At 28.2% G+C, this 72,089-nt stretch overlaps 3 protein-coding genes across 8 annotated transcripts in view; 2 read left to right on the top strand and 1 right to left on the bottom strand.

Moving 5' to 3' along the window:
• The window catches only part of LOC136090798 (rhodopsin, G0-coupled-like), a 1,363-nt gene extending 912 nt beyond the window's left edge, over positions 1 to 451 (top strand). The window contains exon 1 of the mRNA XM_065817767.1: positions 1 to 451. This exon is cut by the window's left edge and continues 912 nt beyond it. Within this exon, the coding sequence (XP_065673839.1) occupies positions 1 to 22 (22 nt within the window). The 3' untranslated portion in view covers positions 23 to 451.
• A 1,845-nt stretch (positions 452 to 2,296) lies between these two features.
• LOC100198702 (potassium voltage-gated channel protein Shal) lies at positions 2,297 to 10,590 on the top strand. The gene is made up of 4 exons (XM_065817509.1): positions 2,297 to 3,491; positions 3,635 to 3,797; positions 4,425 to 4,532; positions 10,213 to 10,590. Exons 1-4 carry the CDS (start codon positions 2,398 to 2,400, stop codon positions 10,459 to 10,461), a joined length of 1,614 nt encoding a protein of 537 aa, XP_065673581.1. The 5' UTR covers positions 2,297 to 2,397; the 3' UTR covers positions 10,462 to 10,590.
• A 33,143-nt stretch (positions 10,591 to 43,733) lies between these two features.
• Positions 43,734 to 60,573, bottom strand: LOC136090616 (adenosine receptor A3-like). Of its 6 annotated transcripts, none has more exons than XM_065817415.1 (4): positions 58,499 to 59,059; positions 50,951 to 51,041; positions 50,646 to 50,846; positions 43,734 to 45,075 (listed from the first exon to the last, which is right to left on the bottom strand). In XM_065817415.1, exon 4 carries the CDS (start codon positions 44,871 to 44,873, stop codon positions 43,857 to 43,859), a length of 1,017 nt encoding a protein of 338 aa, XP_065673487.1. In that variant the 5' UTR covers positions 44,874 to 45,075; positions 50,646 to 50,846; positions 50,951 to 51,041; positions 58,499 to 59,059; the 3' UTR covers positions 43,734 to 43,856. The 6 variants fall into 6 exon arrangements, with proteins under 6 accessions (XP_065673487.1, XP_065673486.1, XP_065673488.1 ...); XM_065817414.1 differs by lacking the exon at positions 58,499 to 59,059 and adding an exon at positions 55,535 to 55,672; XM_065817416.1 differs by lacking the exons at positions 50,646 to 50,846; positions 58,499 to 59,059 and adding an exon at positions 55,535 to 55,672.
• Positions 60,574 to 72,089: the final 11,516 nt, after the last annotated feature.

Here is a 72,089-nt window from a genome sequence, read left to right as displayed (position 1 = left end):
AAAAGACACAGCTAGTAGTTAAAGTTTTATTTCAAGAACCTCGCTTGTCTTGCTTGTCTCGCTTGTTTAACCATTTTAAAATAATTATTATGAAAATGTTACTACTGGGACAGATCTATAACTGCACTATCATTACAAATAAAATGGTAGCCACACTCTATTTACAGGATGGCGTAAATGTGGGCCTTTTGTGACTATGGTATTTATACCACTTAAGCGGTAACCACATATGGATCACATGAGGCTATAACACTTATGCCACTTAAGTTTTATAAATACCATATTTATTTATGGTGTACAATTACGCCGTTCGATAAATTGAGTGTGGTTACCACATATGGCGCGCATCAAATTGTTTTGTTGGATAATATGTAGTTAATAATAGTATTAACAATTGGTTCATATTAATAATCACAATGTAATAAACTGACCAGTAACGTCAAAAAAATGTATGCACAAATTTATTATAAGTTGTCGAAATCTAAATTCTTATTTTTTAATTTTTTACTTGATATCAATTTAAAAATTTTAGAAACCTCAATCAATAAAAAAATATTGTGTTTTATATTCTTAAAAAACAAAGATTTTTACTCGATGTACTAAATAACAACTTATATTACAGTTATTTTGCTAAATATGTAAATAATTAAACTTCCAGATGATGCAAAAATTAATTTTTTTTTTGAGATTGAAGTTATTATTAGTACAAAAAAAAACACATTTTACTTTCTCTCTTGATATTTAAGTTGTCTAATAAACAAAAATAGGCTGCCTTAATTAAAATATTTTTAGGATCCTTAAGAAAATCACCTGGATGGAGTAAAGTATATATAAACTAGAGTGAAGATATTCAAAGATATTTTATTAGTAGATACACCAAATTTAGCAAATCCAAATTTAAAAAACGTGGTTTAGTAGTTAGAGTACTGATTTCAAATTGTAGTCCGTGGTTCGAAGCCCGCTCTGGTCATACATGAATTATTGGTAAGGAAGGAGGCCTGTACTTCCAAGTTAAATGCTGTTTTGTGGCGCTCTGCGATAAGACCATAAAGACTTCTTGGAGCGCTTTAATAATTGAAAAAAATTTACCTCACATTAATATTATGTTTGTGAAGGCTGTAAACTTTATTGCTGTGTGCAAAAGTTGTAAGCTGTTTGTTGTTGTAAACGGAATTCCAGTTATAGTATTACTATGTATTAGATATAATACTACTATTGCATAAGATTTGTTATTTTTCTGTGATTTTAGAAGTGCAAAACAACTTTCAAATAGGGTAATATAACATCGACTGCGCCCATCACTTCTCAAAATCTTTATGATAAAATCTCTGACAATTTTATTAATAAAGCCACACTGAGTATTTTCTAACAATTTAGCATTAGGTTTATCTTTGTCATTAGATTTTTGCTTTGTGGAATATTTATTTGGAATATTAGCATCCACAAAAAATGCTGCTGTTATATAAAACAACTATATTAATTGCTATTAATATAGTCATTGAAAATAATGTTTCAAGCTTTACAAGACAACAAAAACTTTTATTAGGCTCATCTAGGTTTTTAAAGTATTTATTGTCAATTAAAAGTTATCAACAATACGATAAAAAAGAAATGTAAAAATCCTTACCTTACCGAGTTACCTTATGTAAGCTTTAAAAATCAAAACAAATAAACTTTAATAATAAAAAACTTCAATATAAGAAAACTTGGTAATAATGTCCTTCCATTTGCCACCTATTCTTCTCTATTAATGAACAGGTATCTTTCATTGAATGCACGCACTTTTTAATCATTAAAAAAAAATGTTGCAAATATTGAAACTTACAAATGCATAATTTTATTTTTATTTTCAAGTTAACTAATTCTGTTTTAATGCGGTAAAATCAGTAAAAGTGAATCTCTAGATTTCTATAGTTTTATAACTTAATAGATTTTAATTTGCCTTTTTTTTTCACCTTTCAATTTAAATGTTTTGTTTTTCATTTGCTTTTGTAAAACAGATTGTTAATACGTTCTACAAAAACAAATCCTCAACATTTTTGCTATTCATTCACTAGGTGGTTACCTAAAATTTATTTGGTGGTTGAATACCAAGAAATTTAGATGTTTACAAACATTTTTTTTCTGATGAGAATATTTAATTAAACGTTTATAAGTGAAATACAGGAACAACCATTTTATCTTTTTTTTGCCATTAATAATTAACACGCTTTCGAAGAAATTTTATTGCTAAAAGTAAGACACAAAAAATTTAAATTTAAATTATTAATAGAACATAAAAAAGCAAAATAAACGTTCTTCACATTCACTTTTCTCTCTAAAACATTTTGTTATAATTCTCGTCGTTCAAAGTTTTTTGGCATTTAAAGTTTTTTTTAGCAAAACTATCATTTAGAAATGTCAGCGGAAGATATTGGCGCGTGGGTAATGTGCGCGCGCACAGCAGCTATTAGTTGGGCCCCGTTATCAAATAATAAGTTAGATGTTTCAACAACCGTTGTTCCTCCTATGAAAAAAGTTACCATTAACGTGTCTGGTCGCCGCTATGAAACTTATGATTACACGCTCTTTAACCATCAGAAGACATTACTTGGAGGCAGCGATAAAAAGTATTTTTACGACGAAAAGAATCAGGAATATTATTTTGATTGTGACCCAGATTTATTTAGGTTTATTTTAAATTACTACCGCACAGGTAAGTTGCACTGTCCAAAAAAAGAATGCGCAGAATACTTTGAAAAAGAGCTAGAGTTTTTTGGAATCAAAACTTGCGACATGGCAGAATGTTGTTGCAACGCGTATTGGAGCAAGAAAAATGACATGAAATTAATGCAAAAGAATGTCCTTGATAAAAGCGTCGGTATAAAAATTAAACATTCTAACAAAAAACTAACTTTCAGAGAAAAAATATGGAAATATTTAGAAAATCCTCAACTGACGTGGATTGGAAAACTGTTTTATTACATAACTGGAGTATTCATTACGTTGAGCGTCTTTTCTACAGTATTTGAAACAGTTGAGTGTGAAAAAGGTTTTAACTGCGGAAAGAAATACAAAGACCTGTTTTTCGCGATAGAGACATGTTGTGTAGTAGTATTCACGGCAGAGTATTTTGCTCGGTTATACGGAGCTCCTAACAGGTTATTACATGCAAGAAGTGTTGCTAGTATCATTGACATTGCAGCTGTTTTACCTTATTTTATTGGTTTGTTTATAACAAAAACTGTTTTTGGTGGAGCATTTATCAGCCTCAGAGTTTTTAGAGTATTTAGGATTTTTAAATTTTCAAGACATTCAAAAGGTTTACGAATTTTAGGTTGCACATTGTTGAGCTGTGCGTCAGAGTTAGGCTTCTTATTATTTTCTTTATCTTTGGCAGTGGTAATATTTTCTACAATTATTTACTACATTGAAAAAGATGAACAACACACTCACTTTACAAGCATACCAGCAGGCTTTTGGTATACTGTTGTAACAATGACGACGCTAGGGTATAATTATTTTTTTGAACAAAATATTATTTTGGTAAATATGTTAAGGGCAAATATTTTAATCTTAAAAAATATTACCTTAAGTAAAATTGTAAATTTATATATTAATATATTTTATTAGTTTATAAATATCTTTAACATAGCTATGGTGATATGGTACCAAAAACAGTTTTGGGCAAACTTGTTGGAAGCGTGTGTTCTCTTTGCGGTGTTCTTGTAATTGCATTGCCGGTCCCAGTCATTGTTAACAGCTTCAGTAAAATATATATGGGTAATCAAAGATCAGACAATAGGATTGCGGATCTTGTAAAAATATTTTTTGTGGTTATTTATGCATTCGATTATATTTTGCACACACATATTTTAAAATATGAATTAATTTTATTTTTCACAATTTTTTCTACTTCTTTTCCCTCTTTTTTCCTTTTGTCATTTTTTTTTTCTATTTTCTTCCGTCAACGTTTTCTTTATCGCCCTGATTTTTTTTTACTTTGTAAATGTCATCCTCCGAAGTTCTTTATTCGTTCTTTATTTTTATATCTTTGTCCACCGATGATTGATTTTTTTACATTTCATTTTTGTTTTTCTTTTTTACTTCTTCTTTTGATGTTTTCTGCTTCTTTTTCTTCTTCTTTTAAAGTTTTTTACTTCTTTTTTTCTTTTTTTCTTTTAATGTTATATACTTCTTTAAATGTTTCCTTTATATTCCTATCTTTTTAAATTGCAAGCTTTGTCTTCCAATGTTTTCTACTTTTTTTCTTCTTCCTTTAATGTTTTCTATTCCTTTCCGTCAAACATTTTTTTTACTTCTTTTTCTTTTTTCAAATATTTCTTTATATTCATTTTTTTCTTTTATTATGTTTAATTTTTTTATTTAAGTTTATTACAATTGCTTTGAAATAAACGTTAACAATATTTTTTAAATTATAATAGAAATTAAAAAACGGCTTCGAAAAAAAAAATAATGAGATTGATTCATCTATCGCTAACATGGCAAGAGAAAGAATAAACCACCTTTCAAAAGCCTACACATCGTTAATGGTAACGCATATTTTATATTGCTAGAAGTATTAAACAAAGATCAAAATTTTATTATTGTTCAACAGTTTTCAATTTAGATGTTTTGATTAGGCACTTGCGTTTCATGTGACATGTGAAATAAAATCAAGATTTTTATAAGCTAAAGTGATACATTGAAGTATAATGTTCTTTTTATTTAAAACTATGTGAAACTTTGAACCAAATTTTAAACCAACTAATAACTTAATTTGTAAAGAACCGTCATCAGTAACGAGTCGTTAAGAGGTTAGATTATAATCTAACCTTTACAACTAGTTTTATTTAAACACATCTATAATTATTGGTGTGTTTAGTTTTTAAATATGTTTTAAATAACAAAATATTCTCAAAACTAGTTAAAAAATGTTGTGACATAATGAAATTGTAACAGGGTAAAATGGCAAAGTTGTTATTGAGTCTTATTAAACTATTATGTTTCATCATATATTGTTGTCACAATATATGGTGTCACATAACAATTAAATAAGACTCCATTATACATGCCAAATGAAAATGCCACAAGTAATAAAAATATAAAGCAATATACTGACTGTAAAGATAAAATACCACACCGCGCACATTATGTTATACTATAAAGTAATACAACACTACGCACATTATTTTTTGATAGTCACACACGTTTTGTAATAATTCAACAAATTGTCAATGTCAAACTTTTACAAATTATGTAACAAAATATAAAATGAATGAATTAAATAAACTGAATAAACACACAAAAAAAATTGTCATTAAATATGATTATTTGTTTTATAAATACTTTGATCATTATATATATATAGAGCCGTGGCTAGGCTCCCCCACACCCCCCAACTGGGAGGGGGGGCAGCATTTTTAGGGGCCCTTTTTGTAATTTGAAATTTTTTTTTTGTATTTTTTATAATAAGAATATTTGAATATATATATAGTTACTGTTACTATTAGTAAAAAGACATGGCCTTTTAAACACTATATTACCAAAATTAAGCAAGCGTGAAAAAAGCAATAATATTTTTCATGTATAAAAAAAAGAAAAAAAATGTTTAACTTCCGAGGTCCGAATTTTATGAAAAACGCGAGCTTTATTAAAATATGTCAAACCATTATAAAGAGAAACCATTAAGCAGCAGCCACTCGCGCGAAGAAATATTTCGCATATTTTATTAGGTGCGAATATATTATTATTTGTATTTAGATTACATATTTCAATGTTTATTTATTTATAAATTATAAATCGTTTTTTATTTTTGGCGATTCACAATTTATCTTGGTAATAATTTATTTTATTACTAAGCTATATGTTATTACTTTTGCTTTAATACTATGAAATAAAAAGTCTATTATTTGTTTCAATTAAATCATACTCATTGTTTTTAAAGAAACAAATGTATAGCATTGGAAAACTGTTACGCTTAGCATTTGTTTATTTTAAAGTTCAAATGATTATAAGGCCATTATCATTGAACTGATTTTTTTGTTATTATTATTATTTTTATTATTATTATTATTATTATTATTATGCGTTGTTAGTTTTTTATATATAAAAAAAAAACAATGAAGGTTTCCAAAAATTTATAACTATATTTCGATATAATTATTAGTATGAAAAAAGTGAAAAGTGGTGCCACTAAGAGAAGAGAAAAAGCTGCAGCCAGGGAGGAAATCGCAAATCACCCCAAGCTAACACATTTTTTGAAACCATTAGTTCAGACTAGAAGTGTTTCGATACCAACAGAAACTACAAATAACTCTGATTGTCATTATTTGAATACTAGAGTAGAGTCAGATAGGTTGATATGCGAGTCTACGTCAAATGGTTACGTCAGATAGGTTGATATGCGAGTCTACGTCCGCCTATTTTTCTCAGTGATGATTCTTCTGACTGGCCAGATAATGTTTCTGACGCACTGAGGTGTAACATTGTTAAACGTGGTTTCAAAAAGATCAAAATTGATTTTCCATACAATTTAGAAAGAAGACGATTTTCACTGAATTATTATAACCGCAAGATGAAGAATGGAGAAATCTTTGAACGCACATGCCTCATATATTCTTTGAACAGCAATAAAGTGTTTTGTTTTTGTTGCAAACTTTTTAGGATAACTTCTTCAACATTACGGCAAGGAATGAACACTTGGGAAGGCTTGTCAAAAAAACTTAAAGAACACGAAACATGCAGTGCACATTTCAAGTGCTTTGAACAATGGACGACTTTACGAAAAGGTTAACTGATATTTTCTTTAATTTAATGCTTTGTCACTTTTTTTTTCTTAATTAATTTATTTTTCCTCAATTTTGGTAATGCAGGCATTGCAAATCAAGCTACCATAGACGAAAAACAACAAAAGCTGCTTCATAAAGAGCGGATATTTTGGAGGGCTGTGTTAGAAAGGATACTAGACTTTACCTTATTTCTTTCTGCAAGAAATCTTGCATTCCGTGGTTCAGACACAGCCATTGGTTCAAAGAGCAATGGAAACTTTCTTGGGGTGTTTGAATTACTGGCTAAGTATGATACCGTTCTCAATGAGCTAATGCAAAGAATTCAGGACAAAAAAACCAAGGAGCACTACTTGAGCAATGACACACAGAACGAGTTGATTAGACTTTTAGCCAGAGAGATTGAATCCAAAAACCTTTCTAAGGTAAAAAAGGCAAAATACTATTCTATTGTTTTAGATTGTACGCCAGACGTTTCGCACAAAAAACAAATGAGCATTATTCTGCGATCAGTAACATGTACTCCTGGAGTAGGTATCTCACAGTAAATGATACCACTGGAAAAGGGCTTTTCAATGCATTTTTAAATCAGGAAAAAAATTGGGATCTAAATATTTTAGACTGTCGAGGTCAATTTTACGATAATGGTGCTAATATGAAAGGAAAAGTAAAAGATGTTCAAGCAAGGTTTCTGGAAATGAATCCTAAGGCCTTATATGTTCCATGTGCTAACCATTCACTCAATCTTGTTCTTGTTGATGGTGCACTGTCATCCATCAGTGCAATTTCTTTTTTTGGTGTTCTTTCAAGGTTATACACGCTCTTTTCATCGTCTCCTCCTCAATGGGAAATTTTAAAATCATGCGTGGCAATTTCAGTCAAACCACAATCAGATACCAGATGGGAAAGTAGAATAAACTGTGTTAAACCACTTCGCTTCTATTTAAAAGAAATCATAGAGGCATTTGAAAAATTGGAAGAACATGCCTTAGAAAAAAGAGATGGGGCAACAGCCACAGAAGTACGATCGCTGACAGAATATATTAGAACGTGGCCTTTCTTATTATCAATCATTATTTGGTATGACGTTTTATTTCAAATTAAAAAATCAAGTAAGCTGCTTCAATCTTCTGCAACCTCTCTCGACATATTAGTTAGTGAAATAAATGCAACAAAAGCGTTTCTTTATGAGTATCGTGAAAATGGATTTTCTGACGCACGTGTTAAGGCATCAGAAATCGCAGAAGTATTGGGTATTGAAAAGGTTTTTTCGATGGTGCGTTCACGAAAAAAAAAATCGATTTATTTATACGAGTGTGCTGATCACACTTGGCAACCTGAACATCAGTATAAAGCAGATTTCTTTTTGCCACTAATTGATATGTCAATTGCATCAGTAAAAGAGCGTTTTGAACAGATCAGCATTGTCACAAAGCTTTATGACTTTCTTTACCGATCTGAGAGTCTTATCAAAGCTTGTAATGAAAATTTTCTGTCTGCTTATTGCAAAAATTTACAAATAAAGCTTGCTGATATAGATTCTGAGGATTTAGAATCGGAGTTAAAACGTTTTGTCATAGTTATAAAGGAGGAAAAAAATGATCTCCTAAAATCTGCATATGACTTCCTAAACTACATCTAAAAAGAAGAGCTGCAAGAAACTTATCCCAATCTAGTTATTGCATTACGAATCATTCTTACTTTACCAGTTACTGTTGCAAGTGCAGAACGTAGCTTCAGCAAGTTAAAACTAATTAAAACATTTCATAGGTTAGTATAAATAATCTTGCTTCATTATACATAAATACGTGTAGCTTTATTTCTTTGTATTTTTAAATAGGTCAACAATGGTCGATGAACGTTTGTCTTCCTTAGCATTGCTGTCTATTGAGAACGAGGTTGCAAGAACATTAAGTTATGAAGGCATAATAAATGAGTTTGCAAGCATGAAAACACGTCGCAAATCCTTTTTTTGATGGTTTGCGACGTACTTCTATTATCTGCGTAATGCATTTACAGTAGTTAAAGAAACTCTTCACTAGTAACTCTATATCAATTTAACAATTATAAAATATATCTAATTGAATTTAAGCGTTAATTTGATTGCATTTAGTCTTATGAACGGCGACGTTAAAATATGTCAGGTACCCAGCTGTTTTGAAGTAGGGAAAAGGCGCCTATGATGGCATACATATCTTTGAAGCGTCATTATTCAGTATCCTGAAGACCAATAATAAAAGTTTTGATATGGATACATTCCTTGTTACATCTAGAGCAATAGTTACCCTGGGAGTTTTCATCAGTTTTATTTTTTTTATAAGTTATTCCTATTGTAAAAAAAAGCACAAGTATGCCATCATAGGCAACCACTGCTCCTATGATGGCATAGGGGAGGATGGGGCTAGTTAGGATCAAGGGTAACTTAATGATTTCATTTAACCTTAGAGTCTTTCCTCAGAAAAGCCAGAAATTATTCGAAACCATCTTAATTTACCATTTCATGCTACATACCAGCATTGTAAAATTTTGCTCATGCGCATAGGATATATTGCGTTTTACGTATTTTTTGAACCAAAAAAAAATTTTGGAGCATCGCTTTCTATTAACTTTACCTAAAAATAAGTTTTTCTTATAAAAAAAAAGGTTTTCCCAACTCGTCAATATTTCAACACCCCCAACTCGTCAGTATGCCATCATGGGTAAAAGTCATCATTTTCATTAAAACAAGCTGTGTCTGCTATGTTCAAAAGATAAAATTAAAGTAACTATTCCACTAAATGCACAAAACTTGAATATAAAATGCATGAAAATTTCATTTCTGCACAGTTAATAGTAAAATCACAATCTTAAATATATGAAGGAAACAAAACTACAACAGCACATCCCAAAATCGATTTTTGTTGATTATAAAAACAATACTTGTGCACAAGGGACGTTTTTGGACTAAAACTAATGTAAAGTCAGTATAGTCATGTAGGTCTAATCATTTTTTTACCAAAACCAATTTTAATGGAAATATGACCGGTATGCCATCATAGGCGCTATGCCATCATAGGCGCCTTTCCCCTAATCTGTAAAATTTATCCACTTTTTTAGAAAAAAAAAAAAAATTGGGGCCGCAATGGCTAGTTTTGGGGAGAGGGGGCCCAAATCCACAAGCCACGGCACTGAATATATATTTAATATATAATGGTAATATAAGTGTTATTTCACTTCAAATTATGGTGATACAGTTAACGTTTTTTATAACTAGATTACTTAAATCTCAATAAACATGTTTATAAAACATTGCGATTATATTGAAATTGATAAAGTATTGAAAATTTTCATTTGCTTTTTAAATAGCATACTTAATATTTTATGTATTTCTTTTTAAAAATAAATAACGATACCAACTGTAATTCATTCTATTTTCTGATTTTATTACGCTTTTTTTTATTTCAAGGATTTGCATATTTTCGGAAAAGACATAAAACCAACAAAAAACATTGACAAAGTGTACCAAAAATGTACGACGTGTGTCGAGACAAGCCATTCACCTAATGTCACAAGCAAGCCACTTTTCAAACACGATGATAATTTTGATGCTCGTTGTTTAAATGAAGAAGATTATCGAATAAATGAACAAACAGACCAAGTAAACCTTAAGCCATTAATTGTTGTTGATTTAATTGACGATAAGATAAGTATATAATGTTAGGTTTAATGTTAAGATGGGGAAATGGCAGCCATATAAGCGAAAGTTAAAATAGTATTTGCCTTAAGAACACAGCTTATCTTTTTTTATCACTAGGCGATATAAATTTATATATAATTACATTAATTATATATTCATTATATCATATTCAAATTATACTTCTGTAGAAAAAGCATTTTATACCTTTTAAACCGTATAGCAGAGTTGTTAGTCCTGGCCTTGGCCTTGCCTTTAGGCCAAAAATTGAGCCCTTGGCCTTGAAACTGTTGGCCTTGGCCTTGGTCTTGACCTTGAAAAATTTGACCTTGGCCTTGATTGTTTTGGCCTTGGTCTTAAAAAGAAATACATATTTTCTTATTGATTTTGTTGAATTCTGTGCATAACCTTAGTCTATTTTTAAAAAATGTGGTTTTATTGTCACAGCTCTTGCTACTTACAGTTCTGTTAATAATTGGCCTTAACGTAAAGCCAAAATTTAACTCTTTGGTCTTAAAAATTTTGTGTAGGCTTTGGCTTTTAAACTCTTAATCTTAGCCTTGACCTTAAAACTCTAGGCCTTAGCCTTGTTCTTGGTCTTGTAACTTTTGGCCTTGGAACTAGCCTTGGTCTTTTAACGCGAGGCCTTAGCCTTGGCCTTGCAAATTTTGGCCTTGATAACAACTCTGCCGTATAGCATACTTAAAAACTTTTGTTAGCTGTTTGTGAAAAATACAAATTTTCTTTACATTTTTTACAGAAAAAATGCTGAGTACAATGTCTGTTATACTAAAAAATTGAAGAAATTTTTTTAAATCTATATTCGTAGCTGGAACATGGAGTATGGAATATAATTACATATGGAGCATAAACTAAAATAAAAATAATATAACTTAAACTTCAAAAATTAACAAATTATATTTAATATATATATATACTTTCATTAACTTAACAAACATAAAAGTTGTTGCTGGTAATCAACAGTTGTTGTAAGAAGAGTTTATTTTAGTTTAGATGTCGTGTAATATAAACTTAGAATCTGGGAAAAAGGTCATACTGATCTTTTTGCCAGAACCTTTAAAAAATCTTAATATAAGTATAATATAAGCAAATAAAGATTGAATCAAAATAACAATTTAAAGTAGTTGAAATCTGATAAAAAATAATATCTTAAAAAGTTTGATCATTTTAATGACTTATATATAAGCTAAAAATTTATTAATACGTTTCAGTGGTTGTCAACAATTGTTTAACAAACGAGTTCTGTAGCATGCAATGAGAGCAACAGCAACAGCATGATAATTCAATGACCGCCGTTTCCCTATTTTGTATTATTGTAACTGTGAGGAATAGAAACATAAATAAAAATTAAAAAAAACTATAAAACAGTCCTGAACTCTTTTTACGAATATTAAAATGAAATTATTGGACAAATATTTTCTGCTTTGTTTGGTTGTTTGCTTTTTTAATTTTTCACCACCACCAACTCACTTTTTCTCAGGTAACCATATCAATTAAAACCAATTTTTAATAATATAGTTATTAAAATAATTATCTAAATAATCTATTTATCTTTTTATTTTTTGTATATTAATTATTTACATTATTTTTAAATAATATTTGTATAAATATATAAATAGTTTGCGAAATAGTTTTTGCTGTATTGCCTTAAATTTTTATTTTTTTAAATTATTGTTTAATTAACAGTAAATAATATTAATAACAACGTCAAAATTATGATAGAAAAGCATTTGCTAATCCATTTATTACCACCCCAATTCTCTCCCCCCCCCCCTTCCTTATCCTCCAAAAAAAACTAAGGTTTTCGGTAAGTGAATTTCGTTCTTTTCCACAAAAAATATATGATTCATTTGAAAGATTTAAAAGATCTCCAAAAGGTATCATAAAAACGGACATAATAACGGACTACTTCCCTATCTATTATCTACTATCCTTACTCCATATGGGACGCATCAACTTTAATGACGATGCAAGTAGTATAAAGTTTTTAAAGACGAAATCTTCTGCAAAGAAAAAATATATAAAAATTATAAACATTTATTTGAAAAAATTCGTAAAAATCTAAAAGTAAATTTTTATTTAATCTGATCAATAAGTTTAAAAACAACAAAACGGGCACCTGGAAAATAATAAAAGATATAGTCGGAAAATCAAAAAGTTACTTGAGTTTTCTACCACAAACCATAAAACTTGATCTTTAAAAGGATTCCTATATTCGAGAGTTTGTTTGAAGATTACTTTATCCTATTGATAACTCTCATTATAGCAATGAGTATTCATCTGAATTATCACACGACAAGACATTTAAATCTCTAAATAACAATAAAGCAACTGATGCAGATGAAATAAGTAGTAACATAGTTGTAGATTGTTATTAAAGTCTGAAAGATATTCTTTATGAAGTATTTAATGCATCTATAAAACGAGGAGTTTTCCCGGATTAATTGAAAATTGCAAAAGTCATACCAATTTAAAAATAAGGCGATAAAACAAACATTAACAACTATCGCCCAATTTCGGTTCTTTCAACTTTTTCACGATTATTAGAAAAAATAACATAAAATAGAATATTTAAATATCTTGACCAAAATAATATATTGTATACCGAACAGTTTGGCTTGAAATAAAAAAATTCAACTGAGAACACAATTATTTAATTAGTTTCGGAAATCTAACTATCTTTCAAGAAAAAGCAATATACGAGTCTTTATTGATCTTTCTAAGGCTTTCAACATCATTGACTATAATATATTGCTTAGAAAGCTCAAATACTATGGAGTCAATAACAATATGCTAAAATGGTTTAATATATACGTATCAAATAGATAGCAATTTGTTACCTCTAAAGATGGTCCATAAAGTGACTACATTGAAATAACCTGGGGTGTTCCACAAAGTTCTATTCTAGGTCCTCTTATGTTCTTAACTTATATTAATAATTTAAATAAAGCAGCTAATCTGCGGAGTATTATGTTTGCTGGTGATACAAATTTGTTCTTATCAAACAGTAATATTGATAAGAAGATGATATAAATAAAAATCTTAAACGCGTATCTGAATGGTTTAAATATAACAAACTTCCCTTAAACGTTGGTAAAGCAAAATACATTCTGTTTCACCCTATATCGAAAAAAGGTTTTTTACCAACAACCTTGCCAAAAATTCTTAATGATGAATTTTAAATAAAAAAAGAATATTTTTACTAGATTTCTTAGCGTTTATCTTCGTGAGAATGTTACATGGAAACCGCATATTGATTTACATTACATTTGCGCTTAGGGTAGATTAGGGTAATATGAGCACCATGGTAATATGAGCATACTTAAAGATTTCTTAGATGTAAGCAGTAAAGTTAAAGTTGCTATGCATTTTTTGAATCGACTTTGTGTGGTGATTACAGGAATCAGTACAATTAGCATAAATCTATATGCAGTAATTAGCGGGTATCATCTAATTAAAACGCTGTTAAATTTTTTGTGTTTTTAAAATAATATCATCACGCATGAATGCATCTGTGGCGCGAAATTTTGGTGCTAAAATAATGAAATTAATTTTTTCATAAAGAAAAATATGTTAGCTAAAAATCCAATCCTTTTTGGCTTGAAAAACAATGCTTAGAAATATTTTGTTTTGACTTTGTTTAAAGATGCCATTTTTGTTTAATATGAGCATGCTCAAATTACCCAGTGATTTTCATTGAAATTACCTAGTTTAAAGTCCTAAAAAAGCAGTGGTTTTAATTGGTTTTTTGAATAAAAATAAAATATAGTAAAACTTTTTAATATTTTAACAATAATAAATATTTTTCTGTAATTTAAATCCAAAAAAATTGAATTTTTATCGTTCAAAGGTTTGAGTTGATAAAATTGAAAAAAAACGAACTAATATTTTTTTTTTTCATGCGGAAAACATAGTAGTATTGTTTCAACAAAAGTGGCCTAAAATTTGATTTTTTAATGATAAGTTTTGTTATTAACGAATCATTATATTCCAAAAATTAGTTCTAATTGTCAGGTTGGTAATTTTTTTACAAAATTAATGTTTTTTTGTGAGCTAACTTAAAGTGCTCATATTACCAAGTGGTCTGGGTAATATGAGCATTTTTGTGACTTTTTTAAAACCTCTGTGTTTTTAAGAAAAAATTTCGGGTGCCCAAATATCTAAGTGGATCATGAGAAGGGATCCCTAAATATTGTTTATTCGCAAAAATTTTGAATCCAGCTTAATTATTTTTGAAATTATTCCCATTTATGCTTAAGGTGCTCATAATACCCTAATCTACCCTAAGTCTCAAAAAATATAGGAGTCCAATAAGTCAAATAATTATTTGAACAAATGCATTTTAATCCAACTCTATTACTCATATATACATAATTATGTTAACTATGCAAATATTGCTTGACGGAGTACAAGCAAAAGTTACGTACTCTTTAACGTCGTCAAACATGCAGTTCGCTTAGTTTCTTTTGAAAATTGACTTTCGCATACAAAGTTTTCATTTAAAGATATTAAAGCACTTAATATTTATGAAGTGAATGCATATAAAGTTTTATGTTTTGTATTTCTATGTAAAATCAGTCCTTCATTACACATTTTTATGATTTTTTTTACTTTAAAAACAAAAAGTAAGAATAGACTACGAAACAATAACTTACTCTATAAACCCTTTTGTCAAACAAAGTTTAACCAGTTCTGTATAGTTTAAAGTGCACTTAATCATTGAAACAAAATCATTTTACACGGTTTTGATTTATCAATTATATTCCCAGTCTTTAAAAGGAAAATAAAAGACTTCATTCTCTTTAATGACAATATTTTGAAATACTTGAAAATTAAAAAAACTTGTGTAAACACGCTCTTTTGTTTTTGTATTTTGTAATTTTTATTTATATGCATATTTATTATTGGCTTAAGTTATTTTTTATTATAAAGTATACAACTTTAAATATTTGGAAATGTAAAACTTCAAATTAAAATTTTTTTGCAGATATGTGTATACGTATAAATAAAAAATAAATAAATAAAATATCAGACCGGTGTAGTATGAGATTTTTACTTCCGCGTTTTTTTTACTCCTCTTTAAAAATTGCATATGAAATTTTTTCTTCCCAGTAAAAATATCTCGTGAATTTTTTACTCCTATTATGAGACATTTACCTCTATATAATGTTTTGCGGCAAAATGTATTTGTGCAACCAAACCACGTTGTATTTTGTGAATAGTTTTAAACATTTTAATTACTGCGGTTTCTTGAAATAAAAAGCGATATTTAAATAAAAATATTGATCTATCAATGCAGTGGCAAATATATTGTTAAAACTATCAAATGATGATAATGTTAAAACTGAACCAATTATCAAAGACGTCGAATCAAGCACGTATACGATAATACTCAACAAAAAAGCAGTGTAAATGTTTCAAATGATAGAATAGCAAAATGTGCAACTTTTGATATTATGAAATCAATTGTAGAAAAACTTGGAATTGTTAGGAAACACAATGTCGCCGTAGGAAGTATCAACCTAACTCTTTGTCCTAGGGGAATTCATAGAATTAAAGGATTTGGAAACTCATTTGAGAGCAGTTTTTATTATTATAACTGGGAATAAAGATGAACCAATTACAAACGGGACAATTAACGAGATATTTAAATATGCCAATTCAAACTTATACTTGTAAAACTAAAATGCTTGAAGATGCAACATGGGCAACTAATGCGATGATAATTGGATGTGCTTCATTTATGGGGGTAGATATCCAAATATACAGCAAACATGGAGCGAAAATAAAATGGATGACCTACATATGAAGTTTACGGCTTAATAAGTTGAATGATTATTCTATATTTCTAGACAACTTAACTCCACTTTGATGGGTTATTAACAGTTGAAAATCTAGTGCATTTACTTATGTATTTATTTCATGAACTTTAAAAATTGTTGTTTAATTTCAATTATTGAATTATATATATATATATATATATATATATATATATATATATATATATATATATATATATATATATATATATATATATATATATATATATATATATATATATATATATATATATATTATGATAAAAAATTAAGTTAAAGCAGACAGGGAAGCCGCTGAGATGACAGTATCAAAAGAGTTTGAATTACATAATTTAATACACGTAGCACACAAAGAATCTGAAGTGCATAAAATTGATAAATTTTCTGGTCTATATACTATAGCGATCCGGTTATTTGGATCGTATTTGATGGTGAAATGCGACAACTTTTATAGAAAAGATGGAACATGGACCAAACAAATCAATCAGTTTGACTTTCCTAAGGACAGTATGATAAAAAATTTTTTCGAAAAACCATTACAAACGTCGGCTTATCGATGGAGAAATTGTTCGCAGACATTGGCGGCATTCTTCTGTAAGTAATGACTCTGTGTATTGCTTCTGCTGCAAACTGTTTACCAGTAGCACAAAACCTGCGTCATCTCTTCCAATGGTTCACATGATTGGAAAAACTTGTCCGCAATTCTGTCAGGGTATGAGAAAAGCAGTGAACATCTAGCGAATTTTCAGTCATCGAAAGAGTTTTAGCCGCAACTGCGAAACAATAAAACAATTGATGCCGAACATTTGGGTCTTGTTAAAAAAGAAGAACAGGATTGGCAGCAAATATTGAAACGGCTGATACCTTTAGCTAGAGTTCTTTGTATGCGAAATCTTGCTTTTTGTGGAACACATGAGAAACTGAACATTGCTGATAACGGAAAATTTCTGAAATTTGTGGAATTTTTAACTTTGTTTGACCCACTTATGGATGAGCATCTTCGAAAGATTAAAGACAATGAAACACATGTACATTACCTAGGCAAAGACATACAAAAAGAGTTGATTCTTTTTTTATCCAATTGAATCAAACAAAAAATTCTAACATCTGCTTATGATACTAAGTACTTTTCAATAATTATAGATTGCACACCTGATGCGGATCATGTTGAACAAATGACTATGATCATTCGCTTTTTGGATGTGATTTCAAATCCAGAAAATAGCAATGCAGCAACAGTATCTATAAAGGAACATTTCTTAGATTTTGTGCCTCTAAAGAAAACAACTGGTGCTGGAATGGTTGAAACTATCATATAGCAGTTAGGCAAGATGTTTTTATCTATTGAAAACTTACGCGGTCAAGGATATGACAATGGCAGAAATATGAAGGGAAAAAATAAGGGTGTCCAACGAAGAATTTTAGATGTCAATCCCCGAGCATTTTTTATTCTTTGCTGTGCACATACATTGAATTTGGATGTTAATGATGCTGTTAAATGTTGCTTAGAAGCAACAGCCTTCTTTGATCTGGTGCAACGTGTATCTGTATTCTTTTCTGCATCAGCTCGTCGCTGGGAAGTTTTAACACAACATGTTTCTAATTTCACTGTTAAACCACTGAGTAAAACAAGGTGGGAAAGCCAAATTGGTGCTTTAAAACCTCTCCGTTATCAACTTGGTGATATCTACGATTCACTGGCAGAGATTGCGAACGACACAAATTTGACAGGAGCATCTGGTAATTCAACACGGGAAGATGCACGGTTTGTTGCAAACGTTATTTCTAGTTGTAAGTTTGTTGTTTCTCTGGCTGTGTGGTACGACGTGTTGTTTGAGATCAATATAACTAGTAAGCAACTTCAGGCAAAGAATTAGATATGCATGGCGCCATAAACTTGAAAAAATAAAGAAGTTTCTTGTAAATCGCAGAAATGAAATGGAGTTTAAGAAAATACTAGTAGACGCAGATGAAATTGCAGTCAGTTTAGAAATACCTGCACTTTTTGAACCCGATTCAACCCGTATCAGAAAAAAGAATAAAAAATTTACGTATGAAGGAGATGACAAATCTATTCAAGATCCAAAAGAAAAATTCAAAAAAGGCTTCTACTTTGCTATTCTTGACACAGCAATACAATCGGTTGAAGAAAGATTTACACTTTTACAAACAATAAGTTGTTTGGTTTTCTCTATGATGTTCACAGTTTACAGAGTGTAACTAGCAAAGAAGTTATGGAACATTGCTTGAATCTTTGAAAGCTTCGCAACATTAAGACTTTAAAGATATCGATGGAGTTGATCTATGTAGTGAACTGAAATCAATTTCAAGACGAGTTGCAAGGTGTACATTGCCACTAGATTTACTAAAATTTATATTAAAAGATAATCTAACAGATTGTGTCCCCACTGTTATAGTTTAAAGAATCCTCTTGGCACATCCAGTTTCCGTGGCTAGTGGTGAGCTAAGCTTCTCAAAACTCAAACTGATAAAAACATTTTTAAGAACGTCTTTGCAGCAAGAAAGACTTGCTGGATTAGCTACTCTGTCAAATGAACATGATATTGCTAGGAACATTAACCTATATAATATATATATATATATATATATATATATATATATATATATATATATATATATATATATATATATATATATATATATATATATATATATATATACATATATATACACACTCCCCTCCTCCTTCATAATCAAGCACATCCTAATATATCCTCATCGGTTTCCTATGTCGCATCTTCGAGCAATTTATTATCATAAACTGTTATGGATCTTAATAAATAAATCTTTCTGCAATACTTAAATACCTAGTAATATCCTCGTGCAACTCGTTGCGCATACAGTTAGAAAATTTTAGCAAAACTGATGTTTGTTTATTTTCATTGCCAGTTTGATAAAATAGACTTGTCTGAAGAAGCAGTTTAAACAGTTTTTTAATATATGTTTATATATATTCGTTTTATGGAGTTTCAAACAAAGAGTTAGGTTAAAGCATCCAACGCACTATGAGTCCAAATCACAAAAAAGTGGCCAAATGTCTATTTAAAAAATTATTTCAATATTAAAAATTTTTTTATAATTTAGAAAATATATATACCCAATTATTGGAAAACATGTTTTGCAGAATTTTTATTCTGCAAAACATATTTTCCAACAATAGGGAGGGTGAAGTGGAGAGAAAATTGAAATATGTAAAACTTCGTTTTAGCATTTTTATGACTTTTTTATGAGATATTTAAATTTAAAAAATGAAAGTGTTTAAAACTTATATACATATATATACATAAATATATATATATATATATATATATACATATATAAATATATATATATATATATGTTTATATATATATATATTTACATATGTATTGTATATATATATGCATATATGTATATATATATATATATATATATATATATATATATATATATATATATACATATACATATATGTATTATACATATATATATATATATATATATATATATATATATATATATATATATATATATATATATATATATATATATATATATACATATATATATGCATGTATATACATATATATACGCTTGAAAAGCATTTCACTTCTGCTACAGCTGGCGAACTTTAATTCAGAAAAAACTCAATATTTTTCAGCCAATCGTTATCGCAATAATTTAGATCTTACTATATTTCTGAACGGCAATGTACTCCTTGAGTCATCTACCCTTCATCTTCTAGGATTAACTCTTATTTCCGATCTTTCTTGGAAACCGTATATCACATATGTTGCAAAATTAGCATCTGCTAAGGTTGCATCTCTTTATCAAGCTCAACACTTTCTAACTCTGGATTATATTCTTTATCTCTGTAAATCTCATATCCGGTCTTGTATGGAATACTGTTGCCGTATCTGGGGCAAATCTTCTAATGATGCCCTTCATTTTTTAGACAAGGTGCAAAAACGCATTGTAAATATAGTTGTACCTGCTCTTGCAGTCAACCTCCAACCATTAGCACATCGTCGTAATGTTGCTCCTCTTTCTATTTTCTACAAATACTATAATGGGCACTGCTCTAAAGAGCTAGCGTCTCTTGCGCCATCTACTAAAATTCATTCTTGTGTTACTCGTCATTCAATTAAGTCACATCCTTTTTCTGTGACTGTTTCTAAGTGCTTCAAAAACTCTTATTCCTCTATTTGTTTTCCTCGAACATCAGTTCTTTGGAAATTGCTGCCTTTATCTTGCTTTCCTGATTCATATAATTTGCAATCTTTTAATTCGTCTGCCAATCGTTATTTTGCTCTATAATCTTCATTTTTTCTCTTCCAGTAACTTCCAACCCTAATAGTGGTTGCTTGCAGCCTTGTTGGAAGCGAAAATAATAATAATAATATATATATAAATATATATATATATATATATATATATATATATATATATATATATATATGTATATATATATATATATGTATATATATATATATATATATATATATATATATATATATATATATATATATATATATATATATATATATATTTATATATATGTATATATATATATATTCAAACTACTACCATAGCTTAAAAATAATTTAAAAAATCATTCTTCAACCAATAGTTTTAAAACCTCAGTATCTAAGTTAATAGCACCAATGGATTTAGTTATTTTTAAGCTGATTGATGATACTATTGGATCACTTCGCAACAGCAGATAGTGATATTAGTTTATCATTGCATTCTTTCTCAAAATTTTACATATATGGTTTAGTCTTGCATTTCGAATAAATTTATTTTGTGCTTCCTGAACCTCTTCTGAATATACACTTATTGGGAGTTCAAAGCAATTAGAAATTTGATAACTACGCTATAATAGCGTTATCTAACAATAACGTTAAAATCAACTCCTGTAATACCTGCAAAACTATCTGTATTCTCAAATGCTCTTCTGAATGTGTTACCTATGTTTGAGGAACCATAGCCATGCTTTGGCATATCAACAGCAAGACTGAGCTTACTTCTAAACCGGTTCTGAATTTAATTTTTTTGCTCAATAACAGAAAGCTTAGGCTCTTCTGATCTTGCCTGATATTTTTTTATTTTCATTTTACATCCTAAGTGTATGGAATATACTCAAACAATCTAATCCAACAATGTAAAGTAGATATTTCCATTTTAAGAGACTTTTCATTAGGAGTAAACGTTCTGCTTTTTAGTAGATTGTTCATCTCACTTGGCTTTGCAAAACAAACATTGCATGATTGCGATGAATTCAAAGCCATGACAGCATTTACCGATTTTCCATCAAGCATAGTTAAGTCAATAACAATTTTAGTTTTTATGAAACCATGCTTTTCATTTCTAAAAATATTTAGATCTAAAATATGTTTCTCGAGAGTTTTCAGTTTGCTTTTTTAAGATTTTTTTCTTCTTATGCAATGAGTTCACTTGTTTCCTTTTGGTATCGTAGTGAAAGACATATTCAGATATGAGGGCTTGATGGTTTTGGATTATTCCAGATGTTTATATCCCCAATTCTTAACTTCAAAGGAACTATTGCAGTTTGAAATACTGGTTGTTCATTCTGCATTCCAATAGTAAGATCAGTATCATCAAAATTTTGATTGTAAATAATTTTGTCTAAATTCTGAAGCTGTTCAGACATTAGTTTAAAAATTCGGGAAAAAGTATAGTTAACCATGCTCTGTTAACTACACTTTGCAGAAGTTTCTGTAATATGAAAACCCTCTGGGTAACAATCTACTCTTGATTTTAGGATTGTTTTTAATATGAAATAAATGTCAGCACTTTGCATGAGAGATGAGTTTAGAATAATTTGATATTGCGAATCACTCAAATCACAATGAACTTTAAGTGACAAAGCTTAATCTGCAGACATCATAATTGGCTAATGTTTAACAATTTTTTTTTGCTTTGCTTGTTTGATTATTAGAAAACATTTTAATACTGATTCCCAAATCTGATTTTTTAGGACTTGATTTTGCATGTACAAGAGCAGCTTTTGCTAACTTTTCAGTTGAATGGATTTTAGTCTATCTAAAATAACATAATCATTATTGTATAAAGTGTTTCCATTATGATAATGCAAATCTTTATTAGGGTTAATCAACTCATTGTTTTATGTGATGCTACGAAAAATGTAGAGCGAACTTTGACAAATTAATGCCCTTCCAACCCTAAACTAACATACCACGACCTTAAACAAAAAGTAACTTAAAAAAATAGGATTGAGTAATTTTACCTTAAGGCTTTCACTAAGAAAGTTACCATAGGAGGTTTAAAAACTTCTCCTACTTTAACCACATTTAAAAAGGGATCTTATAATTTAACATTTTTTCTCCTATTTAATTTGCCTTCACCATGGCTTAGGAGCGTACTTGCTTTGCCCAAATTTTTGTTACATATATTTTTATTCAACTTGTTTTTTAAATCACAGGTTTTTAAAAATAAACACAATGATTACTACTAAAGTTTAAACTACCTTGAAACTTTCCTCCTTTATGCTCTTAATGAATACTCTGTCCATTTTTTTTCGGTCTTCCAGAAAAAAAATGGACAGAGTATTTATTAAGAGCATAAAGATGCATATATGAAGTACACTAGCCGGTGTACTTCATGTTTAGTTAGTCTTGCAAAATTACGATTATGCTTTGTATATTTTATTTTGAATTTCAGAATAAAAAGTTTAATTTTTTCTGAGGGTTCCACATCGAACAGGTCTTCATTGGTGATCTTTTTTTTTTTCCTTCAGATTCTAAAAGAGTTTGCCAATTCACGTGGTTAATACCAACTTCTTCAATTATGTTTAAAAGTTCTAATCTTTACATGTTTAATCAACAACAAATAAAACACTTGAACAATCTTGCGAACAAAGTTTTATGCACTTTACAATAAATACTTTCCGAGAATAAATCAATTTCAACGTCCTTTACAGAAAAGGATTATTATTTTTTTTAAATCATAAATTGTTTTTATATACAATATGTAGCATTTTGATATATTTTTGTAGTACTTTGATATATAATTGTAGATTTTGATATATATTTATAATATTTTCATATAAAATTATAGCATTTTTGATATATATATTTATAGCATTTTGATAAATATTTGTAGATTTTGATATAATCTACAAGTTTAGAATATTGTTAATTAGAAGTTCTTCTTTCTCGCTTTTGCGTTTGCAAAATCATTGACAAGATCTTTATAATCTAGTTTTGCTTCCTTTTTATGTTCAAAAGCTAGTACTGCAAGATTCCATAACTTGCTTTGAAACAAATTCAAATGCCACCATCATTTTTTGTATTTGGATAGCCTCATCTCTCCTATCCTTTTTGCTAGATTTCTGATTGATTTCAGTCAATGCTTTCAATATATTAATATAGCGAACTCTAACAGCTATTAAAGACTGTAACCTACCGGACCAGCGAGTTGGGTTCAGCTTTTTTAAGGTCTCTGACTCGCCAGTGAATAAAAATAGAAGATCCCACCTCTTTACGCTGTTTCCAAAAAAAATATATATTATGAAGAGTGGCAAAGTAGGACGATACTATGACACAATGCACATACTCTACATTTGGTTGGATCCTTTTAACTCTTGTTTGTACACCATTGTACAGACCACTCATTACATTAACCCCATCGTAACCCAGCTCATAATATTTTTTATGGGAATATTTACGTATATCATGAAAGGAAAAAAGATGGAAAGGAAGGCTGTTCAATCTTCTACTAGAGATTGTGGGCACCCTAATAACCTCTTTTTTGTTGCGTTGGTATCCAACCCGCACAAGGATGATTAGAAAAATAAAATCTTATTCAATTAAAATAGTGCTTTAGAATAAACTTGTAATTATTTTTCAAACGTTAGTTTGACTTCACAAGTTGTTTGTCGGCTATCAGTTGATTTTTCTTTGTCTTGACAGCTTTTGTGTAGTCCCGTTATATATTTTTTTTTTTTTTTTTTTTTTTTGTTATTTCACCTCCCCAAGGCCCAGAAGGCCACTACAGATGAGGAGGCTACTTAATTGTGGTTATAACCCTCTCTCAACTCTATAACTCCGAAACACGAACTTCGACGAACAAGGCCGCTGCGCGGAGAAACAAGTTGAGCGCGGTACTACCAGGGACGTGGTGGGGATCGAACTCGGAACCTCCCGCTTATGAAGCGAGCGCACTACCACTACACCAATACCGCATATTAGTCAACAGTTAACAACTTAATCAACAGCATCTTTAACTAATAGTATTGTTATATAATTACGTACAAATGGGGTCTTTTAATGTGTTATTAAAACCATATTAAACTCATTTAAATACTTTATGGCAACCAACAATATATTGATGTCTACTTGCGTAAATTTTGAGATGTAATATTGATAAAATTATGAAAATTATGAAAATAAAATTGGTTAATAAATATACTTTTGCTAGATAAAACATACTTAAGTTTCAAACTTAAGTATGTTCTTATTTATGTCACGTTTAGGAAAATGTTGAAACAACCAATTTGTTCGGTCTGGGTGTAAACTTTATATAATCATAACCTTTGAATTTAGAATTTTAAAACCTTTTAACTTAAATTTATTTTAAGAAAATAAAAAATAAAAGTTACTCATTTGTTGCCCTCACAATCGGGGTAGCAATGGTGAATGTTTTAGGGTATTTTTTTCCAGCCTCCCATCACCACAAGTTTTATTTCTTAATCTACGTATAAATCATTGCTTAGCTACTGCTCGGGTTATACGTATATTAAACAGTGGTGTAGCAAAATATTTTTGGCTAGTAGGCATACTGGTTTAAGTGCCAATTTCTGTTTCTCTGGAACAATAACTTTTACTAAACAAAAAAACAAAAAAAAACCTTTAAATACATCCTGAGGCTACTTAACCTCACAGCCTTCACCTAGTTGCTTGATGGACAGTAAATGTTGCTTACACTGGCTTTGCTGTAGTTAGGCCACTAATACTACACGCAGATAAAGATATTTAATTAAATAGTTCTAAGTTTTTCACGCCCATAAAGTACTATAGTTCTTAAACCCAGTGCCGGATTATAACATGCAGGGTCTGGGGATACTTTTGAGCAGGTAGCCTTTTTCTTATTCAAGTGGCGAAAAAACCTTACAAAGATAAAGCATCCTCCTAAAAATTTTGGAGCTTCCAAATCTGCGGGATGTAGGGTTGAAGCCCTCTTAATCCAAGACTGGTTTAAACTATTCCTCCTTAGTTTTTCAATAATATAAACTTTTACGCAATAAACCTGTAAAAAGAACTTCTACCAATTGGTATATGCACAAGATCCTCTATAAGTTATTGTAGAATATATAATTTACTTACTTTATTTATATAAATTAATTTTAATTTTAATTACAAATTAGATATAATGTGAGCTTATGTAATTTAAATTTTATTTTTTCATAATCTATTTTTAATAAAGAAATGTTATTACTTTTAAAATAAAAAATTTCTACTTAAAAAATACTATTTTATTTGTAAATTTAATTTTCATTTGGTAGCGTATTACTTTTTTCATATGCAAGTCTTTTTTAACATATTTTTTTAATTAGTTACTTTTATACGTAAATGTAAATTACAGTTTGAGGAATTTTTATGTAATGTAATTTTCAAAAGTAATTAACTTTTAAATGAAAAAGTAAACAGCTTTTTCATGTGGTTTTTTTTTACATAACTTACTTTTGAAAGTAAAAAAGTTAACATTATATAGTAAAAGTCGCTTCCAAAAAACGAATTATTTAAACGGAAATATAAATTAACATTAAACGTTTCAAATTACTTATGTAATTTAATTTTTAATACATTTTAACTTACTCGTGTAAGTAAAAAAAAGTAAGAAAATAGCCATTCTTAATCCGCAGCTTATTGGGACCCTCGTCCCGTTAATTAGATTTTGAAGAAAATAAAAGTTTGAATTATTTGTTTGAATTCATCTTTTTTTTAAAAAAGTTGTTTCTTTAATTTCTGGTAAACTTAACTAATTAACGCTGACTTAACTAATTTTCTTAGCACACTTTTAACTTTATTGTATTTCTATCGTGACATATACACATAAAATTTCTACTGCTGTTTTGGGTTTTATTGAAATTATTAGCGTTTTTAAAAACTAACTCTAACTCTCTCGAGCTAAACACTTTGGCAACTAAGGCACACCAATCTGTCAATTTTTAACACTATTTAATACACAAAAGAAGGAATAACTTTATAAAACAGCAAATAAATGCTTTAAATAAAAACTAAGGAGATTTAGCCGCAATGCAATTTTTAGATAATAGTAAAAATATCTATGGAACTTCTAAAATGTTTATTTTGTATATTAAAAAATCAAAAAAGGTACAAAAAGTAATAAAATGCGGAAGCCAAGAAATTGAACCACATTATTTCACTTCAGTAACACTATTTAATAAACAAAAGACTTTATAAATAGGCAAATAAATGATACAAATCAAAATCAAGGAGATTTTGCAATGCAATTTTGCAGTAAAAGTGAAACTGTAAAACTTAGTATAGGTTTTAACATTACATAATTTGAAGTTTACATAAGTTGGATATTTGCATACATTTTCGTTCATATTTTTTGAAATAAAAAATGCAGCGACTCTTTCTCGCCAATAATTCAAATGTAATGGCTGCCGTTAGTTCTGTGTAACACGCACAAATGAGTAAGGACAGATGCAGCAGGAGCAGCAGCACTAAATTCGATATTAAAACATTGTAGGATACAAAAAAATATACTTTTTTATTAAATCTGATGAGGGAATCGTTTACCTCACCAGATTTAATAATCTGATGAGGTAATATACAGAGGTATATAAAGTAATCGCTTTCCCTCCCTCTCAACAGTTGATAACTTAAAAAAAATAAGCTTCGACTTCCGAACAACTTTTATCCTGGAGTCTAAAAACTAGAATGACATGTAGAAAATTTTATGTAGGTGAAACAAACCTCAAGGTTTCAACACGCATTAGCAAACATAAAAGACATGTTTTTAAAGGGATATGGAAAAAATTTGGCTGTAGCGGAGCATTCAAGAAATTACCATGGTGTCTTTGGCTGGAGTAAAAATAACACAAATAAAGTAGAAAGAGATTATTTTAGGAGAAAAGTTAGGAAGTTTTTGGAAATACAATACTACTAGTAGGGGAGAGTGGGGAGAAGTGGGTCACGTAAATTTTTTTTTAGGGTTATTGAAATATCATTTGATGTATTGTAACTGAACGAAACAAGTTTTTACAAATAAACCTATTTTTTAGGTACCGATTCAATCCCTTTAGGTTTCCAGCCAATTATTACTAAGTATATAAATTTTTGCTTTTAGAGAAACCGTGCCATTGGGGTAAATTTAAAACAACATTTTAACACAAATTATTAAATAAAAACTGATAAAATCTTAAAATCACCTTATCAACGTAAAAATGTTCAAGATCTTTCACCGATCGAAATAATCAAATGGCGACGGGAGGAAGCGGGCATAAATATTTCTTTTTTCTGTCCCACTTCACCCTAATGTAAACACTTTTTTAAGGTACATTTAAAAATTAGGGCTTCTAGCGCACGCAGGAAAACAAAGCAATTTCTGCTAGATGGATGGGAATACATTTAATTGTTTACATTAAATAGCAGTATTTACGCACCACTCCTAATTAGAAATTTCAGGCTGTCCCACTTTTCCCGCGTCCCACTTCTCCCCTATCTCCCCCATTCTCTAAATGACTGTGGTTTAAATGAAGATAACGATGAATACGTCACATCGCTGTTTCGGAACACGTATTTTTCTTATTTAAGACGCAAGAACACATTTCATTGAAGTTTTATTATTTGTTTATCTTTTTAACGAGTTTTTTTTATATTACATGAAAACGGCAGCATATATAAACCCTAGAAATATTGTATATTATATAAAAAAGATTCAATAAAAGATTATATAGATTATATAGATACAGATTATATAAAAAAGATTCAAAAAATTCAAAAATTTTCAATAAGGATAAATTTAAATACCATAAACAGATGTTTTAATTTGATTTAATGGAGCTTCACATAAAACACTTCTTGAAACGTGGCTGTGTTTGGTAAAATGAAAATAAACGATTACTTTTTTAAAATGGCGGTTATGATGCCAAAAACAACGATAAAATGAAGTTTTTTTTTGTTTTCTTTTTTATACTCATTTATGTTAATAATAAAAACCATAACAATAATTTCAATTATTAAAAAATTAATATTACTAATAGAAATTATAGAAGTGCAAATAAAATTAAACGAGTTTAGTTAAAATGAAAATATCCTGGAAAATTTGTAAACAACATTGGATTTGAGCAGCTTAAAAGTGGATCTTTTATTGTTTTATAATTTGTTGGTAGTGAAAATTAAAATATTAGCTAAAATTGGCGCTAAAGGAGAACCCATGGCAACGCCATCTAATTGATTATAATATTTCCCGTTGAATAAGAAATGAGAACGGGATATTAAAATTTGAAGTAATTTTTTTGAACTGAGCTTTAGAAAAATATTTTAAACACGTTTTATCTTTAAAGTATAAATCAGTAGCTATATCTATAGTTTCGTTAAGTGGAATATTAGTAAATAAGCTTTCAATATCATAGGAAACTATATATTTGTTAGTTATATCAACTTGTTTTAATTCCTCAACAAAAGAAAAAGAGTCACAGGTGGAATAAAATTTAGGTATATAAGGAGACAATAAATCAGAAAGATATTTGGCAAGTTTATAATTATATGTCCCGATTGTTAAAATAATTGGTCTAAAAGGTGGTAGAGAAGAATCTTTACTAAGTTTGTGCATTTTAGGTAAAGCATAAACTCTTGCTGTTTGTGAACAAGCAGGATAAATTTTATTGTAAACAACGTTTCAAAAAAAAATTTCAGCTGATATTTTTATTGGGTTTCATGAACAAAAATGAATTAGTAATTGCTCTTCCTCCAAACCAATTTTCCATAAACGTTATATGGATGATATTATCGCTATTTTTAATTCAGAGTTTGAAGCTCAGGAATTTTTTTACACATCTCAATAAACAATATAAAAACTTAAAATTTACTATGGAAAAAGAACAAGATAATCAAATTGCATTTTTAGATGTTTTATCACAAAAAAACATAAACTGGTCTTTTACAAAAATTTTCCAGTTTTGTTCCCTATTGTTATAAAATTAGTCTTATACGTTGTTTAATTGATAGGACGTATAAAATCAACAAAGCATGGCTAGGATTTGATAAAGACATAAAAAATCCATCTGATGTTTTAAAAAATAACCAATATCCACCTAATATAATTGACACTGAAATTAAATTAATTGTTGATAAAAAGTTAAATCTATCCGTGATAAATAGTATTGATAACCATAATATAAGATATTATAAGCTTCCATTTATAGGATTTACTCAAATTTTACTAAATCTGAAGTTAATAAAATCATTAAAAAATATTGTGAAGATGTTACATTTAATTTAATTTTCACTACCAACAAATTACAAAACAATTTATGTATAAAAGATCCACTTCTAAGCTGCTCAAATCCAATTTTGTTTACAAACTTTCTTGAGCTGGATGTAATGCCAGTTATATTGGAGAAACCTCCAGACACTTAACAACACGGATGAGCATCTTACAAGTGACAAACAATCTAATGTTTATAAGCATTTAATTTCATCTGTTGGTTGTAAAAATCTAAGTTACCATAATTGTTCTAAAATTTTGGATAGTGCTTCTAACAAAAACAAATTGAAAATTAAAGAAACACTCCATATTAAATGGGAAAACCCATCTTTAAATAAACAAACTGTTCATTATAGTATAAATTTGTCTATCTAGTTTTTTTGTTGTTGTTGTTTTTTGTTTTGTTTTTAATTTACTTATATTTTATTTCTATTTTTTTTTGCTATTTACGGTATTATAATTTGTATTATAATTTTTATTGGTTTATAACAATTCTATTTGTCTGTTATTATTTCTCTGTAATGTCTTTAAATTTTGATTTTATATTTATATCCAGAGTTTTAAATTTGTAATTTTATTTTTTTAAAATGTAGCATGTTGACTACGAAACAAACTACGTTTTCAAACAATAATCTTTCAAAAAATCTTGGAATTGTGGAACTCGTTGACTCTGCATAAGTCGCCAAAATCGAACCTAAAAATAAAACAAGGGTTAACTATTTAAAAATTTTATCTGACAAATTTTAATTCGAAATCGATCTGCAGATTGCCTACAGCTAGTTTCATATCAACAAGACTAAGAAATTCAAGGGCTGTTGGTTATATAAAATTTAAGCAATTACAAGTTACAACATGATAAAATTTTGTCTTTTCGAAAGCTTTTTTTTTCCTCTTTTACCTGCCATACTAATTGTAGCCTGAAGACTTTTTGACATTACCCTAAAAACTTCAGAAATGAAATAAAAATCTCATATGCATAAATTAAGAGATTTGTTCGTTATCTGCAATTAAACTTTTTATTAATCTTTAAATAGAAATAAAGATATTCAAAAGTTTAAATTGTAATGTATATGTTGTCTATATTTAATATATACATTAATATATGTATATATTGTGTACATTTGTCATTACTATTACATATCCAAATATTATGTTAGAATTTCAAAACCGTTTCTAAATACAAAATGGCGGTAATATAAATATGATATTATTAGTTTTGAAAACATTACCGTTATAGAAGTATTTTAAGAAAAGCAATAATAGGAAAAACACTTGGGAAACACTTGGGAGTTTACACCTGCCTTATAGTAACAAAATGAACTTACCGTTGAATGATGATTTTTATGCTTGTTTTTTAATTTGCACCACCAACTCGACTAATTTGGTTGATCTAAGATTTCGCAAATTTCAAATTTGCTTGTTAGTTTTTAAAACAATTATAAATAAAATACTTACAAGTAACGTAAACAATTCTTCATTTGAAGACATTTTGCTCTCAAAGTTTTCAAATTCTTTTACAGTGTTCAAAAGAAGTAATAGATTGTCATCTTGAGCAACTTTACATGCACATAAAAAAAGATGGCTATATGCAATTGACTTTATCTCACTAAGCAGCTGAATCACCTTGTATTGAAAGCATAATTTGAATATATATATATATATAAAATTGATACAAATATAAACCTCGGAATTAGGAAAAATGAGGTCAGCACTAATTTGTTGACGTCAATCTAAAAGATTATTAATTGAGGTCAACAAATTATTGCTGACCTCATTTTACCAAAAACTTAAAGGTCAGGACTGCTGAATCCCAACCCTAATATATATATATATATATATATATATATATATATATATATATATATATATATATATATATATATATATATATATATCTACATATATATATATATATATATATATATATATATATATATATATATATATATATATATTAAGGGTATTCAAAAAAAGTGAATTTTTTAATCTAAAAAACCATACCCCCTAAATTTGAGGCAAATGTATAAAAAATGAGCCTCGCAAAGTTTGAGCGCTGTCCGATCACTTTCCCCCCCCCCCCCCGCCAGTTAAAAATTTAAGGGAAAATTGACCGAAAAGTGGTAATTTTCGGGCGCCTTGAGGGAGGGGTAATTTTTTTTTTCAAATTTTTTTTGCTGCTATATGTATATAGACCTATATTTTTGCTTAAAAATATATGTTTTTTTTCCTACTACTCAAAAATCTATGTTTGGTGGTATTGAAAATCATGAAAATCAGAATTTTTGTAGTTAAAGTTAGAATAAATAAAATTATAAATTTATATTCAAGTTTTATAACAGAAAAAAATTTACAAATCTAATAATAATCAAGTTTAACTCTTTATCCTTTTTCGCTTCACACCAAGTTTATCATTAAACTTAATCTCTGAAACTGTACCGGAATTTTGTTCTTGTGATCTGAATACAGATCGAACTTTGTCCACTGTTAGCAATCTATTGTGCTTTTCAGTTTCATCAGAATATCTATGAATATACTGCCCCATCATACCTATTGACCGTTCTGAATGGTCATTTACAAAAATCAAAGTTTCAGCATATTTTTGAAAACTTTTGAAGCATGACTGAGTATGCCAATAGTTTGGTGGAAGTGAGAGCCAGTCTTGAACTCGTTGCTTATCAAACTCAATCATGTCAAAAATCAGGTAAGAAAAGACATCAACCAAAGCAGATAAGGATGGTGGTTTTTTCCCAATTTTTGTATTCATTTTTATAAATTTCCTTGATATCTTGCTTTACTTTATTCTCAGGCTTATAATAGTCAGAGCTAGGCATATCAAATGACAGAATTGCTGATGCAATTTTTGCCTTCTCCTCTGATGCTAACTCATCATCCAGCAAAGCTAAAGGTATCATTGTTGAATCCAAATACCAACAGTGTTTATACTGAGACTCTAATACAGCATCAACAGCTATTGGGTTTGTACATACCTTCTTGTACAGATGCATTTGATGTATGGCTGTAATGTCAAGAAAAGGAGCTTTGATGACATCCTCAGATTGTAGATACCATTTTGCATAAAAGCAAACAATAAATTCTGTAATAAGCTTAATTTCAATTTTCAGTTTATCATTTTCCTGAACAAACGTAAGTTGATTGGATAAAAGCCGAAGCTTTAGATAATAAATTGCTTTTCCTAAAAATCTTGCATGATTAATAGCACTAGTTTTTCTTACTTTATATGTTATAGGGGATAAGTACGTGTACGATAAGAGGATTATCAGGTCCACTAGTTTCTTCATTGGTCACTAATTTCCAAAAGTGAAGCATTCTTAATTCAGTCACATGATGCCTACATGCTATTTGGAGCAGATACTTATCCAGTTCTTGAGATATTCTGGAAACTGATCCTTTATTCGTCCCAGTGTAGGATGATGTTGTATCAAAGCATATTCCTCTAGTTTTTGACGTAAGTTGATAATCTTTAATTAAGTTCATTACACCTAAAAACTGATCTTCACCAGTGGATGACGCTAGTGGAGGTACTCCAAGTAGGTAAGTCTGTCCATTAATGTTAACTAAAACAGCCATTCTATCCCTCTTTAACATTTTTCCTTTGTTTAGCTCAAACAAGGTCTTCCCATCAAAATGAATTATACATGGATATGGAGATGCGTCTATGGCTGCTTTAACATCTTCTTTTGAAATTTTTGCCATGTTTTCATTTTCTTTTTTCATTTTTCTATATGCGGTAGACTGACTGCTTTTAACTTGTTTAAGATCAACACCTGATTGATATAGAATTGCATTTGTTACCTTCTGTAAAACATTTGGCGATATATCACAGGCTGTAGCAGTAAGTGAAACATTACCAGCAAAAACATCTTTTGGAATTTTTGCAATTACTGTGTCTGGGTTTTCAGAGACTTCTATATGATACCAATCACCTGGCTCGATATCAGATTCAATTGAAGAATCATCGCTTAGAATTGTGTCTATAAGTTTAACGTTGGGTACATCATCTCTCAAAATCTTAGGCTGTAAACAATTTTTCTTCCTGATGCTTTCTTTTGCCTAATTAACAGAAAAAATATAGTTTTAGTTTTTAATTTTAAAATTAGTGGAAAAAAGAATTAACAGAGCTTGAGAAAGAGCTACAGTAATTAATTAAAAGTATTGAATACCTTTTTTCTATATTTAATATCCTCTGAACCAATAACAAACTTTCTTTCATTTTCCTGATCTTCAAAAAATTTTAGATCTTCAATCTTGTCTTTTAGTGATCTTTTTTTATCTTTGCTGATTGTGTCTTTGAGATTAGAATTACCAGTCCAAAAAAGTTTTTTTATTTCAATCTCAAACTCGTTTTGTTTAGCCAGATCACCACTATTTCCCCTTTTTGCATTTTTTTTCAAGTTGGAATAGGACTTATGCAATTTAAAAAGTTTTTCAACTAAACTTAAATCAGTTAACACATCAAATCCAGCTTTAATCCAGGGTCTCTTGATTTTAGACAAAATACATTCACAACATCTCTCCGAACATCTAGAAAAAATTTTTTTAGGGGGACAAGCAATAATACTTGATATTGATACAGATCGACATTGTTGGTTATATTAAATGTTGAAGTATATCCAAGCCTGTTTGAAGTTGTATATCTAAATAGAAAAATTTATATTTTATAAATAAAATAAATTTTTTAGCAACTAATGACTCATTATAAATCCAATATTAATAAAAATGTTTATACCTGATATAGCTGGTTTTGCCTCTTTTATAATAAAAAGTTCCTTTTTCATTGACCTAAGATGTGCTTCACTCATTTTTAATATTTATTGAATGTACTAATCTGTATTTATTAGAAAAATTCAAAGTTTTAAACTATCAGAATTTACACGAAAATATATGTATATAACATTAGGCATAACAGAAAATATATTTTAAAAAATATAATTTTCATGATTTTCAATATCACCAAACATAGATTTTTGAGAAGTAAGGAAAAAACCATATATTTTTAAACAAAAATATAGGCCTATATATATTAGGGTGTGTCATTTAAAAAAAAATTGATTTTAAAAAAGTTATATTGAAAAAATATTAGGATTTTATATATAATTAAGAAATGTAACCTTCCGTTTTGTTGAATTTTAGCGCTAGCTACATTTTTTTTAATTTTTAGTTTTACTGTTTATTGCTATTCTGCATACTACTCAGTGAGCACACACCAAAAAATGGTTGGCTGTTTTGAATTATTTCTGCCTAGAGTCGAACAGTTTTCTTTTTAATATTTCTAAGTATTCCATTTATTGTGGTTAAACAAAAAAAATTACAAAATTCTGCTTAAAATAGTGTAAAATATGTAACAATATCCTTATAAAAACCAAAATATTGTGTTACAAAATACATTTTAGGGCTTCTTACACTTAGGGTGGTTTTGTGCTCTATCGTTAAATATCCCTATAATTTGTGTTATCCTTATAATATGTGCTTTCTCATAAAATAAAATAATTTTAGAAAAAGGCTATATATTTTTGTCTCTAAAAATATAATTTGTTATGTTATGACAACTAATAATATTAAAAAATACTACTATATTATAAAAATATTAAGCAATCTATTTAATATTAAATGTTCATTAAATATAAACATATATGTTAAATATTAAAACAACAACATATTGTTATATATTTTTTGAGCTCAACAAAAAATAAAAAAATAAAAATCACTTGAACTATAGTTTAGAAGTTCCATCATGTCTTTCTTGCTCCTATTAGCAGACATCAACTCTCTGCTAATGAATTGGGCTCTTATGTAAGCTTCTCTTCTTTCTGAAGTGTGGACATGTCCAGCAGCTTCTGTGACCATCTTTACACACCTCTCAACTGATTGTGTATGTGAATTCCATTGGGGAACAACCATGGGGTTATCAATTAAGTCTTTAATATCCGAAGATGTAAAATTGCATGTCAAAGGTGGTTCTGTTATATTATTGCTCCAGTCTATCAGACTAAAAAGATTTTTAGCATCAATGTTAATATCAGGTGTTCTTCGATGTCTATGGCTATAACCACCAGTATTAGACTGCTCATGATATTTTTCACGGAGTTAAAGAATAATTTCCACTGCTTGACCTCTTTCTACTTTACTGTCACTGTATATCATAGCTTGTAAAATAGCTTCTGAATGTGCATACCAAGCTGATCTTTTAATTGTTGGCATTACAATATCAAGAACTGGTTCCCTCTGGCTTCTGAGGAGTTCTAATTTGTATAAAATATGTCTTGGTTCCTCAACCCAACATGATTTAACTTTTATGTTAAACCAGTTTGGAATATAAACACCTACAATATATTCAACAATCCATGTAAGATTTTGAAGGTTGATACCATATAGGCCATGCTGAGAAACACATATCCTGCAAAATCTTAATGCCGTAGTGAGCCATCTGCTATGGTAAACAGGTCCTATTTCTAGCATTGCTAACTGCTGAGGTAAATCACCAGACTTTATTGCTTTTGTTATTCGGTAAGCATAGCTTTGATCAGTACTTAAACCATTTATAACTTCAGGGCTAAGAACTATTAATGCAGGCCCAATATCAATTTTTGTAAATCTGGGATTAATTTCAAGACTTGTTGCTGAATTTAACATCTTTCCCAGTATTCCTGACCACTTATTTCCACATTTTGTTGGGCCGTCTAAGTTTATAATTAAATGTCTTAAACCTAACTCATTTGTGTGAAGATCACAGACAATCCATACTAATCTCTTTCTCAATTTTCTTTCCACCCATTGCGTCACACCACCTTCCCAACCAGTATTTACATTAGTGCTGTCTCCTCCTATAGCTTTTAGTTGTGTTCCTAAATTTCTTTCCATCAACCAGTTAACCAAGGGGTCTGCAATTACCTCAGCATGTTTTCTTTGATCAGTCTTATCAGGAACAAAATGAAATAGATATTTTCCACCTGGTTCAGTAACGACAGAATAATGCTCTTCCTTGAGAAGACCAGGGAAATGCGTACCATCAAATTCTGTTAATACTTTTGTATTATCTTTCCTGCTAACAAAAAAAAATACTGGAAACCACATTATTTTCAAGGTCTTTATTAAATTTATTAGCAAATTCAATAGCTAACTTCTCTTGGGCCCTTTTAACCTTGCTGTGATCAATAATCATCAATGTATTATTCTTTGTTATAATTTTTGCATCTATAAGTGCTGCTGTCGCTATTTCTGCAGTTTCTCGTAAGCTAGTGTGATGCCTCATACTAGCAATTGCAATGTTTGTTATGTCCATTCTGTTATAAACTTTTACAATACTATTGGAAGGTTCTGGTTCTCTAGAAAAATCCGGTTCTGATTCAACTTTATTTGTTTTTTCAATCTGAAAAAAATAAATACAAGACTTTTTGTTATTAACATTAAGTTACTGGTTTATAAAAAATCTAAAAAAAAAAGATATTGAGATATTTTTATAAACAATCACTATATCAACATTTCATTTCTCCAAAACAAGTTATATTAATTACTAAAAAACATATTTTATTATTACCTAAATAATCTGTGCCAAGCAATTATAATCTTCTGGAATCATTTGGTTGACTTTTTCTTCTTTTTTAATTTTTTTATCTCTCTTTTCTAATTGCAGCTGATACTCTACTTTTCTCTTTATAACTTGTTTTATTTTTGTTGATTCTAGAGTGTCAACTCCACCAATGTAGTAATGTGCAAAACTTCCAACTTTGTCTCTCTGTGACTTGATAAAGCTGAGTTCTATAACAGGAATTTTACTTTCACGTACACATGTACATTTATTATGTGCCTGCTTTTTACAGTCTTGGTCACAACCATACTCTGAACAAAACATTATTAAACATTTACAGGACAAAATATCGAAGAGTTTGTCCATTTTTGGAATAAGAGTATCCTTTATTGATTTTTTTGCATTTCCTAGGCTAACTTTAACTGCAGTTTCCCACAGATACTTTAGTTTAGCTTTAATACTACATTCTTTAATAATTACTGGATGTAAAAACATGCAATTAGCTTTTTTCCATTGAGCAGATAAAGCTAGAGTCATATCATTAACTAGTTTATCAACAGTATAGTTTCTTTTGTTAAGGTCACTGGTCTCTCTCAAAAATATTCCATAGCGTAAAATATCCTTTGCAGTAGGGAGCTCAGATGATAAAAGAAGTTTTCCTTTTCCAACATATCTACTTAAGTGAGTAGCTGATAAATTTCTTGTGATTTTTGGTGCCATTTGTTTTATTAAAACTTAATTTTTCAATAATCAAAGTAATTTTATTTTAAATTTATTTTTATCAGGCAAAGCGTAAAGTTTTGAAAAATATCTCCTAATAGGTCCGAAATAAATTTCTTCCACTTAAAGTATAATTTTTAAACAGAAAAACGAAATACGTCATTGTTTTAATGATTTTAAAATATTCGCAAACAGAATACATAAAAACCCAAAAAAATGTAGCTACTACTTAATTTAATTTATTTTTAAAAGTATTACTCCATTTCATTTATGAAATCCTAATATTTTTTTCATATAATTTTTTTGTTGTTGAAAATATAGGGTTTTAGTTGTCTAATTGACACACCCTAATATATATATAGCAGGAAAAAAAAATTTGAAAAAAAAAAAAAATTGCCCCTCCCTCAAGACGCCCGAAAACGACCACTTTTCGGTCAATTTTCCCCTAAATTATTAGCTTGAGGGGGGCTCAAAAGTGAACGGACAGCGCTCAAACTTTGTGAGGCTCATTTTTTTATATATTTGCCCCAAATTTAGGGTTTATGGTTTTTTAGATTTGAAAATTCACTATTTTTGAATACCCCTAATATATATATATATATATATATATATATATATATATATATATATATATATATATATATATATATATATATATATATATATATATATATATATATATATATATATATATATATATATATATATATATATATATAGGTGAGAAGCTTATTTTTGACACATATTTTTGATTGTTTTGACACATTTTGACAGTTATTTCTCAGAAAATGCATGTGCTATTGATTTAAAGTTTTTTTGCGTCTATTTTTTTTGGTAATCTAATTTTGTGTTCACGTTATATTGATTGCGCTGGGTAAACTATACTGCTATAGGTTATACGATTTTTTGTGTTTAATTCGATGTGGTAATGGTTGAGGTATCAATGAGATTTTATAAATCAATTTTTATTGTTGATTTGATTAATTTTTAATTTTCTTTACAGCATGCTGCAGCTGATGTAGAAAAAATGAAACTGGGAAATAAATGCGACATGAATGATAAAAGACAAGTCTCAGCAGAACGTGGCCAAGCTTTGGCTAAAATGCAAAATAAAAATATAAACTTATCTTTCAAATTGCTGCAAGCATGATATTGCAGTGATATAACAAAATAGCCCAAAGTTTCAGAATCTCGTACTCGGAAAAAATTCTAGTCTTTGGCAAAAATTAAGGCCATGGCCTTAAAGATTTTGGCCTTAAAAAATACTTAAAATTTAAGAATTAAAAGTTTTTATTCTTTATTTTTTTGTATTTTTGTTTTCGGTTTTCATATACATCAACAAGTACACTGTTTTATTGACGTTAACCTCTGCGCATAACCTTGGTCTATGTTTACAACATCTGGTTTTATTGTTACAGCACTTGCTGCCTACAGTTTCTTTAATAGTTGCACTTAACGTAAGGAAAAAATTCTAGTCTTTGGTCTTGAAAATGTTTGCGTAGGTCTTGGCCTTAAAACTCTTGTTCTTCGCTTTGACCTTAAAGTTCTTGGCCTTGTCTTTGGCTTTGTAACTTTTGGCCTTGGTCTTGGAATTGTAAAATGAGGCCTTGGCCTTGCTATTTGTGGCCTTGTTAACAACTCTGGTGTTAAGTTTTTTTTTTTTTGTCGAAAGTAAAAAGAAATAACGTAAAAGATAGATAACATTCAAATATATAAATACTAAGGATGTGAATTTAAAGGGTTTTACTTTATAGCAAATATTTCAAAACTTTTTTGTTCCATAAAAAAGCTCATTGATAAAAGAGGAGTTTTTTGTATGCAAAAAAAGGGTTTTGGATAAAATTTTTATTTTGAAGATAATTTATTATATTATGTTTTTTGTAAGTATAAATACCTACAAAAAATAAATAATAATAAATTGTTTTTTGGGTGTTATTCGAGAAGTTTTTAATTTTTGACACTTCTGCCAACACTTGCACGACACTACTGGCAACACTTACACGACACTACTGGCAACACTCACATGTCATGAAATAATAATTTTAAATAACTTGTGTAAAATTATTGGATATTGCACCTAATAACACAAACCAAAAACGAAAGAAAGATCAATAGGCAGTAATGTGATTCCTCCCTCATCCTTTATCTTTATACATTTACGCTGCCATAGTTTAACTTCCAATGTAAATTCAGGTACAGGTAAGTTTTGGATACTAAAAAGACGTCGTAGACATAATTGATTAAAGAAATAGTTTCAGCTTTCTTTATGATTCAGTGTAATAATACTTTTTTGATTTCAATGAATAAATTTGGAAATATTGCAAATTTTCATTTAAAAATATTGTTTATGCCCAACATAATTGATCGCCCGTAATATTCTTCCAATGCTTTGAAACTATATTCGCGGCATGTCTGTCGTTGCAACATTCTTTTGAAAGTAAAACTATTCTCTTTTATTAGTTTTTTATCTTTTTGCTAGTCTAAAAACTTTCTTAAATATTTCTTCGCAGTTTTTTCTTTTTAGTTTAAAAAAAAATTAACAGATCTTTATTGAAATATTTTTATTTATGTAAATCTAAATTATTTTTTTTAAAACAACTGACTAAGCCCATTTGTTAGAACACATTTGTTAGCACAGCCTCATAACACAATAAAATCACTTTCTTTAATTGATAAAAATAAAACTCTTGCTTTTGCACTGGAAAATATTTCAGTTTAGAAATATTTTCCAGTGCATCATTTGTTTATGAAACCTCAGCAATAAACGTCAGCAAAGCGACATGTCTCTCAACCCATTGTGTTTCGCACAGTAAAAGCAATTGCAAATTTAGCATGATCTTCATTTTGCAGAAGCATTGAAAAAATTATGAACTTCTCAAATAACACCCAATCAATTATGATATTAAAACAAAAGTTGACCAAAAAGGTATATGATTTATGGAGGCACTAAAAAAAACTTTAAATTGCCCTCCTTACTTGATAGTATGGATCCACCGCTGATTTTTATACGTTTATACTTGTTATATTTATTTATTATAACATATTATACTTATGGGAAATATTTACCTTCTATTCTTAACTTAATTAACAGTCATTAATAAATTTTAAATTCCATAAAAAACTTTTTTAGCGTTCAAATGTTCCTTTTTTGTTCCGAGGAACAAAAAAGGAACATTTTTTTCCCAAGGCTCCAACCATTGCAACTTTTTGCAAAGCATCCTTATTTGACATAAGTATATACATACAAATGTTTGGAGTATACACCATGTCTGTAATCTCAAACACCTAAAAATGCTGAACCTGCCTCTGAATACTGTACAAAATAGTACTTTTAAAAATAAAATAGATTCATTCTGGAAAAAAAGGAAAACAAGGAGAGCTAGAAAAATAAAAAGCTTTATGAATATTTTTAAAACAAAAACGAACATCCAAAATCGTTTTTCAAAATTAAAACATTTTTACGTAGTACGAGTTAAACATAAATAAATTTTTTTATCTTATGTATTATTATTAAAATAAATATTAGCAATGTCTTTCAAATTTTCATGCTCATTATGAAATAAAGCTTAAGTTTAAATATAAAGTCCAGCCAGCGCGTGTGTGCGTGCGTAAAAGCTTTAAATGTTGAGCCGGTATTGCATCAACCATTTCTACACGGTCTATTTTCAAATTTTTATTTATTTATTATTATTTAATACTGCGAAAAAACTCATCAGTAAATTTATTTTGTTTATAAACAGCGAAATATATACTAGTTAAAAAAAAAATTCCAAAAAGAAACATATCTTTAGGACGTGAAATATCTTACGTCCATAAGGCGTCATGAAGACAGCTTAAATGCAAACGAACAGCTTTAAACAAACGACAGCTTTAAACTGACGACGCAACTACATTAACTTATTACCCCTATAACATTTTAAAGTTACGTTACGTCTTAATCGGTTACAATTGGTAACAAGGTCACATTCTCTAACTTTTAATTAAATATTAAGTAAATAAACTTGATAATGCAGTAAATATTTGTTTTATATTGCCGTATTGCTAAAAATCATCTTTTATTTTATTTTTATTGTAAAATAGCTTCGTCTCAATTGGTTACTTTGTCACGAAAAAATAAAAAATTCTCAATTCGCAACTTTACGTCACAATTAGTTTTCGTTTAACTTTATAAAGTAATAAGACGTAACGTAACGTTACTAAATATAGATTCGAGACGTAACTAAACTACATGCCCCTATAACATTTTCAGGTTACATTACGTATTGTAACGTAAACGAGATTCGTTACGTTACGTGCAAAATGTCCGTTATTTTTACGTAACCGAGACGTAAGATTTCACGTAATGATACGTAACATTGTAACGTAACGTTACGTGCAAAAATATAATTTTAACGTATCCGAGATGTAACGTATAGCGTATTAATACGTAACATTTTGACCTAATAAGACTTGATCATGGTCACCTGCGGCGACTTTCAAATTAGCGATATTTAATTGTTATCTTGTATGCGAATAAAAAACTAATTATTGGCCTACATTATTGCTGCAATTTACTCTTATAGCCTATATAATATAGACTAATAAGAATGCACCATCGTCTAGAGAGTAAGGAGTAGACAAATACCAATCACACAATGTATATCACATAAAAACTTAAACCAAAACTAAGTACTAAATATATCCTCGTAATATTTGATAGTAACAAAATCCTTACCGTAATATAATTTATCACGGTGCGATCGATCCCCCTTTATTTGCATATTCTCTTTATTTCAAACAACTTTTAAATGTAAAATTAAGAAAAATTTATATTTACTATTATTATCTGCCTTTTTTCTAAAAATTTTCACGTTACGGGTCCGTATATATATATATATATATATATATATATATATATATATATATATATATATATATATATATATATATATATATATATATATATATATATATATGTATATATATACACAACATATAAACGACTTATTAAGGTAATTGTAAGGTTATTGTTACTATCAAATATTACTAGGATATATTTAGTACTTAGTTTTGGTTTAAGTTTTTATGTGATATACATTGTGTGATTGGTATTATTCTACTCCTTGTTACGTATTAATACGCTATACGTTACATCTCGGATACGTTAAAATTATATTTTTGCACGTAACGTTACGTTACAATGTTACGTATCATTACGTAAAATCTTACGTCTCGGTTACGTAAAAATAACGGACATTTTGCACGTATTGTTACGTTACAATTTTACGCATCGTTACGTAAAATCTTTCGTCTCGGTTACGTAAAAATAACGGACATTTTGCACGAATCTCGCTTACGTTACAATACGTAATGTAACCTGAAAATGTTATAGGGGAGGGGTATGCAATCGCATACAATAATTCAAAATGTTGCAAATTGAAAGTCGCCGTAGGTGACCATGATCACACCTTATTAGGTCTAAATGTTACGTATTAATACGCTATACGTAAAATCTCGGTTACGTAAAAACTACATTTTTGCACGTAACGTTACGTTACCATGTTATGTATTGTTACGTAAAATATTACGTCTCGGTTACGTAAAAATAACGGACATTTTGCACGTAACGTAACGAATCTCGTTTACGTTACAATACGTAATGTGACCTAAAAATGTTATAGGGGTTAGCATTAATGCACTTATAAGTTAAACAAGAATGCATTTAATGCTAATTTTGTTTACATTTTTACTCGTTCCAAAAACTTATTTAATAACTTTTAATGTTTTCATTTCAAAAAAACATTATTTTCATTTCAATCAAAAGTTTATTTGTTCCGATTTAGCGTTGCTCTACTTTCCATTTCCAAAATTGTTTTAGATGATGAAGAAAAACTTTTTTGTATTGTTTCTTTAAAGTCTTTTTTATAAAGTGCATAAATTAGTGGATTAGTTAGTGAGATAGTAAATCTGAGAAGAAATAAAGCTTCAAAAAATTCACTTGGGAGTTTGCTGAATGCATGATAAGTCAAACAATAAAGAACTTTCATTAACAAATAAGGAAAGCAAAATAAGATAAAGGTCACAAACATAATGCAAGTGACTATGATACCTCTTGACTCGCGTAAACAAAATCTTTTTAAGTGATTTCTGGAATTTTCTTTTAGAAGGCGGCGGATTAAACAAAACATCCAAATGTACTGAAACAGCAACACAAATATTGGGATTACAGAAAATAAACCAATTGTAATAACAGTATATATTTTATTACTGAACTCATATTTTAATTGATTTTTGTGTGGTACTTTAATATATGGAATTAGATAACTGAGTTGGATGATGGCAACAAAAGCCCCAATAATCCATGCCATCAATGATAAAACTATAAGTCTTTTTTTTGTAATAATAACAGTATAGCGAAGTGCATAATAAAGTGAAACAAACCGTTCACTTGATAGCAGTAATAAATGAAGAACAGATGTAATTGTCAAACTGGTGGTTAAGATATCTATAGAAACAAAGTAAGATACTTTGAAATAGTAATATAATGTTGAACAATCGGCTAAAATTATATAGTAGAATGGTAATAAATGTCCAAAAACGACAATACCAGTTGTTAAATCTGCAATAGAGAGACTGATTAGCAAAATATTTCCTCTTGTCTTTCGTAGTGTTCTATTTTTCCAATATAAGTACATTACGAAAGAGTTTGCAAGAATTATTAAAAAGCCAAGAATTAATGCTGGAATGTGGACCACAGAATTGAATTCAATTCTTAACTCTTTGCATTCTGCAGAATATTTCTGTCTAGAAATATTCTCTGCATTAAATGATGAATCATTCATATCAATGTTTGTTGTGGATGCAAAAATTTGTGTTAATATTACTTTATTTCTGGAAAGAACAAGATAATTGATGTCGATAATTGATGTAATTTGCAGATAATTGATGTAATATTCTCAAAATCACAACTCCAATAACGATAATACTTTTTTAACAAGTATGAAAACGGCATGTAAACACACATTATGCAAACATCCTGTAAACCTAAAAATAAACAGTTATTTATTATTTATACTCACTATAGTTTGTTATCTAAAAAATCTCATTTAGTATGCTTTTCTAAACAGGAAAAATAAAAAATAAAAACACTTATGCTCGAGACTAAATTCATTTAACGTGCCATTTCGCCATGTATGTATTTAAAACAGATTAACAAAGATTTTATAAAGTATTTACCCCATTCATACACTCACTCACACGCATACACAGACACAGATATTCACACACGCGCGCGCGTACACAAATTAGTTTGTTTTGTTTTTTTGGCGGGATCTACAAAGTCAAATTTTAACATAAAATAAAAAATTCTAATCTTAAGGCTCTTATTACTAAAAAGAAAAAAAAATGGAAAGAAAATCTTGCGTAACTTGGCTTTTGCTACGGTAAAACATGTTTTTACGGTAGAAGCTACAATACTATTACATTGTTTGTATAAAAAATAGAGAACTTATATATATATATATATATATATATATATATATATATATATATATATATATATATATATATATATATATTTATATATATATATATTTATATATATATATTTATATATATATATATATTATATATATATATATATATATATATATATATATATATTTATATATATATATATATATATATTTTTATATATATATTATATATATATATATTTATATATATATATATATATATATATATATATATATATATATATATATATATATATATATACAACCCAAAAGCTGTTAATGCTGTCTTAGAATCTTAGTACAAACATTGTTGGTATTTGGATTCCACAATGACAACAATAGTATTGCTAGATGATGAGTTCACATTTGAGAAGACAAGAATCAGCAATTTTATTATTTGATATGCCTAGCTCTGATTATTATAAGCAGAAAACAAATAAACAAACAATGAAAAATATGAGAACAACAAAAGTTACTTAGATAAAACTAAGAAAATTTATAAAATGAATACAAATAATTTAGTTGGTTTGACAAGGTTCTAATTGACATTTTGTCCAAAATTGAGATTATGACTTTATTAGATTATTTGTATTATGTCAAACAAAATAAACTAAAACTTACTGCGATCTAGCGTAAAATAAGCAAACTACCAATGTGCCAAAGCTCTGCAGGTTTAGTTAACTAATATTTAGTTTGACATGTTCCAACTAACAGGTCAGGGTAAACCCTAACTGCAGAATATTCCAAAAAAATTTTTCAGTTTCATATTAAGATAGAGAATTTCATGCTGATTAGAAATCGTATAAAAAGATCGGTTTTAATTTCAACGTATAGTATTCTAGTTTGACGTTGATGTAAAAAAAAATCACAATAACTCTAATATTCGCTGTTTTTATTTTTTTTAAATCTTTTTTTTTAACGTTGCACAACAAAATGTACTGGTTTCTATCAGGGTTTCTATCAGGGTTTCTATCAGGGTTTCTATCAGGGTTTCTATCAGGGTTTCTATCAGGGTTTCTATCAGGGTTTCTATCAGGGTTTAAATAACAATAAAAAACAAGGTAAAACTCTTTTTTAACATTTAATAATGACAATTCAGTCTTTTCACAAACTTAACGTTTGTCGATGTAAGTACATTTTGGCGCGCATATCCTTAACTGTCAGTCAATGTAAGATCTAGTCCCCAACGGTCAGTAATGCATGTTTATTATCCATCTCTAAAGGTCATTTAATGAATGTATAATTTTGAATATAGTAGATGAACAAAATTATATAATATTAATTTACTACATCATATACATTAGTAATATTAAAAAAATTGAACATTTTGTAATGAAATGTTTATTAGCAATGTTAAAAAGCAGGCCGTATAGTAAATATAAAAATTTTTTAAATAACTTAAAAAGACTTTTAAAAGTACTGTAAATTAAAATAGAATGTTGGAAATGAAACTATTTTTTATGAGAGAAAGCAAAGTGTGATTAACTTGGCAGCATATTATACAACAACCAAACAACAATACTGAGCATCATCGACTGAATCAATAGTGGACAATACCGGCAAGGATTTTTCTAGTGCCTTCTGCAAGATATTGGATGTTGTGGCAGAGGAAAACCGACATAAGCAACAAGCAAACTTGGTCTGATTGTAGCGTCTCTCAAAATTGGAACAGTATAATATCAAATAGTGTGTTACATTTTTAAAATACGATTCCTAGCACACTACAAATACTTACTTTCTACTCATTTATGTGTCAGAAAGTGGATCATGCGCATAATTAAATTGAAACGCTCACTAGGATAGCTGATTTTTATAGTCTACCTGGATTGATAAGGACCCCCAAACAAATTAACGGAAAAAATCCTTATCATAATTAATATGTTACTCAAATAAATCAACAAGACTTCAAGGATTGTTTTAACTGCAAGTTCCTTTTTCTAACATTGCTGTGACGTAACAATGCTGTGCTAAAATCCATGATTGAAATGAACCTATGACCTTTTTCTAACATTGCTGTGCTAAAATTATTCATCTATTCATGATTGAAATGAACCAATGACTTTTGGTAATGTCAAATTTAATGAAAAACCTAACAGAAAAAATGCCAGCACTAGCACATCAGCTTCCAGAGTTTTGAATGTTAAACCGAAGATTTAAACTAGCACAATTTAAGACCGTATTTTTTTTGTGTGTCACTATTACTAACCAGTGGTTCTTTACCTATAAAATGAGAGGATATGATGAAAATTTAAGACTGTATTTTCTTTTGTGTCTGATTACTAACCAGTGGTTCTTTACCAATAAAATGACAAGATGCGATGAAAAGCTTTTAAGCTTTTAAGTTTAAAAGCTTTTTATCGCATTATATATATATATATTTTTCATCGCATTTAATATATATATTTTTCATTTTTTTTTATGTAATGACTATTATATAATTATTATTAAAGTAAATGGTTATTAAATATAATATAATGGTCAAATCTTTTTAGATAATATGATAATTACCGTTTATTTTACTATTGTTTCAGCTACAAAATTGCTTTAAAAAGCAGTTTGATCGAAGCATTTCAAAGAAATTTTGTGATTGAAGCAGTTAAAAGTATTTAACTGCTTCAATCAAAAAATTTTAAAGCGAAAATGTTTCTAACTACCTATATAACAGCAGTTAGAACCTTGTTATAGTGAAGGTACGATAAATGGTTAAATTACAGAATAAATAATTAATACGAAACTAATAACATAAAATCTCTCAATACTTATTACACAGAGACTTAAAAGTTTCAGTATTTTTTTTTTTTCACAAGATATTTAAAGCATCTATTGATATAAAAAAACCACATTTTAGAATTTTGCAGTTAGAACCTTGTCATAGTGAAGGTATGACTATTTTACTACGGCAAAGTTCTAACTGCATTATTAGGGAATTTACTTTTTAATGAAGATTGAAACGCTTTTTAGTTACAAATAGTAGTACTAAAGGCTGTTTAAAAATACTTTTTATTTATTCATAGCTGTATAAGTTATTTTAACATTGCTAAGGCAAACACTTATCCGTCAAGACCAACGTGTATTTAAAAAAAACAAAAACCAACAAGCCGACTTATATTAAATGGTAATAAATACACCAGAGTCAATCCACTGTTTAGAAAGCTTGAAGTACTAAATTTTTATCAATTAAATATTTATAATATTCTTCTTTTCATGTTTAGATTAAAATATCATATGCTGCCTTATATTTTTGAAAACCTTTTCTTATAGATATCAAACAAAGCATTCACTGCTTAATTATCAGGTACCAAAACCTATGTTAAAATAATCCGAATTCTCAATAATATACCAACGGCCACATTTCTGGAACTTATTTCTTCCAAATAATAATAAAACTATAATTGTAATTCAAACTTTTAAAATATTTTAAAAAAACAGTTACTTGATTATGACGTATTTCAAATTCTATTTTATTTTTCAACTTTTCTTTATTTGATCACTCTTGACATCATTATGCGACAATTATGCGATCACTCTTTACATCATTACTTATCTTTCAATTTTCTTTTTTTTTTTTAAGTTGTTTTGAATTCAGAAATAGAAACAAAAAAAATTAGATAATTTTTATTTAAGAGTATTTAGTATTATTTAAAAGAGGTTATAATATTTTTTTTTTTATGATAGCTTATTCTTTGTTTAATATATAAATGATACAACGGGGCTAGATAAGGCTTTTGTCTTCTGCTTGCTTCCGTCACAACTTAAGAAAAAAATATTGTAAATAGTTTATTATGAATATGACAAAATAAAAAAGTAGATAAATAAACATCTGCTTTTTCACTGTAAGTCAGCAATCTCTACAAGATAGAATAATTATTTTATCTGTAGGTTGGGTGATCGGTGTTTTATTTGGTGGGGAAAAAATAAAATAACTCAATCAAGCATCTGTATTTTAGTATGGGCAGGGCAAATATCTATAATTAAAGCAATTTTCTTTTCTTATCACCAAACCTTTGGTCAGTTTTACTGACCCACTTCTCGAATAACTTTGCTGATATCTAACTTTTTAGTTGGTTCCAATTGCAACTTTCAAAGACGTGAAAAATTGAATATTTTTCACGTCTTTGACATTTCTTGGAGACTAGAACTTTCCTATTACAAACATTGTAAATCTGTCTCATTTACCATTACCGGTAATCCTAGTAAGGCAAACCTTTCTATGCTCCTGTACCTTTTGGCAAACATTGGTGAAAAAGCCCAAATTGTTGATATTAAAAAATTTTTAAGTGAGTATCAAGATAGTATTGTAGGTAGTGTGGTACATATATATCTATCTATCTATATCTATATTTATATATATATATATATATACATATATATATATATATATATATATATATATATATATATATATATATATATATATATATATGTGTGTGTGTGTGTGTGGTACATATATATCTATATCTATATATATATATATATATATATATATATATATATATATATATATATATATATATATATGTATGTATGTATATGTGTGTGTGTGTGTGAGAGAGAAAGAGAGACATGAGTGACAAGGAGCCCGTCTGCAAAACGCGCTGGCCCACTTATAAGTTGGATCTTGAAATTTAAAAAAATTATTAAAAAATTGTTGTTAAGGTAGGCTGTTAAACTAAACTTATGTTCATTGATACATTTCCTTCGAGTAATCTTTAAAAGTAAAGACATTGTGACTATCTAAAATTTTAAAGCCCCTCAAACTTTAAAAAAAAATCAAAGCTCCCAATTCACTTCTATAATATTAAAAAGAAAGGTTTTTAATTTTTTTTTTTGTTTTTTAGTAGAAAGAGGTGCATAACACAATCAATAACTCAACATTATCAAAAAGTTGAGTTTTAACGAGATAATTTTTGCAATTGGCATAAAAAGTTTAAATTTGTATAAAGATTGAAAATTTGATGAAAAAGATGAAAAGTTTATACTTGCATAAAGATTTTTGTAACAACAATGTTTAAATATTTTATAGTTTGAATTTCTTGATGAAAATTATTACTAGATTTAAAGTTTAATTTTTATAAAATAAAACTAAATGATAAACACTACCTTTCTTTTTGTTTTCTTTCTCTTGAGCAATCTGTTCTTTTTCTTGCGTAACTCTTACGGTAACGCAAGAAAACTTTTTGAAGCTGTTTCAAAAATCTTTTGTTAATCCCATCTATATTTAGGAGTAAGAACTTTTTAAAAGGATAAATATTTACATATATAATTGATTTCAGCATGAAGAATTTGGAAATGGAATGAACTCTATAAAAAAAAACATTGATCAGCGCGTTTAGAAGATGTGCTCCTCATACTCATATGCAAGTATTCATAATAGTATTAAATTATTTTAAATAAAGAAATTCAACTTGTTTGTTGGTATTTATGATTCATGCTTTTTCTGCAATTATCACCAGATCAAGATAACACTTTCAAGAATGGTGGATGTTTTTTTCGTAACTGTAATAATAATAAAATAAAACTTATAACGCTTAAACTAAAAATTAATCAAGTAGAAACAAAAACGAATTGGAACCACTTTGAAAAACTGCAATAAAGAAAGAAAAAAAGGAAAAAATAATTATAAAAAGGTAGTTAAAAAGGCGAAAACAACAAAAAGTTTAAAACTTAGAATTAAAAAAAATACCAATACTAAAAAAGAAAGGATAACAGTAATAAAAAAAAAAAAAGAAAGAGAGAGAGAAAAGAGAATACAAAACAAAAAAAGTTGCTTAAAAATGAAAACAAATAACCCCTCCCTCACCCCTTCCCCCCATCCCCACCCTATATAAAAAAAAGAAAAAAGAAAAAGAGAAAAGAAGGTAAAAAAAAAAGTTTAAGCAAAGGAAAATAAAATATTTCAATATGAAAGAAACAAATTTTAAAACTTTTAAACTTGATTAATCAACTATTTACCCAGCGGAAGCACCCATTGGACACAAACTTCCGTAAGATGTCTGTAGAGGACATCTTATGGACGACGAAAGCCCCCAGAAAAGATTCTATAACGGAATTTCAGTGGATCTATATATGCATTTTGAGCGTATCGCTGTAGTTTTGCTCATTGGACTACCGAGTAACCGATTAGCAAAACTCCAATCAACTGCTAAAAATGCCTATATACTATATACCTATTAACACTGCAAATCCACAAAAACATTGTTTGCTGAGTCCGTAGGACGTCCTTAAGACGTCCAACGAGCGTTTTAAGCCCACTGCGCAACTACAGAGAAATGTTTTAGAGTTAGGTTTTGCTTTTTTGTTTTTGTATTTATGTTTTTATGCTTATGAATAGTATGTTAACTTGTTCCTACACATTTTTACGCTCTCTTTTAATTGTAAATTTATATTGTTTATGAGTGTGATATTGATTTTGTGTTTTTAGCTTATTAATTTTATTTATTCTTGCATTTTGTTGTTTATCTTTATTTCGTTTGGATCATTTTTAATAGAACTATTATTATTATTATTTTATTTATAGTGTTTGGTGTCATTCACTCAATCAGCTTTCACTCACTCAATCAGCTTTCTTATCTTCACTAACCTTATCGATTATTTGTTATATTTATTGTCTTAACATTACTACTAATTGGTAATTTTGTCATTTATTGTTTTAGTGTTCTAGAATTATGATCAACTAATTGTCCTATAGTAATAATTTGTTTTTACAAATATTACTATTACTATTATTATTATTGTTGTTATTATAAAAAATATTATAAATTACAACAACGTATGTTATATAATAGTATATTATAATAAGTATTTAATATTTTAGTATATATTATAGTTAATATTTAATTATTTTAAAACATACTAACTATTTAATAATTTAATAGTATATAGGGTAGATTAGGGTAATATGAGCACCTTGGTAATATGAGCATACTTAAAGATTTCTTAGATGTAAGCAGTGAAGTTAAAGTTGCTATGTATTTTTTGAATCGACATTATGTGGTGATTACAGGAGTTAGTACAATTAGCGTAAATCTATATGCAGTAATTAGCGGGTATCATCTAATTAAAACACTGTTAAATTTTTTGCGTTTTTAAAATAATATCATCACGCATAAATAAATCTGTGGCGCGAAATTTTGGTGCTAAAATAATGAAATTAATTTTTTCATAAAGAAAAATATGTTAGCTAAAAATCCAATCCTTTTTGGCTTGAAAAACAATGCTTAGAAACATTTAGTTTTGACTTTATTTAAAGATGCCATTTTTGTGTAATATGAGCATGCTCAAATTACCCAGTGATTTTTATTGAAATTACCTAGTTTAAAGTCCTAAAAAAGCAGTGGTTTTAATTGGTTTTTTGAATAAAAATAAAATATAGTAAAACTTTTTAATATTTTAACAATACTAAATATTTTTCTGTAATTTAAATTCAAAAAAATAGAATTTTTATTGTTCAAAGGTTTGAGTTGATAAAATTGAAAAAATAACGAACTAATTTTTTTTTTCTTTTTCTTGCGGAAAACATTGTAGTATTGTTTCAACAAAAAGTGGCTTAAAATTTGATCTTTTAATGATAAATTTTGTTAATAACGAATCATTATATTCCAAAAATTAGTTCTAATTGTCAGGTTGGTATTTTTTTTTACAAAACTAATGTTTTTTTGTGAGCTAATTTAAAGTGCTCATATTACCAAGTGGTCTGGGTAATATGAGCATTTTTGTGACTTTTTTAAAACCTCTGTGTTTTTAAGAAAAAATTTCGGGTGCCCAAATATCTTAGTGGATCATGAGAAGGGATCCCTAAATATTGTTTATTCGCAAAAATTTTGGATCCAGCTTAATTATTTTTGAAATTATTCCAATTTTTGCTTAAGGTGCTCATATTACCCTAATCTACCCTACAACAGTTATTATTAAATTTTTTTTTGTCCATTTAATTAACCATAATATTGAAAAAAATTACAAATTTATTTATAATTTTACAAAATTAGGTTCGGTGTCGCTCATGTAGTTAAAGAATAAGTAATTGGAGTGATTAATAAAATAAACAAATAAAGCAAAAAACAAACCAACAAAAAAGTGTAATATATATTGTAACCAAAAAATTAAAAGAAGAACAATGATATTTAAAAAAGACGAATAACGAAAAAAAAATGCAAATAAAAAAAAAAGACAAATAACAAAAAAGGTGAATGAGGTAACGAATGAATGCGATAACACAGCGCTTAACCATCTGAAGGATGATAGAAAATAAAAAAAGAAAACCAAACGATATTTTTAAATATTATTATGAGACAAAAATTATGAAATCACTTGAATAATAGTAAGAAACATAAAAAGCAACAATAAAAATAATTAGCAACAAGACCACAAAAAAAAAGACACGATTATATAAACAATATATAAATGTCTACGTCAAATGTCTACGTCACGACATATTAACAAAACATAGAATACACGACAGTATAAACAACAGACAAAAATACACGACAGTATAAACAATAGACAAAAATACACGACAGTGTAAACAATAGACAAAAGTACACGACAGCATAAACAATGCAAACAACATAAATTAATTAAACTTTAAGATCGTTCTTTTTGTTTTCTTTAAAGTTTATTATTTTCGAATTGATCACGAACATTTTCTTTTAACTTTGCGTTTAGTTGTTCTGTTTATTTAATGTTAAAAAATTTTTATAATAATATAAAAAATATATATATAGCATATGAGTGTTAAATGATTCTTATAAAAATTAATGATGGAATAGCAACTTTTCAGAACTTCATCAGAATAATGACTTTTTCTACCAACGGTATTTAAACAAAACATTCTCAATCTTAAATTCTAAAGTCTTGTATAGATATAAAATCAACTACTAATCTCTTTCTTTTTTTTTTGGTAAAACAAAAATGCATAAACATTGCACCAGAAGCTTAAAGAATGAAGCTTAAACAATGAAGCATAAACAAGAAAATGGTCAGCCGTGCTTTTCTTATTTTAATACAACTAAATATTTTCCACCAAATAAAAAAGCGCGAATGTATTTTCTATTAGAATCAGACATTCATAATTAAAAGAAAAATATTCTCTTGTTATTAATTATTTTTATTGCTCAAAAAAATATAAAAAATCAATAATACTATTACTACCTTTATCAATGGCGGATCCAGCATTTTTTGATCTTTGGGATAGCTAACTTCCAGACATGGAGTTAACTCCAAACATTTATATATTTATACTTATATCAAATAATGAGGGTTTGCAAAAAATTGCGATGAATTGGAGGCTGGGAACAAAAAAGCCCCAAAATTTTTGCTACACTTGCCCCAAACGTGAGAGCAACAAGTTGATGAAAATTTTTTTTGTACTATTATCAATATTTTTGTACTATTATCAACTAGACTTATATTCATCGACAAATTTTAAGTTTCATAGTATTATCTCTAAGTGTTCAAAAATTATGACCATATAAAGTTTAAACCCCCCCCCCCCCTCCTCAATTTGAGGGGTTTGTATCTCAAAGATCATAAAATGCTGGATCCGCCACTGTTTATTATTGTGCATTTTTGATTATATTTTATTTTTAACTTTTATTTTTATATACTTTTTTTTTATTATATACTTATTTTATCTTTTATATCTTATTTTTATATACATATATTTTATATATTAATTGTATAGTCAAATAAATATGTTGTTCTTATTAAACACATTTAAAAATACCACAACACTCAGTTATAAAAATGCAGATTAACATTAGAATGTAACCTTAGAGTTAATAAGAAAAAATAGTTGCCTATATCAAAACGTGATGAAATAAAATTTATTTTATAGCATTAAATTGATGCTCTGATGATAACATAAAAGACTTGTATTTATTATTATTACACTATTTATTTTTAAATGATATATTCGGAAATGGCTGAAATAAAAAAGCCCTGAAAAACATAAAAAATATTTTAAAAATCTGGTAAAAATATAGAAACTTAACATTTAACTGGGCTATGGCTTTAATTTTGTATCTTTTCCATGAACTCTAGATATTAGTTTATAATTAACCAATATATACGATCAATATGCTCTGACAACTGGTTATGGCCACGTTGTTCACAAATACTTTTTACTAATTTTATTTTAAAAAAATAAAATTAGACATTTAAATATTACCATAAAATAATAAGTTATCAGCAACAAAAATAGAAAAACAACCATACATTATCATACATTATCATACATTATCATTAAATCGTTAATTTTTAAACAACATAATATACACATAAATATGAAACATGCACATAAATATAAAACATACACATAAATATGAAAAAAAACTTGCTAACAGTTATACATTCTAAAAAAAAAGGTCGCAGTTTCTACCTTAGGTTAGGATATAGGATATATGATATACCCTTATTTTGGTATAATTTTCTATCTTTTAAAGTAGAAAATTATAGTAAAAATAACTATTGTCATAAAATTTTTACCGTAAAGGTATAATTTTCAACCTTAGAAGGTAGAAAGTTTTACTTTACTGCGGGTAAAATCTCGCATATCCTACCCTAAAGTTGAAATTTCTGATTTTTTTTTTAGAGTGTAGAGTACAAAAGAAACAGCAAAAGCATGAGTTGAACAAAGAAATAAACAGCTGGAGCGAGATATTCTGCGCCACATTGAAAGAGACCAAAAACAAGTTATCATGTTTTTAAAGAAAAAGGGTTGACAGTAAACAAAGACTATCATAGTAATTTTTTTGTTTTACTTATAATACTTTTATAGATCAAGTAACAATTACAAGTAACAAGAGATATTTAAGTTATTTTTATCATTAAAATATACAAGTGCATATATTTGACGATAGGGTTTATATAAAATTATTATTTCTATAAGTGTAAATTTAAATAAGTGTAGCTTAGTTAAATCAAAATTTCTAAGTGTTTCATCAAAAATTGATCTTGCAAACAAAAAAATGTTAAAAGTAAATTATGATAGTAAAATTAAAAAAGCAATTTAAAAATAACGGAACGAAAATAACAGAGAACAATATTCATGAAATAGATAGAACTAAAAAAAGAAATGCTATAAAACTAAAAATATAATGATTTCAAAGAATTAAAATAACTCTCATCTATTTTTTATTTTTATGTTCCATTTGATAACGATGTTTTTTAAATTAAACTCTATTTATTGATCTCTTTACTTTGCTTTTTTTTTTTTTTAGTATTATTTTTTTTCTTTTTTGCCAAATGGTTTTGATTCTTTTCAAAGTTTTCATATTTCTTTACTATTTTAATATATATATGTTTTTTTTTTCATTGTTCATTTAGTCCTATCTTGTTTTTTACTTCTTGTCTTAGAAACACACATGATGTTTTTTTTATCAAGTTTTTTGTTTTATTTTCGCCGTTAAAAAACATCCGCCGTTTTCCAAAATCTTCTATATACCTAAAAAACATCTTATTGCAGGTGTTTTTTATACTAAAGCAATATTAGATTAAATACCATAGGTAAATAATACAAAATAAGATGAGTACACATATAAATAATTGTTTACTTAGACTTATTATAATCAGAATCTATTCTACTAGGTATATATAGATGTAGCTAGGTAAGTATATAGGTATGTAAGCTAATGATTATGTACTAGCTAAGTGTAAGCGGAGGAATTACTTAGCTGCTCGGGTTGCTTAGATCTCTTGTTGCTTTACTTTCTACTTTATTTATCAAAGAAAATGAGTTAGAAAGGTTTTCGAAAAGCAAAGTACACACCAGTATTAACTATGTAATGATTGCAACATATACTTACCACAAAAGTTTTTTGCCCTACAAACACTTGTTTAGGTTAAATTGGAAATGCTTATGCAAGAATGTTATAGTTGAGAAACAAAATTAAAGGCCGCATTTATCAAAATCAGAAATACACATGTTGGTAAATAAGAAATTTTGGCGCATGCAAAACATTTAAAAATACTTTCATCGTGTTGAATAGAATAGCAAAAATACTCCTAAAGTGAATGTGAATATTTACAACTCAAAAGTTAAAGAGGCATTTTAGGTACAGTGTTAGCCTAAAGTTAACGGTCTAGACTCATCTTAAAATGTACAAACCATTACGTCATGGTTAATAATTGAGAAAAAAAATGAAACTTAAAGTATCATCTACAAATCTAAACATCATAATGCGTAAATAAGTAAACACTAATATTAGTATACACTTCCATTTCTTTTTTATAAAAATATTTATTATAAATATCTATTCATTGAAAAGACTCTTAAAAAGTCCGTTCAATGATATAGATAACTCTTGTTATCTTTATGCAGATCAATGACTCTTATAATCTCTTTAAATAAAGTCAATTATACTTACAAAGTTTTTGTAATCAGAGCCGTAATCGCCGGGGAGGGAGGGGGCAGGGGCATAGCCCCCCCCCCCCAATATTTTTTTTCAATCAAAGAAATCCCAGCCCCCCCCCCCCCCCAATATCAAAATTGTGGTTACGGCACTTGTAATGATACATCACTTATCTGCATTAAAGGCAAAAGCTGTATCATTGACACGGTACATTAAAACTTATCTAACTGAAACACTAAATTTTAAAGGGAACACTAACTCAGCGTTAGGCTAAAATTAAGTGTAACATCAAGAAGAAAAAAAAAATCAACAATTAACTGAATTAAAATATTTGATGAGACCAGCATATAAGCAGCCTATATTTTTATGAGACAAAAACGTGCTTATAGATAGTTTTATACATTAAAATCTAGGTATACAAGTGACTATGACTTCCCATTAAATCGGTAAGGTATAACATTTTTTAAACAATTTTTTTGGAAACGGCTCAGTAAAATATACTTTGACGCAATAATTTATAATCAAATGTTACAGAACTGCAGTAAAAAAGAAAATAATACAGACCTATATAAAAATTTTAAAACATATTGCAAAGGAGAAACTTACAGAAAACAAGTTGTTGTGTATAAAGCCAAAAAAATGTAAAGTATAATAGTACACGGATAGTTGATGTCGGTAAGTAGGAAACAAGTACATGGAGGGAGGTCCGAAGTGGTGTTGCAACCAAAGTACTAAAGCAGGTTGGTTTATTTCACTTCATTTTAGTAATTTTTGGAAATTTTTATGTTACCAAAACTGGTAAAAAAGAGTCTCATTACAATTTATTTACTAACTTTCAAAAGAGCAGCGATAAATACTTGCAGATTGTATGTTAGCCTCCCAACAGTACACATTTTATATACCAAGATGCTGCTTTTCAGACTAATAAAAGTAGAGCACAAAAAACTCTTGTTTGAGTGAAAAATTACGTTTGAAGGTTTATTTTTAGTGATTAATCAAAGCACAATTTTACATTTTAAATAGTGCATATATGTTTTAAATGCAGCAGCTACTTGATAGGACTTTTGAGTGAAAAATACAATCAGCTCATCATTCTTGGATTCCCCAAAATTGAAAAAAAATGCGACAAACCAAAGTTTGCTAAAAAAAGTTAACATACCAACTGTAAAGAAAGCATAAAATATAAATAGCAAAGTTTAATAAAACACTTTATATTTCTACTATAGCAGAATAATTATCTTATAGCTTTTTAAATCTAAATTGACAAAACCTTTTTTGTGACAAAACCAAAAAAAAACGTAATATAAATAAATTATTTATAAAAATATATTATTTAAAAAAAAAAATCATTTATGTTTAAATAATTTAAAAAAAAAATTTAAATTTATTAAAACATAAGCAATTAAAATATATATATATATATATATATATATATATATATATATATATATATATATATAATATATATATATATATATATATATATATATTATATATATTTTATTAAAAGTTACTTTTTATTAATTAAATATGTTATATCAAATAAATATCTAAATGTTCATTATTTTTTTTAAATGTGTAAACTAGTTTTTGTACCAGCAAGTCTTTCCTAAATGTTTTCAAAATGTTTAAAATTTTTATGGACTTTTGTACAAACAATTGATATTCTTAAGTACAAACAATTGATATTCTTAAGCCAAATTAAAACGGCTATTGTCTGGTAATCTGCAAATCTACTTAAAAAATTTGCAAAAGTTAGTGTTTTGAATAAATAGTCAAACTTTCCTGTACAAACAGTTAAAAGCTGTTTTAGACATTTTTGTGTTTTTTTTTCTTATTCTCTTTGCTCCAAGATTTTACTATTATTTTGTACGAAACTTTTTGACTCCAAGGTTTAGTCCTAATGTTTCTGTAAACGACAGAACTATAAGTTCATATTTATAAGGACATATTTATAAGGACATATTTATAAGGACATATTTATTGCATATTTATAAATATATTTTATTGTTAATATACAGCAATTTCAGTTTTTTTTTCCTTTTTCTTGCTTTGTGCAAAAATATTTTATTCTTGAAGATTTTTTATAAAACGTGCGTCACATTAGCACATTGACTTAAGTTAATTAAAATAATTATTACCAATAATACACGAGTAAAACATGAAAAACAATTACTTAATAATATTTAATTATTTTATACATTCCCAGAAAACATTCTCTAGCGGAATTTCAGTGGACATATATAGGTATTTTGAACGGTCCACTGAAGTTTTGCTCATCTGTTACTTAGGAGACCATTAGTAGCAGCCGCTAGAGTGGTTGGCGATAACTTTATTTGCCACTTTATCACATTTTGGAAAGTTATCGGCTGACAAATTATATTCAATGCTGTTAATGGTCTACTAAATAGCCGATGGTCAAAACTCCAGTGTACCGCTTAAAATGTCAATTCAGGTCCACTGCAAATCCACAACAACAATATTTGCTGAGTTACAAAACGTTACAATACACTTTTACAAGTGCATCTTTCAAAAGAGCAACATGCAATCAGTTAGTTTAAGATGCATAATAATCAAACGAATAACCTTGAAAATTTTTAAACAATTATCCAAACTGTCTCATAATGTGCCAAGTGAGTAGTTGCTTAATACTTATACAAAATGCACATATATATTTACGATGTGTGCTTATAAAGGAAAAAATTTTGTTTTAAAATTAAAAAAAACCTTATTTATTAAACGTTCTTTTGAAAAAAAAAAAGCTTTTTTAGAAAGACTATTTAACAAATGAAATAGGAGACTAAATAGCTAATGGAATCAGAATCTGAATTATTTATTGAAGAATTGTAAATTTATTTGTAAAAGGCATTTGACTCAGTTGACTTAATGTATTTTTGAAAAAGAATTTAAGTTTCATCTGTTAACTCATTATGAAAAACTATTTATATAATCAATAAAAAAATTTTATATGTATTTTATCTATTATTATAATAACCTTGCGGGTTAATTAGAGAGATGCAAGTTTTGAATTTTTTGACCAATCACAAATATCCTTTCAAGTTAATCAATTATATTAAGTTAAACCAATGTTATTTAAAATTAAATGAACAAAGTGCGTCAAAAAAGACAAATTCTTTTTGAAATACTATTCTGCACGGGTCCGTGACAAGACTATTAGGACTTCTTTGAGTATCTTACAACTACCATCCCCCTTTGCACCGAAAAAATAACTTACTTATATGGACCTTTGAAAGAATTTTACGTAACTCTTTTTTAATGACCACCTGATTTATTCATTATTTTAAAAGTTCTTACAAAGATGATTTTCAAAGATGATTTTCAAAGATAATAATCAAATTTGATTTTAAAAAGATTATTTAAAAAGATGATTTACAAAGTATTTTCCTTTTAAAAAAAAACAAGGTATAAATAGATATTATCAAAACAAAGTTACATAAAATTATATCGTTGATAGCAAATAAATAAAATTGCTGACAAATAATACTTTAAAATAACCTTATTTAAAATATCTTAATTTATCTCAATTATTTCACTAAATTTTTCTTTTCAAAAGACCCGGTCTTATTACAGAGAACCGCGGAAATGCATTTAATCAAAGAGATTACGCCTCCTTCCGCATCAATGTCGCACACCTTGCTGAAGTCAGCATTAAACCTCTAAAAAATATAAATTACTTTGTAAGTAGTGCTTACCTATATTTTATTGAAATAGCCCCTGATTAAAGATGATATAGAAGGCATAATGAACGATGATCGTTTTACTTGAATATTAAACACAAAATAAAGAAAATACCAGACGAGAATTACGATACCAAGCGAAATTTAATAAAATCACGATACCATATCCAGTAGGCACTATATGTGTTCAAGACGTTTAAAACACATACTAAAACGTATTAATGCATATTTTAGACGTCTAAAACACGCTTTACACCCACTGGGTATGAAAAATCAAATTAAGGAAGCAATTCTACACAAATCTTGAGATATTGTTATATGTGTTTGAGACGTTTTAAACAAATCTCGTGCTCACTGGGTTAGTTATTATACAAATATACAACTTTAAAATACAAATCTTTTATAAAAATAAATTTTTTGCAAAAAACCAAGCTGCGATACAAAATGGTACCAACGATACCAAAACAATACCAATATAACCAATATATATAAATATATATATATATATATATATATATATATATATATATATATATATATATATATACATACATATATATATATATATATATATATATATATATATATATATATATATATATATATATATATACATACATATATATATATATATATATATATATATATATATATATATATATATATATATATATATATATATATATATATATATATATATATATATATGTATATATATATATATTAGGGCTGTCCAAAAAAAAATTTTTTTTCAGATTTGATTGCATAGTTGTTAATTTTGTGCCATTTGACATAGTAATTAACTGTGCAAAAAATCTTTCCAATCAAATAATGTTTAGGGGGTGCTCAATGACCATAAAGTTTTACGAAAAATGTGAAAAACATGGAAAAAGTAACAAAGTTCCACAAATTTCTAAAACCCGGTTAATTAGATTTTTCAGATTTGATCAGTTTTAATTATCTCTAAATATTAAATTCTGAATACAAATTACAATCCACATCCACTTTAGACTGGTTTATTAGCAGGGAAATTAATGAAATAAAATACTGCAATACGACTAAAGTTCTGCGGTTTTTGTTATATCAGAATTTTTCCAAAATAAAACACTAGGATTTTTGACTTCTTCGTCATTGATTAAAATACGAATTATAAACAAAAAAACATATAAGCAATTAAGATTTAATTATCGTAATGTTATAGTTCGTGCAATGTTAATGCTAGCGAGGACTATAACTCTTCAGAGTACACTTTCTGGCATCTGGCACTCGCTTTCAGTGATCCTCAACCACCTGAATTAACCTCTGCATTTCAGATTCATTCCTTGTAATCGATTCATTAAACATCGACATTAAAGCCACAGATCGTTCAAGAGCATCATTTACTACTTTCAATGAATATACTAAATTTTTTCCTTCTTGGTATTCTGGGGAATCATTCCAGGTAGCTGGATCGTTGTTGAACAGAAAATCAATATCAACCTTCATTGACCGCAACGCACTTGCTGAAACTGATGTCACCAGCATTTCCAGAGATTTCTTCTCTAGACTTTCAATGTTCTTTAATTTGATCAACCTTTCAGACCAGTTCTCACCGTGAAATTTCATGTTGGAAATCATTTTTCGCTTCTCTTCCGTTTGAAGTTTGTTTGAAAACAAAGCTAGTGGGACCAATTCTGGTGAAAGGTACCACAAATGGTTTTGAAAGTTCTTGACTGCTGCTTCGGAAATCGTTTTATTCACAACTGCAAACTGCTTAAGTTGCTGAAACAGAAACAAGTCATTAACTGGAGCATCGCTGGCATTTGTGCATGATATCCAAGATTTTACATAAACCAGACTAGCAAATAAGCAAATTTCACAGAGATTTTTTTCCTCTTTTGTGGTCAACTTGAACTCTTCACGAAATAAATAAATCTTAAAACAATAAATAACCTTGGCCATCCAGCAAGCCATGTGATAAGCACCAGGGATCTTGAAATGATAATTTTTCTCTTCTTGATCAGGCAGTTTTCCAAGTATTAACAGACAGAGATCCATGATTTCTTTGTAGTCATCCCTTGGCATTTTAACATGCAGGTTTTCTTTGAGGAATGCAATCACTTCATTTTGTAGTTCTTGCACCAGGGGTATTTTCATTCGAATGTCATCCAGAGGTTTAAAATTTCCTTGATTAACTTTGGGCCAATATTGCTGAAATCTCTGGAAAAGAGGTATGTTGGGACCAGATGATGGTCCAAATAGTGATCCAAACACTCCTGCTACTATGATCTCATGAACATGGTGTCTGCAAGCGAAATATAACAAATTTCTACCTATATGTTTCTCTAGAACTACACATGCACCATTTTTGGAGCCAGTGTTAGAGGCTGTAGTATAAAAACTCATTCCAATAACATCACCAATTATGTCTCAGAAATTAAGCAGATGAATAACTGCTTTTGCTTGGGCTTCTCCAGTTCCAGCTGATAGTTTTGCTATTCCAAGTATTTTGTCAACATTATGACCTGTCACACCTACAGATAGCCGGTCAACATTTGCTTTAGGGGCTGCAGAATTTGTACGATCTATCATCAGTTTGCCATCCCAGTGGACAATTAATGGTGGTTTGTCCAAATCGCAGAATTCAGTTCGAACAGTGGCTTCAATATTTGATCGATGATAGGTTCGTTTTCTACGGACTGTAGAACGTGACAATGATCCATCATCGAGGTTCTGTCCACCAGCCCTTGCAATTGCTGCTGCTAGTATAGTAAATTTTGTGTCAGATAGATTAATTCTGTCTAATGTTGATGAAACATCAGGCGAGTCAAGAATTGTATCTAAGATACATTGTCGTTTTGGAGTACTTGCTAAACTTGATTCAGCTGACCCTGAAGAACTTGCTTTACTGACTTGTTGTCTGTAATAAACAGGGATTTCTATCTTAAAATCTCTATCAACCATTTTGTCATTATCAACAGCATCGTTATCGTTGTCATCACTATAACTTTCGTCATGTAAAGGTTCAATAACAGGAACTATTGCACTCGCACCAGATTGTCTTTGCTCTTCTTTTAGCTTTCGTTCTCTCTCTGCTTGTTTCCTTGCTTTATTTCTTTCTTCTAATTTTGAAAGTTCTTTGTCCTCTCCAAACATCACCATTTTTCTCTGACATCTCTGATCCAATAAAAATTCTTTATCTTCTTCAATTCTGATCATGGTTTCAGCATCCTTGTGGGCAATGTCAAAAAGTAGGCCAATGGTGTCTGTAAATGATTTCTCTCTCGATTTCTGAGAATCTGACAATCTGGATTTATTTTTTTTATTAATTTAAATTCCTGGACTAAAGTTTTCAACTTTAAGACTACATTCGGATGAAATGCTGTCGGAATACGGGCTTTATTCCAAATAATAATGAGTTCATCAACAGTTGTTTTAAGACTTTCAGGCACTGACTTTTTGGTTGAATTAAGATGATAAAAAAATGTTTTTAAAACATCAGATGTTAAGGGAAGAACTTTATCTGGAAGATTTGGCTCTGGTTGTCCAATTAAAAAGATTTTGGTTTGAAGTTGTGTAGAGATAGCAGCAACACGAGATGATGCTGCCATTTCAATGATAACTGAAATATTATGAGAAAATCAAAACTCAATACCATATTATACAAACTTATCATTCAGTTGTTGGTTTATGCAGCTGCAGCAATATATTATAATAATTATTACTAAAGAAATTAAATAAATATTTTCAAATTAGAAATTATTATTATCTGCACTTAATAACAAACAATACACTACCAGACTACCATGCTAGTTTTCTGTAATAGGTTACTAAGGTTAGGTACTATCAAAATATTAATACATTTGTTGTCAAACTGAAATTCCAAATAAAAATAATATTTATACTTGTAAACTTTTTTATTCTGTTTGAACAAATTCTAAATTGAGTTAAATAATAGTATTAAAATTATGAATACAAATTTTAACAAAATGATATAAACACAGTTGTTTTAAACACTAGCAGACATTTTTTAGTCTGGTGCCCTGATGACAGTTAATCTGCTGCACTTTAATTAATCTATATAGCACGCAATCAGACAATATTTCAGTGGAAAAAATCTAACTAACCAGGTTCTAGAAATTTTTGGAACTTTGGAACTTTTTTTTTTTTCGTAAAACTTTATGGTCATTGAGCACCCCCTAAACATTATCTGATTGGAAAGATTTTTTCCACAGTCAATTACTATGTCAAATGGCACAAAATAAACAACTATGCATTCAAATCCGAGAAAAATTTTTTTTTCCTGTGTTCACACGAACAGCCCTAATATATATGTATTTATATATATTCATATCTATATATATATATATATATATATATATATATAATATATATATATATATATATACACATATATATATATATAAATATATATATATATATATATATATATATATATATATATATATGTATATATATATATATATATATATATATATATATATATATATATATATATATATATATATATATATATGTATATGTATATATATATGATATATCAATATGTTCTACCATTTATGATTTTTTCTAGTATAACTAATGATTTTTAAATCCAAAATGAGGCACTGAATTTCAAAACAATAATGGAAACAACAAGTAAATTTAAAATAATAATTTTTTTTTAAAACTAATGACAAAATTTGTATTAGGAAACGCAAAAAGGCAGAGCCTTTTTTCAAAAGCATCAAAGGAATTACATAAAAATAATGGATTTAAAAACATTCACTATTTTTAGGGATAATATATTTTTACGTTTATAATATTATTTGTATATATTTTAACATTTTCATTCATCCTTGTTATTAGTTAGTTAGTTGTTAGTTAGTTAAATTACACGGAATGGGCGTGTTCTGTAAGCCCATCAACAGCAAGCCGGGCTTGTGCATTACATTGCACGGAAGATGATGCGCTGTGGTAATTACGGTGATAGCTGTTCAAATTTTGCTATGAAGTGGTATATTAGTCCACACTAATAAGACTGTCAGCTTCGTTTGGTCGTGCGTTCCATGGCAACGCAATACGGTTGTTGAAAAGGTTGAATTGAACGATATTCACGGTGTCAATAAGAAATGAAGCATCTAAGTGGTATGAAATTTTACGCTGCGTCCTGGACGTCACTCTCTATTTAGCTTCAATAAATCTAAGTCTTCGAGTAGTGTTAGTAGTTGTTACGGTTTCACGATGAAAGTAACTTGAATAAGTGTTTATAAACGGTGTTAAATCATTGGTAATGATAATGGAGGAAATTAAAATGGTCAAAAATAAAAAGCAGTTTTTATTATATTACAGTACTTTTGTAAGGAATTTGAAAAAATCAACAGTTTACTTCTTGAATGTTAAAATGTTGTCAAATTTTTTTTTATTCATAAGTGGGGATATAATGAAGTTCAGTTATAGCAAATGAAGTTCAGCTCATAGCAAATAAAACCATAGTTTAGCTTAAAATGGAACTTAGGTGTAAATCTTTATTCATTTTCTTCTGAGTACCATTACAACTTTTATATAGAGGTACAGTTTCAGATCAAGAATTTATGTTGTAGAATTAAGAAATTTCTATCTCTTTGGTTTCTATTTTTGATCTTCGATTTCGCAAACCTATAAGTCTGCAGCTTTGTTTCATAAAAACGCCCAGAAAACGAAAACTTAAAAAATATATATACAAATATTAATCACATTAAGCCACTGGCTCCGTTCTACATTGAATATAGCTCAGAATTTTTTAAAAAATTTAAAATATTATTTGAAAATTAATTGCAATAAGAAATGATTGTTGCTGATTTATTCTAAAAATTATTGAACTGTTTTCACAATTTAGAAACTAATCCAAAAAAACGTTTCTTTTTAAAAAGTCTCCTAAGTACCATACGTTTACGACTGTAAACAAAGAACTTTTTTGGATTGTTAGTTAAAAAACTTTTCTTAGGATGCTCAGCAGCCTAGAAACAAAGACGCATAAAATAAAAATTAACCCTAAAAATAAGATTTATTTAAAAAGTTCGTATATGGCAAGCTATTCGTTAGTTAATTGCCAGCAAATTACTAGCTAATTGCTCATTTCTCGCTTTATTTGCTCAATTTGATGGTAATATAATTTGATGGTAATATAATTTGATTTTAATATATTTTCATCTTTTAAAAACAGCGATAATAGTTATTTTTTTCATTTTTTTATAACCAATATGGTAAGCAAAATTAAACACAAGGTTTTTGCTTAAGTTAAAAAATGAACAAAACTGGTTTTCAATTACACGCTGGGTTCATATCAGTATTTGCAAAGAGTTCTTTTTTTTTAGTTATTGTTTAGGTGCCCCAAGAAGACCTAACGGCCGCTCAATTCATTTGATATAGCTCCTTCCTACTTTACAATAGAGATCTATGCACCATCTATTGTAACTGTAATGTGCCCAACGTATTTCTTAGTAATATGCTGCAAAGCGTTTTAATTGGCCTTTTGCATTTCTTACTATTGAACTAGCGAAGCATTTTAATTAGCCCTTTGTATTTGTTACTATTGGTCAAGTAAAGCGTTTTATTTGGCCGTTTATATTTCTCACAATTGGGCTAGCGAAGCGCTTTAATCGACCTTTTGTTGGGGTATCATGCTGGTGTACGATCGGCTGCCTTTTGGTTGGTTTAACAATTATAGTTTGGTTTACAATGGCATATGATTGGCTACCCATATACTCAATGATGCTGGCAATACGTCAGTTCACTTATGGTACTAAACTGTAAGTACTTTGTTAACTAAACAAATTGCGACGATTGGCAAAACGCACATTTTACAAGGTTAGCGTTTCATTGGTCTACCATTAGTTCAACTTATCATTTCAAACCAAGTAGACAATTCCTTCTTTAGCAATATTCGCTAGTGTTACTGTTCTACTTAAGAAATAAATAAAAATTTTAACATTAAATTAACATGAAAATGGTATACACAAATGAAATACACAAAGCTAATATTAAATTTATGTTACAACGCGACACAACACAACACAGTGAGCATTAGACGTCCTAAGACGTCCGGCAGAAGTCAATTGGACGTCCAGACATTCAATGGATGTTTGTTAAACTTTTTAGGAAGTTCAATGCTGACTGGGAAGCCATATCTGTTGACTGTATTTAAAAAAAATTGTATAAAACTCCGTTAAAATATGAAACTTAAAACTTAAATGAAACTTAAATGAATTTACTGATTTTACCATATTGAAATAGTTATTTTTAAAACTGTACCATATCTTAGGCTCTTGGTATGTAATGCTGTACTATTTATATTTAGTTAAATTACGAGGCAGTGTATGTGAGCCTCTCATTAGATCTTTGAGAATAGTTATTGTTTTGACATATTTTAAATTTTGTTTCAAAGTTGTTTAGTGTTAGATTTTTAAAATACATGAAGATCATGTGTTGAAATCTGTTTATTTCATATAGATTCAAAATTTTTATTTCCCTCATTAAAGGCTATGCATGCTGAAATCTATTTCTTTGATATATAATTCTGCTAGCATGTTTTTGCATACAAAATATCTTTTCAAGTTTAGCAGGTTGTGTGCTAACCCACCCAATGTTACCATAATTAATGTAGCTATAAATTAGGCTAACGTATATTAATTTAAAGACTGAATATTTATATACGGACTAATACTGTACATTATGCCAATTGTTTTGTTTATTTTTGATTTGATGTATTTTATGTGAGAAAGCCAAGATGAATCTTTATCTACAAAAATTTCTTGGTATTTAAAAAAATTCCTGCTTTTTAATTTGTTTATCGTTTATAAAGAGATCTGGTAATTTAAGTGGCAGATTTTCTTCTTGTGTTTTTTTATAAAATAATGTATATTGTGTTTTATCTGGGTTTATTGAGAGCTTGCTAGCTCTAAACCATTTATTTTTTTTCAATTCAATATTTAATATTCATATCTCCAATTCAATATTTACATCTCCATATAGCTAATTAATATCAATATTGGTCATAATTAAATTAGTACCATCAACATACATATTTTAGTTTAATCTTGTAAATACATTACAGAAGTTGTTCAGAAAAATTAGAAAGAGATGGGGACCAAGGGTTGAAATTAGCGGAACTCAAATATATTTAATGTACCAGAATCCGGATGGAATACATACTGTTTTTGGTTAGTAAGGTAGCTTTTAACTCAACTAAATGTTTTATTTGTTACACCATAGTAGTTTAACTTGTCTAAATGTATGGAGTGATCCACTGTCAAGTAGATCACTTATAGTGTCAAATGCTTTTGACAGATCTATAAATATTCCAAGTGTGAACTAATTTTTTTCAAACCCATTGATTAATTTGTCAACTAACTCAACCATTGCATGCTCATTTAAAGTATTTTGGAAGCCAAACTTTTTGGGGTAAAAGGGTTTGTTTTTTGCAAAATGACCAAAAATTCTACTATATATAACGCGTTCAAATATTTTTAAGAAAACGGATAGTACGGATATAGGTCTATCATTTGAGATATCGGAACTATCATTACCTTTATAAATTAGGTAAACTTTAGCTACTTTTAATAAATTAGGAAATATACCTTCATTTATTGAAAGTTTAAGAATACAAAACAAAGGTTTTTGATGTTTTTTTTTTGCTTGAAACTAGTATATTAGCTGATATTCCATCAAAACCCGAAATTTATTAATTTTTAAAGATGAGAAAGCATCCTCACTTTCTTTTATCATTAATTCACTGTCAAATAATAAATTATTATTAGATGAACTTAAATAGGTTTTTTTAATAAATCGATCGGAGGTAATACTTTATTAGCTAAATTTAGTGCAACGTTAGTAAAGTAATTGTTAAATTCTTTTGAGATCTGCATGATGCCGTAAATATTAACATTATTAATAGGAAGTAATGAACTATTTTTATTACGACCCATTATACTGTTTATTACATATCTCAATGTTTTTATATAACAAGTTTACATTCAGTAAATTTTTTACTATAAAACTTTTTTTTTGCATTTTTGAGTAAGCATTGATAAAAGTATTTACAGTTTTTGTATTTTTTTTTTTTGATTTCAATGCTCCTATTTTTGAGAAACTTGTTATAATGTTTTTGTTTTCTTTTTGAATATTTTACAAGAGTTTTGTTTATTCAAGGGTTAGCAATTGTTTTCGTTTTCGTTTTTATTATTTAGTATGAAAATGTTTTATTATATATTTATATATACTTAAAAACTTATTAAAAAAGGCGTTACACGCTTCATTGTATTATGATATTTATAGACTTTTTCCTGTTTCTCTTCATATAATTTTTGCGAGAAGTTATTAGTATTTAACGTTGATTGATTATAACCTTAAAATTAAAGTTTTAATTTTAATATTTTAAGATTATTTGTTTAAATGTATATAGGAAACTGGTCACTAATGTTTGTCTTAAAAATTCCTGTTTTAAATGACGTTTCTAAAAAGTGGTTTAAAAAAACATTGTCTAATGCAGTTGCTGAAGTTTTAGTTACCCGAGTTGGCCTATTAATAAGTGGACTTTAGTTACATTTAAACAGCTTATCATAGAAAGATTTCGTTTCTGAACCAATTATGCACAATTTTTTAATATTATTTTTAACTATTACATTACAATAAAATCTTGGTAAGTTATTACAATACCACTCAGAGGCCGGTATACGCATACAATGATAATATTTTTAAATTTTTCACTAATAATTTCTATTGTTAAACATTCACAATCATTTTAATCTTAAATAAATATTTTTTCCTTCCCTTTTTTACCACTTCTTCAGATTAGTTACGCTGTGGTAAAATTTATACCATGTCTCTGTAAGAGCTATGGCATCAAAATTGTAATTTATAATATTTAAAAAAACTTAAAATTTTTCGAAACTATGTTGCATGCTTCGTATATTGATGTGCAAAACAAAAAATGAATAAGACTGATTTATTATTTTGAAATCATACGGGTCAATTTAAGGTGAATTTTTCAGTAAGTAAATTTTTCAGAATCAGTAAATCATTTTTCAGTAAATTAATTTGAGTTTCATGAAAAATATTGTAAAGCATTGAGCCAACTAAATCATTGAATCAACTAACTAAACAAGCTCTAATAAACAAAATTTTTTAACTTAGTTAATTAATTTGTTATTCGTTAAAATTTAAAAATTATTTATATATACTTATATTATTTATTGTTTGTATTAGAGCATGATAACATCAAAATGTTTAAAATTCTATTCCTAACTTTTTGATACAACCGAAGTTGTGCATCGTGGTTTTCACCAATTTGGTGTTTGCACCGTGGTTTTCACCACAGAGCAAACACCAAAATTACAATAGGTCCAAAAAATCACAATAACAAATTTATTTAATAGCTTTTTTTGAAAGTTGTTGAAGATTCAAATGCTTTTCATTTCAAGTTGTGAGTAATATGAGTCCAATGAAAGTAACGATTTTTTAAAGATATTTTCTGTAACTAA

The sequence above is a fragment of the Hydra vulgaris genome, chromosome 14 (assembly GCF_038396675.1).
Source record: "Hydra vulgaris chromosome 14, alternate assembly HydraT2T_AEP".
NCBI lineage: Eukaryota > Metazoa > Cnidaria > Hydrozoa > Anthoathecata > Hydridae > Hydra > Hydra vulgaris.
Note: the sequence above shows the minus strand (reverse complement) of the source record. Positions and strands in the feature narration are given on the sequence as shown.

Excerpts from the sequence above, each read along its gene's own strand:
- LOC100198702 (XM_065817509.1), top strand. The coding sequence starts at position 2,398 with ATGTCAGCGGAAGATATTGGCGCGTGGGTAATGTGCGCGCGCACAGCA. Across the intron at positions 3,798-4,424 it reads ACAATAGGATTGCGGATCTT|AAATTAAAAAACGGCTTCGA; the intron begins GTAAAAATATTT and ends AAATTATAATAG. Across the intron at positions 4,533-10,212 it reads AAGCCTACACATCGTTAATG|GATTTGCATATTTTCGGAAA; the intron begins GTAACGCATATT and ends TTTTATTTCAAG.
- LOC136090616 (XM_065817417.1), bottom strand. The coding sequence starts at position 44,873 with ATGAATGATTCATCATTTAATGCAGAGAATATTTCTAGACAGAAATAT.